Raw genomic sequence first — 72,089 nt, forward strand, 5'->3', positions numbered from 1 at the left:
TATCGAAGTCCCCGAACCACCTGCTTGGTTCTTCGAGCCAGACCTGGCCGCGTCGGGGTCAGGCGGCACGAAGATGGAATCGGACTCTGGAGACGGCTTAATAGATGGCTTGAGGAGGTGTTGTAGAGAGACACCGTTTGGTATTGCTTGCCGGCTGGAGCCTATTCGAGCCAGAGCATCAGCTGGCTCGTTGTCAGCTCGCGGTACGTGGAGGAATTCGCATCCTTCAAAATACCCGCTGATCTGCTAAACGAGGAAGCGGTAGTTTGCCATATTTGCGTCCTTGGCATCCCAGTCGCCGGATGATTGCTGGACCACCAAGTTCGAGTCGCCATAACATAGGATCCGGCGAATGCCGAGTTCTTTGGCAAGCCGGAGCCCGTGTATGAGCACCTCGTACTCGGCCACATTGTTGGAGGCGGCAAAGTGAATTTGCAGCGTGTATCTGAGCTTGTCGCCTTTGGGAGAGGTGAGGATGATGCCGGCTCCCAAGCCGGTGCGCATCTTGGACCCATCGAAGTGCATGCGCCAATGAGTGGAGTTGGGAGCCGGCGGTAGGTACTGGGTCTCGGCCCAGTTGACGAGGAAGTCGGCCAATGCTTGGGACTTGATGGCGGTGCGAGGCTGGTAGAAGATTGTGTAAGGGGCCAGCTCAATGGCCCATTTCGCCACCCGGCCGGATGCATCCCGGCTGCCTATGATCTCGGCCAGCGGGGCGGTGCATACGACCGTGATGGGATGCTCTTGGAAGTAGGGCTTCAGCTTCTTGGCGGCGAAGTACACGCCATAGCACATCTTCTGGTAGTGCGGGTAGTTCTGCTTTGAGGTAGACAGCACCTCGCTCAAATAATACACCGGCCTCTGGACTGGCTGGGCTCGGCCTTCTTCTGGGCGCTGGACTACGATGACGGTGCTAACCACCCGGCTGGTTGCGGCAATGTAGAGGAGCATGGGCTCTTTCTCAGTCAGCGCCGCTAGGACTGGCGGTGTGGCCAGCATGTTCTTCAGCTCGTGGAAAGCTTGGTCAGCTTGGTCATTCCACTCAAAGTGAGTGGTCTTCTTCATGAGGCGGTAGAGGGGGAGAGCTTTCTCTCCGAGCCGGCTGATGAAGCGGTTTAGGGAGGCCAAGCATCCGGTAAACTTCTGGACGTCTCGAAGTTTGGTGGGAATCGCCATTCTCTCAATGGCCTTGATCTTTACTGGGTTGCATTCGATGCCGCGTTCGGAGACCAGGAAGCCTAGGAGCTGGCCGGCTGGTACTCCGAACACGCATTTCTCGGGGTTAAGCTTGATTTGGAACCGGCGTAGGTTCTCAAATGTTTCCTTGAGGTCTTCTAGCAAGGTGCCGCGCTTCTCCGTCTTCACCACAATGTCGTCTACGTAGACATGGGCATTCCTGCCGAGTTGCTTGAGGAGGCACTTCTGCATGCAACGCTGAAAAGTGGCACCGGCATTTCTCAAGCCGAATGTCATAGTCAGGTAGCAGAAGGCTCCGAATGGCGTGATGAAGGATTTCTTCAGGCGGTCTGCCGGATCCAACTTTATCTGGTGATACCCTGAGTAAGCATCCAACAAACTCAACAGCTCGCATCCAGCCGTGGAGTCTATCACTTGGTCAATCCTCGGTAGGGCAAAGGGATCTTTGGGGCAGGCCTTGTTGACGCTCGTGTAGTCTAACACATGCACCACTCGTTGTTCTTCTTTAGCACGAGGACCGGGTTGGCGAGCCACTCTGGAAAGAAAACTTCCATAATGAAGCCGACTGCCAGAAGCCGGGCTATCTCCTCTCCCACAATCCTGCGTTTCTCCTCCGACAGTCGGCGAAGGGGTTGTTTGACTGGCTTTGCGTCTTCTCGGACGTGTAGTTTGTGCTCGGCGAATTCCTTTGGGACGCCCGGCATGTCCTTGGGGGACCATGCAAAGATGTCCCGATTCTCACGGAGGAAATTGGCGAGCCCGCCTTCCTATTTGCTGTTTAGGTTTGCCCCAATGACGGCAAACCTCTCTGGGTGCTCGGGGTCAAGAGGTATCTTCTTCGTCTCCTTGGCCGGCTGGAAAGACCCTTGAGCGTCATGCTCCTTGGGATCGGGGGACAAGGCCGACTGCTTGCCGGCTATGGCCACGACTCGGTCCAACATCTTCTTTTCTTCGGCAATCACAAGGGACTCGGCCAGCCGGCTGCTGCGCACTCAGAGGACTTCTTGTAATCGCCGGCTACGATCATGACGCCTTTGGTGCTTGGTATCTTCATCTTGAGGTATGCATAGTGGGGAATTGCCATGAATTTGGCCAAGGCAGGTCGGCCAAGCAATGCATGGTAAGGGCTCTCCAGGTCCACCACTTCAAACTAGATCGCTTCCCGGCGGAAATGCTCCTTGTCCCCAAAAAGTACATCAATCTTGATCTTGCCAATGGGGGCGCAGGACAAGCCGGGTACGATGCCATGGAACACTGTTCGAGTAGGCATGAGTTGCTTTGTCTTGACGTTCAGCTTCTCCAGGGTGTCGTGGTACAAGATGTTGATGCTGCTCCCTCCGTCTATCAACACACGGGAGAAGTGGGCGGCGCGTCTGTCCGTTGCAAGGGTGGCATCCAGAACAAACGCATAAGAGCCGGGAGTTGGCATCACCTCTGGGTGATCGGCCCGGCTCCAGCTGATAGGTTTTTCTGACCAGTGCATGTTCTCGGCAGGGTTGGCAGCAACCATGCTGACTCCCTGGTTCTCTCGGCGTTTCATGCGCCGGTCTTCGGGCTGGCTTGTAAAGACGATATAGGCAGCATGCTCATCGGGGAACTCATCATGCACGGCTCCGACTGCGGGCCGAGCGTCCGGCGCCGGCGGAACCGGAGGCGGCGGGCCGGCAGGCGGAGGCGGCGCGAGCCTTTCGCCTTTGGAGATTCGGGTGAGCCAATGGCACTTCCGGATTGTGTGGTTGGACGGCTTCGCGCTGCTGTGGAACTTGCACGGGCCGTCGAGAGTTTGCTCATAGGAGAAGGCCGGCTGCCAAGCCGGCCTTCCGCCCTTGGGTTTCTTGGGCGTGGGGCGCCCTTCGGGCGGCACGTCTTCAACTGTGGCCACCTGCCGACTGGCGGGAGGCGGCGCGCGGCCCTTGCGCTTGTGGTCGTTCGAGTGTGGGCATCGGCCGGAATCCCCAGCCGGCGTCTTGGGCGCCGGGTTGAGTACTTTTCCGGACGCGTCTACCCGGAGCTCGGTCTTCATTGAGGAGTCGGCGGTGGCGTACTTGTTCGCTATTTCGCAGAGAAGCTTGTGCTTGAGGAGGGTGCCTTCTCGGCACCCGTCTGTGAAGTATTCTATGGCTTGCACCTCGTGCACCCCTTCGCAAGAGTTGCGGAGCTCGGCCCAACGCGTGAGGTAGTCGCGAGTTGACTCGGCGGGGCCTTGTACGCACAAGGAGAGCTCTCCGGGCTTGGGAGCCCGCTGGTAGGTGCTGGTGAAGTTGCGGACGAAGGCTTCTGTGAAGTCTAGCCAGTTGTTGATGCTGCGTGGTTTGAGGCTGTTGAGCCAGGTCCACGCCGTGCCTTGCGGCATGAGGGGCACGTACTTCACGGCAACGCGCCGGTTGCCGTTGGCTATGCTAACCGCTGTGGAGTAGTCGATCAGCCAATCTTCCGGCTTCATGGAGCCGTTGTACTTGGGCGTGTCTCTTGGGAGCGAGAACCCTTTGGGGAAGGGCTTGTCGCGGATGCGGGGGCCGAAGCAAGGCGGACCGACATCGTCTTCTTCTTCCAGCGCCAGGGATCGCGCCAGGCGGTCGATCCGATGGCGGTCGTCGTTCTCGCCGACTCCTTCGCGGCGACCTAGTCGGCCGCTGAGAGTCGGATGCGCCACCGGCGGAGGGGTGGGATATCTCTCTCCACGGGGCCGAGGCGGAGGCGGGTTGCCCTACCACTCCACGGCCCGAGGGTGGCCTTCTGCGTCTCGCTCAATGGAGATCCGGGTTTGGCTTCGGCTGGCAGCCGGCTCTTTCTCGCGCCGCGCGCGGTCTCTACCCGCAGACGGCGTCCGGGACGTCGCGCCGTGATCTCGGTGCGGGGGAGGGCTTTCCGCGCGGGCGTCGGCTTCGTGCCGCTGCGCGGCTGCATCGATCAGCTACTGGATGCGTCGGGTCATGTGGGGGAGTTCTTTGGCCCCCAGTCCGTCTAGCTCATCTACCGCCGCCTGGGCGGCGTGTAGGTTCTCGAGTGGAGTGGCGTAGACTGGGCGGTCGACTCCTAACGTGTCGGCAACGACAGCGCCGCGCTGTCTGACAACGCCGACCCGGCTGGGCCCACCTGGGGGCGGCGTGCCAAAGGCGGCGCGGTCGTCCTCGCGTCGGTGGGCCTCAGCAAGGCGTCTCATGGAAACCAATTTCCGGCCTTCCGTGAGGAGGGCGAGGCGGCGAGCCTCCAGTGCTTCAGCGTCGGCGTCGGCCGGGAGGGGTATGGACAAGTCATGGACCGCCGCGTGCGGGGTGTCGTGGGCGCTCTCGTCAGCAGCGCCGTCGTGGCCGATGACCATCACCTCAGTGGTGACAGTGTCGCAGCCATCGGCTTGGGGAAGCGGGTCGTTGTAGATCGTGACGTTGGTGGGGAAGGTGTCGAACGAGGTCGTGTCGGAGTCGACAGGCATCGGATCGGTGGAGCCAACCGACTCCAAGTCCACAGCAGGCTCGCCGGAGACATGGAGCCGGCCGAGGAGGTTGATGAGGTGGTCGGTGCCCGCGTCGGAGGCGAGCTCGTCGGAGATGAGGGTCTTGTCGAGGAGATCAGCGAGGCTGCTCGCTGCGCAGGCGTTGGTGACGCCTTGCAGTGCATCGTGGCCAGCGCCATCGGGCGTGCCGGGCTGGCTACGCTCGCGGGGGAGGAAGAGGGTTCCCGTCCAGAACAGGTTTCCGGACGACGGTGCGCCTGGCCCCATGGTGGGCGCCAAATGTCGGGTGGTAGGTGAGACATATGCCAGCGGGTGGCTTATCATTGTGGGAGCCAGTAAAACATCGCCGGTGCCTGGAAACGGGAAGAGGCGAAGACATGCACGCCGGCGAATCTTACCCAGCTTTGGGGCTCTCCGTGGAGATAACACCCCTACTGCTGCTCTGCGGGGTCTCCGCATGATCACTAGATGAACAAGTAGCTACAGGATGCTCCTTGAGCTGTTTGGCGAGAGGAGGAAGAAGGGCTCTGCTTGCTCTCTTCTCCTCCCTATGTGGTGTCTAAAACTAGCAGGGATCAACCCTTTGCATGGGTGTCCCGGGGGGTTTATATAGGCCTACCCCCCCGGGGGTACAATGGTAATCTGGCTGGGCGTGGGGCCCAGCTGTCTGTGTCTTCGCTCTCCGGCTTCTATGCCGGCTGCTGGGGCCCGCCTGCTGGTGGGTCCCGCCGGCTGCCGGCTCCCTGTTCGACAGGCAGGCCCCACTGTCCAGGGCCTTGTTGGTGGCTGGTTACTGTTGCTCAATCTTGGTGATGAGGGCTTCGCCGAGGTAAGCATGGCTACAGTGCTGCCGTCCGGCGGGTCACCACTGTAGCCTCACCGCGTCTTGTCTCCTTAATGGGGCGTCTCCTTCGAGGGGGTGGCAAGCGAGAGAGCCGGCTCCGTCTTGGGCCGACTGGGGGAGGCCAGGCCGCCTTCAGGTGTCTCTCTGCCTGAAGGGGCCCACCGCCCGTGGGCCGTACTGGTAGCCCGTCGTGGATGACATCAGGGTCAGTGTGGCAACAGTGCCGCGCCGGACGGGTAATGGCCACCCGTACGGCGCACTGTGCCAGGCGCGCTCCGGGATTCGGGGGTGGCAGGCTTCACTATAGCCACGCCCCGTCACATCGCAATTATGTGGATGCAGACTTCGGGGGTACAGTCTTGACCGCTTTATGGGAGCCGGCTCCTTGGAGTCGGCCTTCTCGCAGCCGGCTCCTCGGAGCCGGCCCTCCCGCGGCTTTCTTCATGAGGGCCGAAGTCGGGCAGCCTTCCAATAGCCGGCCTGGGAGACAGCCGGCCAGGGTAAGGCGGCCCCATGTCTTGGATTCTTGAGAGCCGGATCGGCTCGTAATTTTTTCTAGAAAGGCCAGGGGGAGCCGGCTAGGCTACCTGTGGCCACTTACTCCGACAAGTTGTTTGAGACCTGATGTGCCTACTCATTCATGCTTGTTTGTCATGCCTGCTATCGCTTAGAGTTGTGTCAGGTCTGATTCATCGGGGATGAATGGGAACAGTGATGAACATGTCCTACTGTGTGTGAGCTAAGTTTGTGAACACGATTTGGTAAAGGTAGCGGTGAGAGGCCATGTAGGAGTACATGGTGGGTTGTCTCATTGAAACCATTCTTAGGAACTGAGTTATGTGTTTGTGATCCATGACCAGCTACTACCACGCATTGGGCCCGAAACCAATGGACCCTCTCGACTTATTAACTGCCCTTGTCCTCTGTCTAGGAGTTGCAACTAGTTTTTGGTGTTTGTAGGATATGTGTTGGCGGCCGTGCATAGCGCTGACCCTAGGGGTGGGCTATGATGCGGTAGATACACCGTGGCACGGTGTTCCGGGCGCCCGTTTGGTGTCTCGGGAACCCTGCACACATCGTTTGGGGCTGTGAGCGAAACTTCGGCCGGATCTCCTCGCGGATGGAACCCGAATAGGCGATAAACCTAGACTAGAGAGTCGTGTGGTTAGTCAGGTCCTGGCCGACTCCCTCGCCAGGCTTCCGCTTGAAGGTTGCCGAGATACACGACGTGTACATGGTGGTAAGTGGTGAGAGCGTGTGTGACGAAGTACACCCCTGCAGGGTCTAAAACTATTCGACTAGCCGCGTCCACTGTAAAGGACTTCTGGGTTGCCTATAACAGTTCATAGACAAGTAAAAGTGGATACTCTAAAACTCGCAAGATAAGTGTGAGTGCTATGGATGGCCTTCTCGTAGGGAGACGAGAGCGGATCCATAGTGGCGTATTGAATGGTGAACATGTGGAATCGTGTGCGCCACCTCAAAAGAGTTGCTTGCAGTCATAGTTCAGGTTAGCCACTGAGTCAAAGCTGGCTTGCTGCAGTCAAACTCCACCACCCCCCCTTGTTGATACCGATGCATATGTAGCTAGTTCTGATGTAAGTCTTGCTGAGTACCTTTGTACTCACGTTTGCTTAATTTATGTTTTATAGAGAGACTTCAGTCTCGCTAGTAGTTCCGCGTGGACTTCAACGTTTAGCTTGATAGCTCAGCTATGATCTTGTGCCCTCGGCACGATCTGGTAGATAGTCAGGCTTCTTAGCCTTTTCCATTTGTAGATGTCTGTACTCAGACATGTTAAGCTTCCGCATGTGCTTGAACTGTATGCTATGATTGTTGGGTCATGAGACCCATGTTTGTAATATCTCGCTCCTCGGAGCCTAATGAATAAATACCTGAGTTGTAGAGTTATGTTGTGATGCCATGTTGTATTTACACATATCGAGCATATCGTGTGTATGGTTGAAATGCTTGGTATGTGTGGGATCCGACAATCTAGTTGTTAATCCTTGGCAGCCTCTCTTATGGGGAAATGTAGTCTAGTGCTTCCATGAGCCATAGTAGTCCGCAGCCCGGTTCACCGGTGTCCTGTTAGCCCAGCACTACAGCTCAGGACACTTGACTGGCCGGCATGTGTTTCACTTTCTTCCTGTGTCTGTCCCTTCGGGGAAATGTCACGTGGTGACATCCAGAGTCCTGCTTAGCCTGCTACAGCCCGGGTTCCCGGAGTCCTGTTAGCCAGTGCTACAACCCGGATTCACACGATGCCAACCGACATGCTCGATGTGATTCATGTATGCGCGTCCCCATAGGTTAGTGCCGCTTTGGATTCACGACTAGCCATGTTGCCCCGGGTTCTCTGTCATATGGATGCTAGCGACACTATCATATACATGAGCCAAAAGGCGCAAACGGTCCCCGGACATGGTAAGGCGACACCGTGGGAATACCGTGCGTGAGGCCACAAAGTGATATGAGGTGTTACCGGCTAGATCGATGTGACTTGGAATCGGGGTCCAGACAGTTGTGTTCGTCTCCCACTTCCTCCGAGGCCTAGGCCTCACTCTGGATCCCTTCTTCAGGGGTTTGATGTTCTATTATGGGCTAGATTTCCACGATCTAGCCCCGGACTCCTTTCTCCACATCTCAACATTTATTGTCGTGTGTGAGGACTTCCTCCGCGTTACCCCTCACTTCGGCCTGTGGCTCAAGACCTTTGAAGTGAAGCCGAAGATGATCGAGGGGCAACATGCAGCGTCCGGAGGCGCGTCAATAAACAAGATGGCAGGAGCTCCGTGGCCGAAAGGTTCCTTTCCAGAGGTGTCCGGATTATGGCAACACGAGTGGTTTTACATCACGGCTCCCAGAAGTGCCAAGTGGGCGACTGCCCCCGCTTTTCGCTCGGGCCCCCACCACAACTAATGTCATGGATTAGCACAGGACTGAGCTGGGGTCCAGCCAAGGACGTGCCTATACTGCAAAGCCGCATTCAAGATCTCTTCGAGGGAGATTTTAATTTGGTTGTGGTAATGCAAGTTATGCTGGTTCGTCGAGTCCAGCCTTGCAAACGCCGGCCCCTTCGCTTGTGGGAGTTCAACCCAGAAGGACCGCGTGCTATTCAAAGTTTCCTCAGCCTAACGCACGAGGAAATGTACAAGTCATTCTTCGGACCTCAAATAGAGTGTCCGGATACTACCGAGGACGTGGGCCTGAGCAGTAACCGCGCCGCCGAACAAGTAAGTAATCCTCTAGCCGAACACACCTTCTTTTATTCATCATGACGTCATTTCTGAGAAATTGCTTTTTGACCAGGACTGGCTAACAAAGGCGAAGATGATTCGGTGTTCGGCCCCCCTCCTGAGGGTTTGGAAAATCCGGTGCTGGAAAAGATGCTCGAGCTCGCACCTTGCCCTGAGCCCTCGAAGGAAGATACAGGGGAGAATAATATGGGCAAAAGCGGGCCCCCATCGCTGCCAATTCCAACCAAGGGAATGAGCGCCCCCATAAAGGAGGATAACCGGGGGAGGAAGAGGACTGCTTCTGAGGATCCAGAAGCCGAGGCCTCCAAACGAGAGAAGAAGTCTCCAACAGAGGGTCCTGCCTCAGGGTGTGCTCTTGCCGCACAAAGTCCGCGGGGGGATCAGCCCTCCAATGAGTCGTAAGTGATTCAAAAAACACTTTAATAGTGAAGGTATACTTCCTTTATTCTGAGGAAAATAACCGCGACATATACCCTGCAGTTCGGGTCTTAGCCCTTCTCAGTTGAGCTCGTCTTCGGGGGATCTTCTTCCGGAGATGATGGAGAGCGCAACGCCTCCCCCGGACTCCTCCGCTCAAGAAGCGAGCGACCCCGGAGTGTCGTCACGAAGGGCCTCTCTGGATCCAGTGAGGCCAGAAGATAATCCCATAGTCACCCGAAGTCCCCAGTGTCTGGCTCTCGAAGAGAGCAAACAAAAGAGTCCGTCACCGTCTGGTATGCGGTCGGACATTCTCAGGGAGCTGTTGGAGCGAGCGGCCATCTCAGAAGAACACCGTATGCTAATGGGTACGGTGATGGAAAGAATTTCGTCCGCCGAAAGCGGATTACATGAAGTCTTTTTTATCTACTGACAGGCTTTGAGGTACGTGAAATGATATTTGATAGTACTGCACATGTTAGGTGTGCCCTATGTAGATAGTAGCCCCTGAGACTCTGGTTGTCGTCGAGAACGGCGGCGAACAGAGGATCATAATCCCAGGCAATAACTAGACTGCCTTCACATCAGGTGGTGGAAGCTCCGGTGGCTAGCCGTACTAGTGAGTTTGCCAAATTAAAGCGGCAACTAGATGCGGCAGACGCCAACATCGAGCTTGTTAACAAGCGGCTTGACGAATCACAGGGTAAGTAATGTTTTCTGGTGAATGTCACATAATAAGAGCAGCATGATGCCAGTATATTTAATATGTTGTGACTGCAGACGGAGCTGCCACCGTGGAGACCCTTCGGGCGGAACTCGCCCGAGCCAAGGAACAAGCGAGGGTTAGTAATGCGGCTGCTTTGAAGGCGGCTGAAGAGCTAAGAGCCGAGAAGGCCACCCATTGCAAAAGCAAAGAAAAGATGGCCAAGATGGCCATATAACTAAAAGGCACTGCCGACCGTTGCCGGTTCCTTGAAGAAGGGAACCGAGTGAAGGCAGCGGACCTTGAGAAGGCCACGATGGCGACGATTGACACTCGCACCGCTATGAGGGCGAAGAAGGAGGAGCTGCGCGAAGCCGCGGATATTGCGGCTAGGAAGCCCTTTCTGCTTTAGAGGAAGTTCGGAGATCCGCGGTATGCCCCTCTGGATCGGCTGTGGAGTTCAGCAGACGCATATATGGACTTGGCGGCAAGCGCTATCGATCCGGTCGAATACTTCCGAGATCAGTCAGATCGTCAAGTGGACAAGCTGTTCTGGTCGTAATTTAATGTTCCAGAGCGTCGACTTCCCTTGACTGATCAGCTAGCCAAATGGGCCGAACTTAATAGGCTGTCCGGACTCACCATGAGGTCCGTTGTAGATCATTTATGGCTAGAGAAGCCAAAGCCAAACAGCTATTTCAGCTTAGTGCAGCAGTTCCTTGGTGCGGTGTCGCGCATCAATGTGATGAAGAGGTCGGCGTGCATATAAGGCTCGCGGATGGCCTTTGCCCATGTCAAGGCATATTCGGGCGGAGATGGATGCTACCACTATTGCGGCGCAAGGTTCGGCCATAGGCCGAGTGGCTGCCGAGCACTATTTTGAAGAGGTTCTTGAGGGTGCTCGTTTGATAGAGTTCCAGTGCTCGAGGAATATTATGTTTCAGTGACATGTATTCCCATTGTAAACACAATGTTTTTACGAAATGTAGTAAGGCTGTATTTGTACTTTTGCCGGAAAGTAATATGATGCCTCCTGTGCGGCCGTTTATGTATATATGTATATAACCTGAAAGCTTGCAGTCGTCGGCTTCAACCCCCACGAATGCGAAGGTGCTCACAAAAAACGCGTGTTCACACTTAACCCAATGTCTTGGTCCTATTAAGGAGGTGATAGCGCAACGAACGAGGCAACCGTACTATAATGCTTTAACACTTTCACTTAGCCATAGGAGTTTGACGGTGGGGCTACTAGATAGCCCCTGGTGGCTCCGCACTCTCCCGTGCTCGGGGTGCGTGCATGCCTGGCCGGAAAATGGCCCTTCGTTAAAGCGGAGGAATTCCAACATTCCGATAGGTCATCAAGTGGTTGACCAGTCTCGCACTATATCATGACAGTCAGTTTTCGGCTTTCTCTACTGAGGTGCTCGTCCGGATGAACCAGGGCACAATCGCAGTAGTTCTCCTGGTGCTGCCTTAGCCGATAAAGCGGAACGTAAGGCACCAAAACAGAGGAGCCAGGAAAACCCAACATTTGACCAAAGACATGATTCTAAGCTGATGCATATAAGGCCAAACTCGCGACACCGAACACTCCCTAAGGTATTCGGTCTTTTATGGTATAAACCGGACCTAAATAGTGCCCTTTGTAAGAAGCCCCTTGTGTCCAGGTACGTGCATTATTCTGATGTGGCCACATGCCAAGACGTCAGCATCCTTCTCAATTGTACTGAGCATTCGAAGGATGTGTATCAACAAGAGACAGTAAAAAAGGTTTACGCAGGGTCTTAATCTAAAAAGAATCCTTGGAGCGGGTCCCTGCTGCACGTCTACGCCTGTGTATCCGTTGTGCCGTATCCTGGATGGGTGTAGCACGATGATCATCTGTAAAAGAGAGGAACTTAGGTGAAAAAGTTGTCGTGCAAAAAGGTAGTTTTTAAAGAAACCATGTATAATTGAAAATGAGTAAAAATTGCCACTTGTCTGCCCGCGTTGAGCCCCTTGTATTTGTAATAGGGGTGTGGCCCTCAATCCGGTATGAATTGCATATAGCTGCACCAGACTCGTCTAACCGTGTCCGTGGTCATGACGACCTATCGAATGCTTTAGTTGGTGAGGCCATTTTTAGTGTGTGGCTGCCAAGGCAGTCGCGTTCTCTTGGGCGCGCAAAGATCACTCAATATTTCCGCTCACTGTAATGATGCCATGTGGACCGGGCATCTTGAGCGTGAGGGAAGCGTAATGTGGTATTGCATTAAAGCGAGCAAAAGCTTCGCGTCCAAGTAGTGCTTGATAACCACTTTGGAACCGAGCAATGTGGAATGTTAAATGTTCACTACGGAAGTTATCGGGGAAGACGAATATAACCTTTAGTAGCAGGGGGCTCGTGTAGTGAGCCCCTGGGCCTGGCGTTACTCCTTTAAAGGTAGTGTCGCTATGGCGGATTTTTGTTGGGTCTATCCCCATTTCGCGGATTCTATCCTGGTATATCAGGTTTAAACTGCTGCCACCGTCCATCAGGACTCGTGTAAAGTGGTATCCATCAATAATTCGGTCTAATACCAGGGCAGCCCATCCTGCACGCCTGATACTTGCTGAGTAATCATGATGGTCGAAAGTGATCGTTTGGGACGACCAGTGGCAGGACTTCACGGTGATAGTCCCTTGGGCATATCTTTCTAGGAGTGCCGCTTTGCTTCCCTTGATCACGTGTAACACATTGACTATTTTGACTTCTGGTGGAAACTTCTTTTGTTCCCCAGTGTCTTGCTTGAGAGGCTCATCCTCGTCTTCGCTTGGTGTATCCTCCCCCTTGTGTACGGCATTGAGCTTGCCGGACTGCTTGAAGACCCAACATTCTCTATGGATATGATTAGCGGGTTTACCAGGGGTGCTATGGATCTGACATACTTGGTCCAGAATTTTGTTTAGGCTGGACAGTTCGTCTCTGGCGCCTTTAGAGGGCGGCTTTTGCTGACTTGGCCGAGAGCTTTTGAATCCGGCGTTTACTGCCGTGCTCTTCGTGTTGTCTTCTTTATTCCGGCGTTTGTTATTGTTGTTGCGCCGTGATTTCTCGTTTCCATCTCTAGCTTCGGATGTACTGGGGTCGCTGGTGTTGCATCTGGCTAGCCAGCTATCCTCACCTGCGCAAAAGCAGGTCATGAGGCTTGTTAATGGTGCGATTGTTCTCGGTTTTTCTTGGTCGAGGTGTCTGGCGAGCCATTCGTCACGGACGCTATGTTTAAAAGCTGCCAACGCTTCGGCATCCAGACAGTCGACTATTTGGTTCTTTTTAGTAAGAAACATGTTCCAAAGCTTTCGGGCTGACTCTCCGGACTGTTGAGTTATGTGACTCAAATCGTCCGCGTCCGGAGGTCGGACATAAGTCCCTTGAAAATTTGCCCAAAAAGCATCTTCGAGCTCTTCCCAGCTTCCAATGGAGTTTTCGGGGAGGCTTTTAAGCCAGTGCCGAGCTGGCCCTTTGAGTTTGAGCGGTAAGTATTTAATGGCGTGGAGATCGTCTCCTCGAGCCATATGGATGTGGAGGATATAGTCCTCAATCCTGACCTTGTTCCGTTGTATGCCTCTATGTTTACGGGTTTGAATCCCTCTGGAAATTCATGGTCCAGCACCTCATCGGTGAAACATAGGGGGTGTGTGGCGCCCCTGTATCTGGGCGTGCTGTGGTGTTCGGTTGTTTGGTGTGTTGCATCGTGTGCTGGAGCGCGCTTGCGCGGTCCATAGATGGATCTAGTTGCTCCGTCCTTTTGATGCGAGCCGTTGCGCGGATCACGTATTGGCTTCTGTGCGGCGTTGCTTGCCGCTCCATGTTGGCAATGAGGTCATCTATCCCGCCATGTGGCCGTTTTAATTTTTGGCTGCGGGGGATCTAAGGCCTCCTCATCGAATTCAGGTAGCAACTTCCCCTTCGGGTAGCTCTTGGTGGGGCGATTACCGCCATACTTCGCTGCTGTATTGAGTACTTTACTCCATCTTATTTGGAGTGTGTCTTGTGCAGCCTTGAGCCTTTGCTTCTACCTTTTTAGACTCCTCGCGGTGGCAACAAGCCTTTGATGGGAATTTTGTTGCTCCGGGTGTCTGTCCGGTGTTATGTCCTCCGGACTATTATCTTTGACAGAGTTGGTTTGTTCGGTTTGATTCACCGCGTTGCTGTGGTCCGACAGTGGTTCGCCCTGCTCTAATGCTTGGTCTGTATGATCGTTATTTCTGTCGAGGCGGGATTTGGGGTGGCGCTTACGCCACCGCTTTGACTTCTTCTCGAGGGGACAGCCCTTCGTTGCGTCCTTCCGTTCCTCGTCGTCGTTTTCCTTTGGTGTGTCCACCCTGTATACGTCATGTGATGAGGTAGAAGTCCAGTGCCCTGTGGGCAGTGGTTCCTCTTCGTCTCCCGCATCGTCGTCCATACTGTCGATGTCTTCGGAGTCGAAGTCGAGCATGTCGGTTAAGTCATCGACAGTGGCTACTAAGTGGGTGGTGGGTGGGTCGCGAATTTCTTCGTCATCCGCATCCCAGTCCTGTCGGACATAGTTCGGCCAGGATCCTCCTGATAAGGAGAGAGACCTTAACGAGTTCAGTATGTCGCCAAAGGGCGAGTGCTGAAAAATATCCGCGGAGGCAAACTCCATGATCGGCGCCCAATCAGATTCGATAGGAACGGGCGCAGGCGGTTTTGAGTCCGTGGACGGAGAAGGATCCGGCAGTTTATCAACACGGCTCTCGCGCAAGGTAAGGTCGATGTTTGGCTCGATCGCCGTTGAGGGTAAGGCCTCCGTGGCAGGGTCCATCCACCCGTCCACGGGAGGCGCATCTGGCTCCGAATTGAGGGTCGGAGCGGCTGCCGGTGCGATCTCCTGAACATTGTCCGATGGTAGAGCTAAATCGTACTCATCGTGACCCCATGACGCACAAGGGAGAGGCCTGAATCTGTCGAAGATCAAGTCTCCGCGGACATCAGCCGTGTAGTTTAAGCTTCCAAACCTGACCTGGTGGCCAGGGGCGTAACTTTCGATCTGCTCTAGATGGCCAAGCAAATTGGCCCACAGTGCAAAGCCGCCGAACACGAAGATCTGTCCGAGGAGAAAGGTCTCACCCTGGACTGCATCGCTATCGATGATAGTAGGAGCCATCAAGACTAATGGCGACGACATAGAGGAACTCTCAATGAAAGCACCAATGTCGGTGTCAAAACTGGCGGATCTCGGGTAGGGGGTCCCGAACTGTGCGTCTAGGCTGGATGGTAACAGGAGGCAGGGGACACAATGTTTTACCCAGGTTCGGGCCCTCTTGATGGAGGTAAAACCCTATGTCTTGCTTGATTAATATTGATGATATGGGTAGTACAAGAGTAGATCTACCACGAGATCAGAGAGGCTAAACCCTAGAAGCTAGCCTATGGTATGATTGTATGTTGTCCTACAGACTAAAACCCTCCGGTTTATATAGACACTTGAGAGGTTAGGGTTACACAAGGTCGGTTACAAAGGAGGAGATATACATATCCGTATTGCCTAGCTTGCCTTCCACGCCAAGTAGAGTCCCATCCGGACACGAGACGAAGTCTTCAATCTTGTATCTTCATAGTCTAACAGTCCGACCAATTCGTATAGTCCGGCTATCCGGAGACCCCCTAATCCAGGATTCCCACAGGACCGATCGCTCATCTTGGTGAGACCGAAACATTACGAAGGGAAACAGAGAGGTTGCAATCCCATGTCGGTGAGACCAAGATCCCTATCGGTGAGACCGAAGTGACTAGGGCTTGTGGCAGGGGATATGTCAAGTGAACTCGATGGCTCCGGATAGAAGATTTCGGTGGGTCCGAGTTTGACTTTTGGTTTGGGACATATGTGGATATGAGAAAGTTGTAACGCCCTCGATGCAGCTACATCTCCTACGTGTCGAAGCACGACTTAGAGGCATAACCGCATTGAAAGCAATGTCGCAAGCAAGGTAATCTTCACAACATCCCATGTAAATAAATAAAAGGGGAATGGATACATAGTTGGCTTACACTCGCCACGTCACACAAATACATGAATAACATTACAATCATCCAATACACTCATGGTCCGACTACGGTACCAAAATAAAGATCAACCCCCACATGTGACAAAGTCCCCGATCGCCCCAACTGGTCACCACTACTGATCATCTAGGAAAGACACATAGTAACAGCGAGAGTCTTCATCGAACTCCCACTTGAGCTCAAGCGCATCGTCTGGAACGCTATCATCGGTCCCTGCATCTGGTTTGGAAGTAATCTGTGTGTCACCGGGACTCAGCAATCTCGCACCCTCGCGATCAAGACTATTTAAACCTTATAGGTAAGACAAGGTATGATGTGGAGCTGCAGCAAGCGACTATCATATATGGTGGCTAACCTATTCGCAAAAGAGAGCGAGAAGTGAAGGCAAAAGCACGGTCGAACAACTATGATCAAGAAGTGATCCTAGAACAACCTACCTCAAGCATTACTCCAACACCGTGTTCACTTCCTGGACTCTGCCGAGAAGAGACCATCACGGTTACACACGCGGTTGATTCATTTTAATTACGCTAAGTTTCAAGTTATCTACAATCGGACATTAACAAATTCCCATCTGCCCATAACCGCGGGGACGGCTTTCGAAAGTTCAAATCCCTGCAGGGGAGTCCCAACTTAGCCCATCACAAGCTCTCATGGTCAAGGAAGGATATTCCTTCTCCCAAGACAATCCGATTAGACTCGGCATCTTGGTTACAAGACATCCTCGACAATGGTAAAACAAGTCCAGCAACACCGCCCGAATGTGCCAACAAATCCCGATAGGAGCTGCACATATCCTGTTCTCAGGGCACACTCAGATGAGACATCCTACGAGTAAAACCAACCCTCAAGTTGCCCCGAGGTGGCCCCACAGTCTACTCGGTTGGACCAACACTCAGAGGAGCACTGGCCCCGGGGGGTTTAAATAAAGATGACCCTCGAGCTCCGGAAACCCGAGGGAAAAAGAGGCTAGGTGGCAAATGGTAACACCAAGGTTGGGCATTGCTGGAGGAGTTTTATTCAAGGCAAACTGTCAAGGGGTTCCCATTATAACCCAACCGCATAAGGAACGCAAAATCCGGGAACATAACACCGATATGATGGAAACTAGGGCGGCAAGAGTGGAACAAAACACAAGGCAAAAGGCCGAGCCTTCCACCCTTTACCAAGTATATAGGTGCATTAAGATAAACAAGATAATATTGTGATATCCCAACAATAAATGATGTTCCAACAAGGAACAATCTCCAATCTTCACCTGCAACTAGCAACGCTATAAGAGGGGCTGAGCAAAGCGGTAACATAGACAAACAACGATTTGCTAGGATACGGTAGGTTAGAGGTTTGCCATGGCAATATGGGAGGCATGATAAGCAAGTGGTAGGTATCGTAGCATAGGCACAGCAAAAGAGCGAGCATCTAGCAAGCAAAGATAGAAGTGATTTCGAGGGTATGATCATCTTGCCTGCAAAGTTCTCAGAGTTGACTTGATCCTCGTAAGAGAACTCAACGGGCTCCTCGTTCACGAACTCGTCTCCCGGCTCTACCCAAATAAGAACAACAAGCAAACGGAATACAATCAACCACATGCAATGCTCAAACAACATGATGCAAACATGGTATGATATGCGGGATGAGGTATGTGATGGATATGCAAGATTTGACAAGGAATGATTGAACCTGGCCTCAACATGGAAATCCAAGAGTGCCACTAGAAAGGTGAGGTGATTTCGGTTGAAATCGATATAAAGATCACCGAAACCGGATGCACGGTTTGGAAATGGCAAGCAAAACAAATATGGCACCGGTCTACGATAATCAGCAAGTGACCAACTAAATGCATCAAGATAAATATGCTACAACACTCAAACATGACAACAAAATACATGGCAGGGATCCACGCATGATGCTTGAGAAAAGATGAACACTGAGCTACAGCTAATTCATCCATTAATAGGTTCAAACAAGCATGGCAAAAGTGCAAATGATAACAGGTTTCAGACTTGGTGAAATTAACACAAGTCTGGAATTTAACATCAGGAAGCACACTTTAGAGCATGAAAACTACAAGCTACAGGAACTTAACATGGCAAATCAAGGCATGGCATGAAGCTACTCAAAGCACTTAACAAAAATCCCTTAGTGACCTTGAGCCAAAAGGGATCAGAAAATACATTTGCTATCATGTGAACATGGCAAAAACATAAACAGATTCAGACTTAGTGAAAAACTGGAGCATGCAAGAAAGTTAACGAGTAGGCATGTTTACGAGCTTGATGCACCCACTACAGAGCATGGCATGACAAACTAAGCATACACCCATCAAGAATACATGGCATAGAAGCTAGGCATGTCAAGAACAACAACATAGCATGCACGGATCAATAGCAACATCCCCGGCAAAATCGCTAAACATGTCAACCATCTGCGAGGATTCACTATATAGCAAAAGTAGAGCTCGATTGACTCAAAGCTAGGGTTCTCCATAAATTCAAACAAAGACATGTATGGATAGATCACCACAATGTTAACAAAACATCCTTACTGATCATCCTCAAAAGAGGCACGGATCACTAGGAAACAACATGAACATATGGCATAACAACAAAAACAGAACAAGGACTTAGTGAAATTCGAAGTCCCTGAAATCAGCATTACCGATTACACTACTTTGCAAGCTTGTGCTAGTCACCACAAATATCACAAAAATACATGGCAAGCACCCCTGTAAAGATGGCATGGCATATAACAAAAGACATGTAGAGCTCAGGATCATAGCATGCACACATTAAACATGGCAAAAATGACAAAAGGCTATTTGCTGAAACAGATCTGCCAAATTCCTCACATAGCCCTCTTCCAACAGCATTTTGGGCTTCAAGGTGAGCTCGAATGAAAATGATGCAATGATATGAAATGATGTACTCGTTGAGACGAACATTTTGATATGCTACACGCACGAATCGGAGCTACAGATGCAGAGTTATGGCATGTCAAAGTATGCATAAAATTTAGGGTTACCTGGGAAAAAGTCAACCGAGAGATTTGACCAGATCTGGATCCGGCCCGATCCCCTGTAGCGGCTCGGCTCCCGAGGAACGACAGCGCCGGAGTTGAAACCACTATTTGGCGAAGCTTGGGGGGAGAGGTCGCCGGGGGTGCGCCGGCGATGGAGAGGAGGACGGCGGCGTCGGGCGCGGTCGCCGGCGGCAACGGCGGCGCGAGGCGGAGCGGTGACCGGCGGCGGAGGGCGGCGGAGTCGACGGCGGAGGGCGGCGGAGTCGGCGCCATCGACGAGCGGCTGGGCGGCGCTGGCAGGCTCGGGCGGCGCGCGGAGGAGAGAGGCGGCGGGGCGCGGGCGTGAGGCGGCGGCCCGGTCGGTCGCGGGGAGGGCCGGCGCTGGGCCACGCGGGCCTGGCGTCGGCGAGGACAGGTGGCGGCGCGCTACTGGTCCGGGGCGGCGATGGCTCGACATCCGGCTGGAACGGACATGTCCGGCGCGGTAGAAGAAGATTTCTAGGGTTTCGGGGGGAAGAAGACCCGTGATTTCAAGAGGGGATCTATATATAGGCGTATTGGGAGCTAGGAAGCTCCAAATGGAGTGCGTTTGCGGCCACGCGATCGTGATCGAACGCTCTAGATGATGGAAGGGTTTTTGGTGGGTTTTGGGCCAAATTGGAAGGGTGTTGGGCTGCAACACAAACGAGGCCTTCTCGGTCCCTCGGTTAACCGTTGGAGTATCAAACGAAGTCCAAATGGCACGAAACTTGACAGGCGGTCTACTGGTAGTAAACCAAGGCCGCTTGACAAGTCTCGGTCCAATCTGGAAATGTTTAACCCCCACATACGAAAAGAGGTAGAAAGGACCACCGGAGGACATAGGAGCGCCGGAATGGAAAACGGACAACGGGGAAAATGCTCGGATGCATGAGGAACATGTATGCGAATGCAATGCACATGATGACATGATATGAGATGCATGACAAAGACAACAACACACAGAGACAAAACCCGACAACAACGAAATGAAAATAACTTAGTGCCGGAAACGGCAAGAGTTGGAATACATATAAGTTAAATTACATCCGGGGTGTTACAACACTCCACCACTATGAAAGGATCTCGTCCCGAGATCTAGTACTGGAAAAACGCCTGGTACTCAGAACGGAGGTGATCCTCGCATTCCCAGGTGGCTTCAAGGTCGGAATGGTGTGACCACTTGACTTTGAGGAATTTGATTGACTTGTTGCGAGTCTTGCGCTCAGTTTCTTCAAGGATAGCAACGGGGTGCTCAAGATAAGAAAGGTCTTCTTGGAGATCAATGTCTTCGAAGTTGACGGTGCGGTCAGGGGTCTTGAAGCACTTGCAGAGCTGAGAGACATGGAACACATCGTGCACATTTGCAAAGTTGGAGGGAAGGTCGTGTTGATATGCAAGATCGCCTCTCTTGCTGATGATCTTGAAAGGACCCACGTATCTAGGGGCAAGCTTCCCTTTGATACTGAAGTGACGAGTACCTTTCATTGGAGAGACGCGGAGGTAAACATGGTCTCCGATCTCAAAAGCCAAATCACGATGCTTACTATCATAGTAGCTCTTCTGGCGCGATTGCGCTACTTTGAGGTTATCACGAATGACTTTGCACATCTCCTCTGCCTCTGTGATCAAGTCATTTCCAAGAAGTTGACGTTCGCCGGTCTCTGGCCAGTTAAGAGGAGTACGACACTTCCTGCCATAGAGAATTTCAAATGGGGCCTTGCCCGAACTCGCTTGGAAGCTATTGTTGTAGGAGAACTCGGCATATGGAAGACAATGTTCCCACTTCATATCTTCAAGAATCTGATTGACACGCTCGACTTGACCGCTAGTTTGAGGATGAAAAGTTGTGTTGAAACGGATGTTGGTGCCCATGGCCTTTTGAAAAGAATCCCAAAACTTCGAGGTGAAGATGCTACCACGATCTGAAGAAATCAACTATCGAATGTCATGCAGAGAGACAATCCGAGAGGTATAAAGCTCCGCCAATTGAGCTGCTGTGATAGACTCTTTGATAGGCAAAAAGTGAGCCACTTTAGTGAGTTTGTCGATGACAACGAATATAGCATCATTGCCACGCTTGGACTTCGGAAATCCCGTCACGAAGTCCATCTCAATGTGGTCAAACTTCCATTCTGGAATGGCAAGAGGTTGGAGGAGACCAGCTGGTCGTTGGTGTTCTGCCTTCACTCTTCTGCAGACATCACATTCATAAACGAACTGACCAATCTCACACATCATTCGAGTCCACCAATACGCCTGCTTGAGGTCATTGTACATCTTCGTGCTCCCAGGGTGGATGGAGAGGAGTGAATTGTGAGCCTCGTTCATAATGACTTTACGAAGGTCACCTTTAGGCACAATAATGCGATCCTCGAAGAAGAGAGTATCCTTGCCATCAAGGCGATAACACTTGTACTTGGATTGACTGTTGGCAATCCCAATCTTCACCTTCTTCACCATAGCATCAAGAAGTTGAGCCTCGCGAATCTGATCTCCCAAAGTAGGAGAGACTTGGAGGTTTGCGAGAAATCCCTGAGGAACAACTTGCAGGTTGAGTTTGCTTAAAGCTTCACAAACCTCAGGTTGGTAAGGCTTGAGAATCAAACTGTTGCAGTAAGCCTTACTGCTCAATGCGTCAGCAATTACATTGGCCTTGCCTGGAGTATATTCGATGCTCGGATTATACTCTTGAATCATTTCGACCCAACGAGTCTGCCTGAGGTTGAGATTAGGCTGAGTGAAGATGTACTTGAGACTCTTGTGGTCAGTGAAGATGTCCACTTTTCTTCCCAATAAGAGATGTCTCCAAGTCAAAAGAGCATGCACAACTGCCGCCAACTCGAGGTCATGACTGGGGTAGTTCTTCTCGTTGGGCTTCAACTGGCGAGAGGTATAAGCCACCACTTTCTTCTCTTGCATCAACACTGCGCCAAGACCTTGAAGAGAGGCATCACAGAAGACCTCGAACGGTTTGGATTCATCAGGAGGAGTCATAACTAGAGCAGTGACTAACTTATCATTCAGGGTGTTGAAAGCGATGTCACATTTTGGAGACCAAACGTACTTCACGTGCTTCCGGAGAAGGTTTGAAAGAGGCTTCGCGATCTTTGAAAAGTTATCAACGAACCTTCGACAATAGCTTGCGAGACCAAGGAAGCTGCGGAGTTGCTTCATGTTCTGAGGTGGTTCCCAATTCACAATTGCAGACACCTTGTCAGGATTCACCACTATGCCCTTGGCAGAGATGATATGCCCAAGGTAGAGAACCTCATCGAGCCAAAACTCGGACTTTGAAAACTTGGCATAGAACTGATGTTCTCTGAGCTTATCCGGCACCAAACGCAAGTGCTTGGCATGATCTTCCTTGTTCTTGGAAAAGACCAAAATGTCATCGAGGTAGACCAATACGAAGTCATTTGTGTAGGCGTTGAAGATGAAGTTCATCATGCGAGAGAAAGTCGGAGGAGCGTTGACGAGGCCAAAAGACATGACAGTGTATTCATATGAACCATAGCTTGTTCTGAATGCCGTCTTGGGGATATCTTGCTCACGAATTCGGATCTGGTGATAGCCCATACGGAGATCAAGCTTGGAGAATACTTGAGCACCTTTGAGTTGTTCAAACAGCTCGTTGATGTTGGGAAGTGGGTACTTGTTCTTTATAGTCTTCTTGTTCAATGGACGGTAGTCAACACAAAGTCTGTCCGTTCCATCCTTCTTCTTCACAAAAAGAACTCCACAACCCCATGGAGAAGAACTAGGTCGGATGAGACCCATTCGCTCTTGAATATCGAGTTGTTTCTTCAGCTCCTTCAACTCTTCAGGTGCAAGCTTGTAAGGACGTTTGCAAACAGGTTCCGTGCCAGGCTCAATATCGATGACAAATTCAACTGGCCGGTGCGGAGGCTTCCTGGAAGCTCTTCTGGAAAGACATCTTGATATTTGCAAACGACTGGAATTTGAGAGATGGCATCCAGTTCACCCTTCTCATTGAGAGAAAACAGACGGATGGTATCATCACGAGCGGCAAAAACAATTACATCCTTAGACGAATGAGTCAATAGAATCTGCCTGGCAGCACAATCAAGATGAGCCTTGTTCTTAGAAAGCCAATCCATTCCGAGAATAAGATCAATATCCGAGTTACCAAGGACCACTGGAGAGGACAGAAACTTGTAATCGCCCAACGTGATAGAGACATCGGGAGCAACCAAACTAGAAGTCAAAATCTTGCCGGGAGAAACAACTTGCATGACTTTGGGCATAACCTCAGTATCAACATTGTGCTTTGATGCAAATGGGAATGACAAGAAAGAATGCGATGCACCAGTGTCAAAAAGTACTTTTGCAGGAACATCGTTAACAAGAAGGTTACCCATAATGACATCTGACGAGTCCTCTGCCTGAGCTGCATTCATCATATTAACCTTGGCGTGCTTGGGGTTATGCTTGACCACTGATGTACTTGCCGATCTCACAGGAGGAGGAGGAGGGAGACGCCTCTGATTGAAGCATTTCTTGGCATAGTGACCCTTCTGTTGGCACTTGTTGCACGTGACCTTCGAGAGCGGACGATGATACGGAGCACTTGACCTTGGAGCTCGAGACGAAGTCTTGTTCTGAAAGCCAGGGTTGGGTGGCTGGGAAGATCCACTACCACCTTTGCTCTTCTGCTGATAAGGCTGACGGAACGGCAGAGGAGGAAGCCAATACTTTTGCTGCTTAGCCACTTGAGTTGAGGAAGAAGGAGTTGCATCACTGACTTGCTTCTTGGAAGCATCGCACTTCAGTTGAGCAGTCTCTTGCTTCATTGCCATGTTGTAGAACTCATCGTACTTCTTGGGCTCAAAGTGGACGAGAGCTAGCTGGAGTTCTTGAGGGAATCCTGGATTAGGGGGTGTTCGGGTAGCCGGACTATACCTTCAGCCGGACTCCAGGACTATGAAGATACAAGATTGAAGACTTCGTCCCGTGTCCGGATGGGACTTTCCTTGGCGTGGAAGGCAAGCTTGGCAATGCGGATATTCAAGATCTGCTACCGTTGTAACCGACTTTGTGTAACCCTAACCCTCTCCGGTGTCTATATAAACCGGGGGATTTTAGTCCGTGGGACAACTTCATCATACAACAATCATACCATAGGCTAGCTTCTAGGGTTTAGCCTCCTTGATCTCGTGGTAGATCTACTCTTATACTACCCATATCATCAATATTAATCGAGCAGGACGTAGGGTTCTACCTCCATCAAGAGGGCCCAAACCTGGGTAAAACATTGTGTCCCTTGTCTCCTGTTACCATCCGCCTAGACGCACAGTTCGGGACCCCCTACCCGAGATCCGCCGGTTTTGACACCAACATTGGTGCTTTCATTGAGAGTTCCTCTGTGTCGTCGCTTTTAGGCCCGATGGCTCCTTCGATCATCAACAACGATGCAGTCCAGGGTGAGACCCTTCTATCCGGACAGATCTTCGTCTTTGGCGGCTTCGCACTGCGGGCCAATTCGCTTGGCCACCTTGAGCAGACCGAAAGCTATGCCCCTGGCCATCAGGTCAGGTTTGGAAGCCTAAACTACACGGCCGACATCCGCGGGGACTTGATCTTCGACGGATTCGAGCCACAGCCAAGAGCGCCACGCTGTCTCGATGGGCATGATATAGCTCTGCCGCCGAACAGCGCCTTGGAGGCCGCACACGCATCGGTTCCGACCATTGATTCGGAGCCTACTGCGCTGATCGAGGATCAGCGGTTGAACGCTGCCTCAGGGGCTGCGATCTCAGAGGCAATCGAGCCGAACTCCAGCCCCGCACTCCGCATGGACCGTGACTCCGGGGAGCCGGATTCCTCTCCGAACTCCGAGACCCCCGCACCCATGCCGATCGAATCTGATTGGGCGCCGATAATGGAGTTCACCGCCGCGGACATCTTTCAGCACTCGCCCTTCGGCGGCATCCTGAATTCGGTAAAGTCTCTCTCTTTATCAGGAGAGCCTTGGCCGGACTACGATCAGCAAGGATGGGATTCGGATGATGAAGAAATTCAAAACCCACCCACCACCCAGTTTGTAGCCACTGTCGACGACTTAACCGACATGCTCGACTTCGACTCCGAAGACATCGACGGTATGGACGACGATGCAGGAGACAACCAAGAACGAACGCCTATAGGGCATCATACAGCCACCTCATCTCACGATGTGTACATGGTGGATACCCCTAAAGGAAGCAACAACGAGGAAAATGGGGATGGAAAGAGGAATCGATCTCTCGAAAAACAATCAAAGTGTCGGCGTAAACGCCGACCCAAGCCCCGCCTCGATAAAGACCCAGCCATAGAGCAGGAAGAGCCGGTAGACGACGAGCATGCCTTAGAGCAACTGTCCCAACAGGACAACTCGGATAGAGAAACCGAACATCCCTCCCCCGGCGAAAATGGCATTCCGGACGACCCTACACCGGACAAGCCCACGAAGTAGAAGCGGAAGCTCAAAACCGCGGAAGATGCACTCAGGATCAGATGGAGTAAAGTAATCAACACCGTGGACAAATACGGCGACAGTCGCCACACTAAAAGCTATCCGAAGAGAAAGCTACTGCCTGAATTCGACGAGGAGGCCTCAGAGCCCTCGCATTCCAAAAGTGAGAAACCCACACGGTCGGATAGGCGACCCCATGGCCAGCATAAAGCGGCAAGTAGCGCCGCACTTAAGCCGGCATGCGACCCGCTTAAAGATTCGCATCATGGCCCAGCCAGGTCCATTTATGGGCCAAGAAAGCAAGCTCTCGTAAGAAATGCAATAAAGCCATTATCAGAATCCGGCACACCCAAATACAGGGGTGCCGCACACCCCCTATGTTTCACTGATGAGGTCCTGGATTATGAATTTCCAGTGGGATTCAAACCCGTAAACATAGAGGCATATGATGGAACAACAGACCCCGGAGTCTGGATCGAGGATTATATCCTCCACATACATATGGCTAGAGGAGACGATCTCCACGCCATAAAATACATACCCCTCAAGCTTAAAGGGCCAGCCCAGCACTGGCTCAAAATCCTTCCTGAAAACACAATCGGAAGCTGGGAAGAGCTTGAGGTCGCTTTCCGAGCAAATTTTCAAGGAACCTATGTCCGCCCTCCGGATGCAGACGATCTTAGTCACATAACTCAACAGCCCGAAGAGTCAGCTCGGCAATTCTGGAATAGATTTCTTACTAAAAAGAATCAGATAGTCGACTGTCTGGACGCTGAAGCCTTAGCGGCTTTCAGGCATAATGTCCGAGACGAATGGCTTGCCAGACACCTCGGCCAAGAAAAGCCAAGAACAATGGCTGCACTAACAAGCCTCATGACCCACTTTTGCGCAGGAGAGGACAGCTGGTTGGCAAGATGCAGCACCAGTGACCCATGTACATCCGAAACTAGGGATGGAAACAGAAAAAATGCGACGCAATAAGGACCGTCGCCGGACCAAGGAAAAAAGTCCGAAGAGCACGGAAGTGAACACCGGATTCAAAAGCTCACGACAGAATCAGAAAAACCCGCCCCTCCAAGATAACAGGGACGACCTATCCAACCTAAACAAAATCTTGGATAGGATATGTCAAATACACAGCACTCCTGGAAAGCCTGCTAACCATACCCACAGAGATTGTTGGGTTTTCAAACAATCTGGCAGACTCAACGCCGAACACAAGGGGCTCGACACACCAAGCGAAGACGAGGATGAACCCCAAAAGTAGAGTACCAGGAAACAATAGAATTTTCCACAAGAAGTAAAAACACTAAACTTACTCCACATAACAAAACGCGCGACGCCCATAAAGGTACGCGCCCCACGACCTATCCCAAAGGAATCCCGCCACTAGTTGTCAAAACCAATCATCTTCGATCATTTGGATTATTCTAGAAGTATCAGGAACCCAGGCTGGACTGCCCAGGTACTCCATCCAATAATTGGCGGACTCCAGTTTTCAAATGTCCTTATGGACGGTGGCAGCGGACTCAACCTGATATATTAGGACTCAATCCGCCACATGGGGATCGACCCAAAAAGAATTCGCCACAGCAAAACCTCCTTTCAATGAGTAACGCCAGTTCCGGACACCCATTGCATGGGCTTTCTCCGGCTCGAGGTTATTTTCGGCTCTGCCGATAACTTTCGTCGCGAAAAGCTGACTTTCCACATCGTCCCATTCTCAAGTCGATACCAAGCACTACTGGGACGCGAAGCTTTCGCCTGCTTTAACGCAATACCGCATTATGCATCTCTTACGCTTAAGATGCCCGGTCCACGCGGCATCATCTCCTTAAAGGGGAAGCAGAGAGAACACCTCCCCCAAGCGGAGGATTGTACGGCCACTTTAACGGCCCCACAATACAACAGCTTCACCAGCCAGAACATCGGAACAGGTCATTAAGACCACGGACACGGATAGACGAGTCCGGCACAAACGTATCATTGATAAAGGCTTAGTGGCCATATACCCCTGTACTAGGGGCCTCACACGTATAAAATAAGAGACAATAAAGCTCAATTTTTCATATTGTACTTTACACTTTGTTTATTTCATATAACTTTTTGTTCGGTACGCCCCTTTTTCAACTTAGTTGCTCTCTTTTTACAGATGAATGTCGTGTCGCGCCCGTCCAGGATACGGCACAACGGAGACACAGGCGCAGACGTGCAATAGGGACCCGTTACAAGGATTCTTTTCAGATTAAGACCCTGCGTAAACCTTTTTTACTGTCTCTTGTTGATACAAATCCCCTGGTTCTATGACCAAGGAGGAGGCTGGCGTCTTGGCATGTGGCCACGTCAGAATTCTTGCGCGTACCTGGACACTAGGGGCTTATACCTCAGGGCGTTACCTCGCCCGCTCTCATAAAGACCGAATACCTTAGGGAGTGTTCGGCGTCGCGAGTTTGGCCTTATATGCATCAGCTCCGAGTCATGATTTTGGTCAAATGTTGGGTTGCTCGGCTCCTGTGTTCGGCCGCCTTACGTTCCGCTCTATCGGATAAGGCGGCACCAGGAAAACTACTGCGATTGTGCCCTGGTTCGGCCAGGCGAACACCTCAGTAGAGAAAGCCGAAAACCGACTGTCATGATATGGCGTGAGACTGGTCAACCACTCAATGACTCTCCGGAATCTGTAGGATTCCTCCGCATTAACGAAGTGTCATTTCCCGGCCAGGCACACACACGCCCCGAATTCGGGCGAGCGCAGTCGCCACCAGGGGCTACCTAAATAGTCCCATTGTCAAGCTCCTATGGCTAAGTGAAAGTGTTAAAGCATTATAGTCCGGTTGCCTAGCTCGCTGCGTTATCACCTCCTTTGTAGGACCAAGACGTTGGATTAAGTGTGAAAATGCGCCTTCTGCGAGCACCCCCGCACTATGTGCGTGGGGGCTGAAGCCAACGACTGCAATCTTTTAGATTTTGTATATATATCTTAAAACGGCCACACAGGAGGTGTCCCAAATACTTGCAGGCACAAGTATAAAAGGCTACTATAATTCTTCAAAATATTGCTTTATAATTACATATGCTATCAGAACATAGCATCCTTCGAGCACTTCGCCTCTATTACACGAGCGCCTTCAAGGACTTCCTGAAAATAGTGCTCGGAGGGTACTCAGCTTTTGTCCGAATCTTGGCATGCAACAATGGTGGTCTCCATCTCTGCCCAGTATATTTTGACACGGGCAAGAGCCATCCGTGCGCCCTCTATGCATGCTGACCTCTTCATCGCATTGATACGTGGCACCGCGCCAAGGAATTGCTGCACCAAGCTGAAATAACTCTTTGGCTCCGATCTGCCCAGCCACAGATGACCCATGACGTACTTCATGGCGAGTCCGGACAATCTATTCAGTTCGGCCCATTGAGCCAGACGATCGTCCACTGCCAGCAGATGCTCTGGATTGTGAAACTGCGACCAAAAAAGCCTTTCCACTTCACGATCTTCTTGATCTCGAAAGTGTTCGGTCGCATCAGCAGCACTCGCTGCCAAATCCAGATAGTTGTCCTCCGCACCCCACATCCGGTCCAACGGAGCAAATTTCGGATCACAAAACTTCCTCCGTAGCATAAAGGGCTTTCCAGCCGTAATCTGTCCGGCCTGACGCAGCTCCTCCTTCGCAGCTCTCATCACAGAGCGAGCATCCTTGGCATCAGCAACGGCCTTCTCTAAGTCCGTCTGTCTCGCCCGGTCTTCTTTCTCAAGAAACTTGCAACGGTCAGCAGCACTTTTTAACTTCACGGCCATCTCGGCCACCTCCTTCCTGCTCCGGCAGTGAGCAGCCTGTTCGGCTCTTAGCTCTTCAAGGGCCTTCTCGGCAGCCGCATCGCTTTTCCTGGCTTGTTCCTTAGCTCGGGAAAGTTCCGCCCGGAGACTCTCCACGGCGGCCGCACCATCTGCGTCAAGCACACACATTGTAAGATACTGGCATAACGCTCCTCTTACCAGATGCAGCCCGAGGAATTGCATACCTTGAGCCTCATCAAGCCGCTCATTGACGAGCGCGATGTCGGCATCTGCCACGTCAAGTTGCCGCTTTAGTTTGGCAAAATCATCAGTTCGGCTCGATTCTGGACGCTTCGCCACCTGTATACAAAGGCGACATTTTAGACCTGGGATTATGATCCTCTGCGCGCCATCAATTTTGACAACGCATAGAGTCTCAGGGGCTACTATCTACACAGGGCGCATCTTGTTTATGCGCAACTGACAAAGAAGTACATTATCAAACGTACCTCAAAACCCGTCAGCAAACTTCTGACGGCCTCATGCAATCCGCTTCCCGCGGACGAAATCATTCCAATCACCGAACCCATCAATGCACGGTGCTCCTCTGAGATAGAAGCTCGCCCCAGCAGAATCATCAGCTCCTCTGACCGCGCACCGGACAGTGCCGGACTCGTCCTATGACCTCCATCAAAGGCCGGACATGGAGAACCTTGGGGGGCCACATGGCTACCTTCCACCCCTGCCGGATTCGGAGAAACCCTTCGTGACGACACCTCAGGGTCGCCCGCCTCGCCAGGCGGCACGGCAGGGGGAGGCATTCCACTCTCCATCATCTCCGGAAGAAGATCCCCTGAAGACGAGCTCTGCTGAGAAGGGCTGAGGTCCGAGCTACAAAGTGAAATTTCGGTTAATCTTCTCAGATAAAAAGCAAGGATATCTCTCATCCCTCTAAAGGAAAATCTTTCTCTACTTACGGCTCACTGGAGGGCTGATCCCTTTGAGGGCGTAGTTCGGCCGAGGATCTCCGCGGCGTCGGACCCTCTGACGAGGACTTTTCCCCTCGCTTTGAGGCCGTGGTCTCCGGGTCGTCAGAGGCGGCCCTCTTCTTCCCCTTAGGAGAGGAATGTTCGGTTCCTCCCTTCGGAGCAGCCTCCTTCGAGGAGGCCATGGTTTCCTTGTCCTCCCCCTCACTTCCCTCCAAAGGCACGATCTTCAACATCCTGACTAGCACGGGATCCAGCCTGGTCTCAGGAAGGGGAGCCGGACACCTGATCAGCTTTGCCTTCGCTATCCACTCCTGTTTAAAAGGACAACTCTTTTAGGGGCGAATTTATGACAATTTTACGGATAGCGAGTCCGGCACAAGGTTACTTACTTGAGTATCCGGGCGATTGCAGCTTAAACCTGCGTCCTCGGTCAAATCCGGACACATTGCTTGTGATCCGAAGAACATTTTATACATCTCCGTGGGCATTGCGCCCATAAAATGCTGGAGAGCTCGTGGTCCCTCTGGATTAAACTCCCACAGACGAAGGGAGTGACGTTTGCCGGGCAGTGTTCGGTGAATCAACATGACCTGCGTCACCTTGACCAGGTTGAGGTCTCTTTCTAAGAGATCCCTGATGCGGCCCTGCAACAAGGGCACGTCTTTGGATAACCCCCAATCTAATCCTTTGTTGACCCATGACGCTAGCCGTGGTGGGGGACCCGAGCGAAAGGGAGGAGGCGCCGCCCACTTGGCGCTCCTGGGAGCGGTGATATAGATCCACTCTCATTGCCACAAGCCGAGCTCCTCTTGAAAGGAGCCCTCGGGCCATGAAGCATCAGCATTCTTACTTATGACAGCGCCTCCGCACTCTGCGTGCCGTCCCTCGATCATCTTCGGCTCCACTCCAAAAGTCTTAAGCCCTAATCCGAAGTGAGGAGTGACATGGAGGAACGCTTCACACACAACGATGAATGAGGAAATGTGGAGGATGGATTCCGGAGCTAAGTCATGAAATTCCAACCCATAATAGAACATCAGCCCCCTCACGAAGGGATCCATCGGGAAGCCTAACCCCCGAAGGAAGTGAGACATGAACACAACGCTCTCACCGGGCTGGGGATTGGGGATAGCCTGCCTTTGAGCAGGCAACCTATGCGAAATTTTGACGGTCAAGAACTTAGCCTCTCTCAACTTTAGCATGTCCTCCTCAGTGACGGAGGAAGGCATCCATCGGCCTTGAAGGTCGGAATCGGACATTGTCGAAGGTCCGAAGCGCCTGGAATCTGGAGCCTAGGGTGTTGGAACCCGAGGCGACGGGCGAACTTGTTTTGAGATTGGGGAAAAGGAGTATGGCCCTGGTTTCTTTATAAGAGGTTGAATACCAGGAGCCCTCCCCGTAACCGTTTGGGACTCGCCTTTAATCGAGAAGACATGCTAACGGGCACGATTGGGTTACCCACGTCCGTATTGATGAGAATCCCGTAAATAAAGGGGACACGATCTCTGCTTTGACAAGACATGCCAAGGAAACCGCCTCGCAAAACACGCAGATGTGGAAAAGTGAAAATGATTCGAATAAAGGCTTGGCCGTAGTGTGATGTCATGCTGCGGAGTACGTCAGCGGATTAAGATTTGTGTTAATATTATTCTCTCTGTGGCAATACGTGGAAACTTATTTTGCAGAGCCTGACACTACTCTTGGTGTTTACAAACTTTTATGAAGAATTTGGAGGAGGAACCTGCCTTGCAATGCCGAAGACAATCTGTGCGCCGGACTCATCATCATTGAAGCCTGGTTCAGGGGCTACTGAGGGAGTCCTGGATTAGGGGGTGTTCGGGTAGCCGGACTCCAGGACTATGAAGATACAAGATTGAAGACTTCGTCCCGTGTCCGGATGGGACTTTCCTTGGCGTGGAAAGCAAGCTTGGCGATGCGCATATTCAAGATCTCCTACCATTGTAACCGACTTTGTGTAACCCTAACCCTCTCCGGTGTGTATATAAACCGGGGGATTTTAGTCCGTATGACAACTTCATCATACAACAATCATACCATAGGCTAGCTTCTAGGGTTTAGCCTCCTTGATCTCGTGGTAGATCTACTCTTGTACTACCCATATCATCAATATTAATCGAGTAGGACGTAGGGTTCTACCTCCATCAAGAGGGCCCGAACCTGGGTAAAACATTGTGTCCCTTGTCTCCTGTTACCATCCGCCTAGATGCACAGTTCGGGACCCCCTACCCGAGATCCGCCGGTTTTGACACCGACAGTTCTGCTCTGAGACCACCCCTGAACTGGTATATCATGCTTTTCTCTTCAAGGACGTCTTGCTTAGCAAAATGGGCGAGCTTCTGAAACATGATGTTGTACTGGTAAACAGACATAGTGCCCTGCTTCAGGTTGCGGAATTCCTCACGCTTTCTTTAAACCACACTCTGAGGAATATGATGAGCTTTGAAGTCTTGATGGAATTCATCCCAGGTAATCACACGGCCTCCTCTGGAATCATTGTACTGCTGAAACCATTCTGCAGCTTGGTCTTTGAGTTGCAAGCAGGCGAACTTGACAAAGTCCTCAGGTCTGACGTTACTGCACTCAAAATGCTTGCGTATGTCCACGAGCCAATCATCAGTGTCTGTTGCCTCAACACAATTGCTGAAGGTCTTTGGCTGGTTAGCAAGGAACTGGTTGAGTGTAGCAAAGTGATTCTAATTGTTGCCATGGACCTGGTTCCCTTGGTTGCGCTCTTGAAGAAGTTGCATGATCAGTTGCGTGCTGCATTGGTAGCGGCCATCATAGCTTGCCATGCCTCCGGAGGTGGAGGTGGTGGTGGCGGATCAGGATTCGAAGTCGTGCGCATTGGAGGGGCCATCCTGAAGAGGTTGACATCCATTAGCACATTGACAGACAAATATTGAAGCTGAATCAAACGGGTTGAAATTGCAACATATAGTCTTCACATCCGAACAAAATGAACGAATGTATTCCAATTGAAATGGTCACATGTCCATAAATTGAGAAGCCACTTAGAATTGAGGTAGAAGAAAAACAACAAGGTACAGAACAAGAACGAATACTTGGTGAGGATCACCCAATCTCAAACCAAATATCCATGAAAGAAGAACTAGAGCTACAAGAATTCCCACCTATGAAACTCTCGAACCTTTCCGGATATGCAATCATGTGTTGGGGATACAGGGGAAGCATAATATCTCTCCCAAATCTAGCAAACCCTACATCCAGCTGTATCCATCCTTCAACACATAACCAAGAAAAACTTCGGAAATCATTTACCTCAACCTTCGAAAAGCATCTGTTATACAAGTTATGGCAATACTCCCGAACTCCTGCCCCAGTACTGGGTAGCATCAAGGTTATCTCACCAACAACTACATAAAATTGTGACGACAACACCTCGGAGCTCAACTCCCCGGGACACTGCCACAACCCCTAAATGACAGGAGGCACCAAGAACAATGTTCTCGTCACAAATCGATCGGAACGATTCCAAGATACCCGTGTGATCCTAAATTTTTTTTTAGTGAAATTTGAGAAGAGAAGAGTCAAAACTCTACGTCAGGATGCCTTACCAGAGCGATGAAGGGACTGGGAAGTAAAAAGAATTCCTAACTCTCCGATATATAATTCCTAAATGACTCAAAACATTTTTTCTAGACTCAACAACACCAAGGATTCGATCAAGCAGGGGGCTCCTAAGGTCGGGGAAGGCTCTAATTACCAACTTGTAACGCCCTCGATGCGGCTATATCTCCTACGTGTCGAAGCACGACTTAGAGGCATAACCGCATTGAAAGCAATGTCGCAAGCAAGGTAATCTTCACAACATACCATGTAAATAAATAAAAGGGGAAAGTATACATAGTTGGCTTACACTCGCCACGTCAAACAAATACATGAATAACATTACAATCATCCAATACACTCATGGTCCGACTACGGTACCAAAATAAAGATCAACCCCCACATGCGACAAAGTCCCCGATCGCCCCAACAGGTCACCACTACTGATCATCTGGGAAAGACACATAGTAACGGCATGATGTGGAGCTGCAGCAAGCGACTAGCATATATGGTGGCTAACCTATTCGCAAAAGAGAGCGAGAAGAGAAGGCAAAAGCACGGTCGAAGAACTATGATCAAGAAGTGATCCTAGAACAACCTACATCAAGCATTACTCCAACACCGTGTTCACTTCCCGGACTCCGTCGAGGAGAGACCATCACGGTTACACACGCGGTTGATTCATTTTAATTAAGTTAAGTTTCAAGTTATCTACAACCGGACATTAACAAATTCCCATCTGCCCATAACCGCGGGCACGACTTTCGAAAGTTCAAATCCCTACAGGGGAGTCCCAACTTAGCCCATCACAAGCTCTCACGGTCAATGAAGGATATTCCTTCTCCCAAGACAATTCGATCAGACTCGGCATCTCGGTTACAAGACATCCTCGACATTGGTAAAACAAGTCCAGCAACACCGCCCGAATGTGCCGACAAATCCCGATAGGAGCTGCACATATCTCGTTCTTAGGGCACACTCAGATGAGACATCCTATGAGTAAAACCAACCCTCAAGTTGCCCCGAGGTGGCCCCGCAGTTTACTCGGTCGGACCAACACTCAGAGGAGCACTAGCCCAGGGGGGTTTAAATAAAGATGACCCTCAGGCTTCGGAAACCCAAGGGAAAAAGAGGTTAGGTGGCAAATGGTAACACCAAGTTTGGGCATTGCTGGAGGAGTTTTATTCAAGGCGAACTGTCAAGGGGTTCCTATTATAACCCAACCGCCTAAGGAACGCAAAATCCGGGAACATAACACCAATATGACGGAAACTAGGGCGGCAAGAGTGGAACCAAACACTAGGCAAAATGCCGAGCGTTCCACCCTTTACCAAGTATATAGGTGCATTAAGATAAACAAGATAATATTGTGATATCCCAAAAATAAACAATGTTCCAACAAGGAACGATCTCCAATCTTCACCTGCAACTAGCAACGCTATAAGAGGGGCTGAGCAAAGTGGTAACATAGCCAAACAATGGTTTGCTAGGACATGGTGGGTTAGAGGTTTGACATGGCAATATGGGAGGCATGATAAGCAAGTGGTAGGTATCGTAGCATAGGCATAGCAAAAGAGCGAGCATCTAGCAAGAAAAGATAGAAGTGATTTCGAGGGTATGATCATCTTGCCTGCAAAGTTCTCAGAGTTGACATGATCCTCGTAAGCGAACTCAACGGGCTCCTCATTCACAAACTCGTCTCCCGGCTCTACCCAAACAAGAACAACAAGCAAACGGAACACAATCAACCACGTGCAATGCTCAAACAACATGATGCAAACATGTAATGATATGCGGGATGCGGTATGTGATGCATATGCAAGATTTGACAAGGAATGATTGAAACTGGCCTCAACTTGGAAATCCAAGAGTGCCACTGGAAAGGTGAGGTTATTTTGGTTGAAATCGATATAAAGATCACCGGGATCGGATGCACGGTTTGGAAATGGCAAGCAAAACAAATATGGCACCGGTCTGCGATAATCAGCAAGTGACCAACTAAATGCATCAAGATAAATATGCTACAGCACTCAAACATGACAACAAAATACATAGCAGGGATCCACTCATGATGCTTGAGAAAAGATGAACACTGAGCTACAGCTAATTCATCCATTAACAGGTTCAAACAAGCATGGCAAAAGTGCAAATGATAACAGGTTTCAGACATTAGAGGTCAGGATCATGGCAAGCACCCCTGTAAAGATGGCATGACATATAACAAAACACATGTAGAGCTCAGGATCATAGCATGCACACATTAAACATGGCAAAAATGACAAAAGGCTATTTGCTGAAACAGATCTGCCAAATTCCTCACATAGCCCTCTTCCAACAGCATTTCGAGCATCAAGATGAGCTCGAATGAAAATGATGCAATGTGATGAAATGATTTAATCGTTGAGACGAACATTTTGATATGCTACACGCACGAATCGGAGCTACGGATGCAGAGTTATGGCATGTCAAAGTATGCATAAAATTTAGGGTTCCTGGGAAAAAGTCAACCGAGAGATTTGACCAGATCTGGATCCGGCCCGATCCCTGTAGCGGCTCGGCTCCCGAGGAACGACGGCGCCGGAGTTGAAACCACTGTTCGCGGGAGCTTGGGGGGAGAGGTCACCGGGGTGCGCCGACGACGGAGAGGAGGACGGCGGCGGCGGGCGCGGTCGCCGGCGGCAAGGGCGGCGCGAGGCGGAGCGGTGACTTGCGGCGAAGTCGACGACGGAGGGCGGCGGAGTCGGCGCCGTCGACGAGCGGCGGGGCGGCGCCGGCAGGCTCGGGCAACGCGCGGAGGAGAGAGACGGCGGGGCGCGGGCGTGAGGCGGCGGCCCGGTCGGGCGCGGGAGGGCCAGCGCTGGGCCACGTGGGCCGGGCGTCGGCGGGGACAGGTGGCGGCGCGCTAATGGTCCGGGGCGGCGGCGGCTCAACGTACGGCTGGAACGGACATGTCCGGCGCGGCAGAAGAAGATTTCTAGGGTTTCAGGGGGAAGAAGACCCGTGATTTCGAGAGAGGATCTATATATAGGCGTAGAGGGAGCTAGGAAGCTCCAAATGGAGTGCGGTTTGCGGCCACGCGATCGTGATCGAACACTCTAGATGATGGAAGGGTTTTCGGTGGGTTTTGGGCCGAATTGGAAGGGTGTTGGGCTGCAACATAAATGAGGCCTGCTCGGTCCCTCGGTTAACCGTTGGAGTATCAAACGAAGTCCAAATGGCACAAAACTTGACAGGCGGTCTACCAGTAGTAAACCAAGGCCGCTTGACAAGTCTCGGTCCAATCCGGAAATGTTTAACCCCTACACACGAAAAGAGGTATAAAGGACCACCGGAGGACATAGGAGCGCCAGAATGCAAAACGGACAACGGGGAAAATGCTCGGATGCATGAGACGAACATGTATGCGAATGCAATGCACATGATGACATGATATGAGATGCATGACAAAGAAAACAACACACGGAGACAAAACCCGACAACGACGAAATAAAAATAACTTAGTGCCGGAAACGGCAAGAGTTGGAATACATATAAGGTAAATTACATCCGGCGTGTTACAAAAGTCGTTGAGGGTTTTTGGAGCATATCACTAAGCATTTTGAGCAAGTAACTCATTAAGCAACACCTCATCCCCTTTTAATAGTATTGGCTTTTCCTATGGACTCAATGTGATATTGGATCACTAAAATTAAAATGTAGAGTCTTGTGCTTTGAGCTTGAGTCAATCTTTTGTCCTTAGCATTTTGAGGGGTCCACTTTTTAATCCATGCCATGCCTATCATTGAGCTTTCCTGAAATATTTATCTTGAAATAGAATTAGATCAATGAGCTATATGTTGTTAGGAATTACCAAAACCACCCAGGGATAGTTGCACTTTCACCCCCGCACGCTGGACCCTCCACGTCGTTCACCGAATGGAACGCGCTTCGTCTTGCGTTTTCGCTCTATTGTGGGACCGTAGTTGAGAGCAAACCGACGTCCCTCCCCCTCGCCTGCCCGCATCATTTATACTACCACTCCCTCCATTTTATGCGGAGTATATAAAAACAGAGGGAGTATACTACAGATGAGAATCCCCTGACGTGGCCGGACCCATTGAGTAACTGACATGTTGGGCCTAGCAAGCATGGGTCCGCTAGTAAGTGACTGAAAGGGAGAGTAAGGCAGGGATCCTATGTCAGAGGATCCACTTCCAACACTACTCCCTCCTTCCATCTACATGGCCTAATGTGTTTTTCGAGGCTAACTTTGACCAAATGTTAGAGTAATAATATATGACATGCAACTTACACAAAGCATACGGTCAAATTCGTATGTGAAAGGAGCTTCCAATGATATAATTTTCACATTATACGCCGCATGCACTATTAATCTTGTCAATAGTCAAAGGCGGTTTTGAAAAACGCATTAGAGCATGGTTAATAATATAGCCAGCCGATGGCTTTAAGGAACCGCCATGTCATCTATAGGCATCATCTATATGCACTCATACAATAGTGTGGGCTATAAGGTTGGTTATTTCCTGCGAAAATAATAATATAAAAGGTTGGTAATTGTATTAGTACCTTTTCCCATCTCCTCTCTACCATCTCTTTCTTCATATTTATTGTATTTACCCTGGAATGCGTATATAACTAGGCTCTTGCATGAGAGCTCACTCCCCTTACTTTTTCACATCTCTCTCCTTCACATCGGCAAAAGTGCCATGTAAGTTGGCTCTTAATGGCTATTAGGTTGGCTCTAAGCATTTAATATTTGCATGAGCAAGGTATATGATTGGAAGAGAGTTGCATGCATAATTTTTTTTTCTTGATCTATGTGTTATGGCCGGGCTGTAGAATATAAGAGCCCGCTTCACTCTCTCTCCTCTCTTCTCACTACTCCAAGTAGGATTTTAATGACATGATAAGTCTTATAGCCTGCTGACTAGGCCTTATTAGACTTGCTCTTAGGCCCTATATAAATGGAAGGAGGGAGTACTATGAGCACTGCATACTCTACTACATATGTTGTCAGTACTCCACTAGTACTATTGGACAGGGAGGTTAAAAAAAGTTACTATTGGACTGGCTATACGTGGAGAAATCCAAGTAGGAAGAACATGCGCGTGAACAAGCACATTCACGTGGTTGAAAAAAATTGGAAACCTTCTCTGTTTGAAAACAAATATAGGAGTACGTATGAATCTAACAATATTGATTGGGCAATGTTGAATGTTGATACTTTTTCTATAAGTTTGATCAAAGTAGAGATACTTTGAATACACATGAAACTTATATGTAAACTAGAAAGGATCGGAGGGAGTATATTGTATGTTCAAAAGCGAAACGAACATTTAATACCCTTTATATATGATTTGCGTATGCTATGATCACCGGTTCAAAATTTTGAAACCGCCTTAGGTATCACACATGCACCCACTCGTTTTCTCTCGATTTCATATCGGGGTCTGGAGATCGATTGAAAGAGGACTAGGGTGGGTACAATACGTTCGTTTCGCTTATGAACATACAATGAACTCCCTCTGATCCCCACAGACCCCCCCCCTCGGAGGGTCATTTCAATCATTCTATCATAGAAACAAACCAAACCTTTATCTCCTTGCACGACACACAATTGATCTCTCAAACATCAATCGATCTTGTCAAGATGTGTCCGGGCATGAACCGAGTGGGATGTCAAAACTAAGATGGGAAGCGACACGTAGTGGAGGCAAAGTGAAACTTTAAATGAACCGTTTGTTTGTATGCATATCATACAAATTACAACATTGGAAATACAAGCAAATGATACTCGGCGGAATGTTCAAATGACGCATGCGGGAGGATACTCTCGACCGGAGGGCGGCATGATCGATGGAGAAGAGGGTTGGAGAGGAATGAGAAATAAGCAACGCCGCATGATTATACTTGAACGGCTCAAATAAACAATAACTTGTCTCATTTTCCCTTCCGCCTTGGTCACGGAGTAAGATACTCCCTCTGTTTTTATTTACTCTGCATAGTTTCCTTCCTATCCGTCAGATATAAATCGGACGGACTCTTATAAAAAACAGAGTTGGTGATGATGGTGTGCCTACCATCCTGCAATATAGACGGATAGGATGGAAACTATGACAATTTTGCAAAAAGGTACCCATGCACCTCTCCACAATTGCAAATAATGCCTTCCCTCGTTCATCCTTTTCTCTCACAAGATAAACTAGTCATACAAATGCATCTTGATGTTACGTGCAACGCACCGGCATCTTGCCAGTAAGAGTAGAAATATGAACATTACAGTAGCAAATATATATGATGTGAAAGTATATTCAATAATGAATCTAATGGTATTGATTTGTTATTGTATATGTTAATATTTCCGTCTATGAACTTTGTCAAAGTTTACAAAGTTTGACTTTGAGCAAAGCTAAAATGCGGAGTAAATAAAAACAGAGGGATTACGCAGGGACTAGTATAGTTCCTACTGCCAGAACATGGTAAGTTGGACCCCTAAATGCGGGCACGAACCAAGCACACCTCAATTATTCTTTCAAACAGTCGGACACCTACATTTAGCACACCATCCAACTAGTTAATCAAGTGTTACGCTTCACTACTTGAAAAGGAAAAGGGTGGCACCGTACCCAAAACCACCACACTTGGAGCTAGGGTAACAACTTGGTACTGTAACACATTTGAACCAAGGCACAAAAACCACCTCTTCTGCGCCTAATGCGCAACGCGGAGCACTGACGCTCGAATATGGCCGGGAAAACAGGGAAACCAACATGTGGGGCAAACCTGTCGGGACGACGTGGCGCAGACTAGTCCAATGGAGGAGCTGGCCCACGACCTCCTCGCCACCGGCAACCGTTCATGTGGGTTGTGGGGGCCTGCAACATGGCGCAGCTCCAGCACCGCCTCTAGATAGGGCAACCGCGGTGAGTGACACGCTCATCGTCACTGGATACGGTCGGTTTCAGTGTGCCGAGGGTGGCATTAGCGCTGTGGCACGACCAGCAGACCAACACCCGGCTCGTCGAGGATGCACGGGGCGCCGAAGTGTGCGCGCGCCGTGACGCATCCATAGAGTGGTGTAGCGTGGCCAACTGCATCCCCAAGACCTGAGACCATGCGGGTCATCTTACTTTTTCAATGACATGTGGGTCGCAAGTGAGCAAAGGGTATCTCCAATGTTGCCACGACCACAGCTGACTACCCCGGCACACCAAAAACCCTCGTCCCTCGCACCATCACGTGGTCCGTTCCCAGCCAGCGCCAGCTGCCTGCATTCATGTCGTCCGTCCGTCCGTCCGTATGCCGTCGTTAAGAGGCTCGGTGCTCGAGGAACAAACTCCGGCGATTAATGACGTTCCCGGACGCTTTGGCCTCGCCGGAATGCGCTACTTAAAGCGGCAATGCCCAGCTAACCTCCACACCATAGCGCATCATCCTGCTACCTGGCACCACATCCGCCATGACCGCGAGCGTGAACGCTCTACGGGAGAGCTTTGTCTTCGGGGATGAAGCTCGAGGTCGCCGCCCTCGCTCAAGTCGCCGCTCGCGATGCAATAGCAGCGTAGTCGGACGCGGACGCGAACAAACAAGTGGTGGCCACGATGGCGACCGACGACGGGAGCACCGTCAGCCACGCGTCCTACTTGCCGCCGTCCAACGTCCGGCACCGCCGAGGTCGGGGACTCCTCCGAGGATGAGTAGGGCATGGGAGGCGGTAGGGCATGGTGTGCCAACTGGCCGGTCCATCTCCCGTGTTCTACCCTTCCTCGTCGGAGACCGCACCTTCGTCTTGAACCCCGCACCGTATATGGAGATCGCAAATGGAGGACGTCGATCGCCGCCGTAGAATAGGTTTAGGGCCAGGTTTCTTTTATTTTTCTGTCCTATAAAAGTTTGAAATATAATGAAAATCTGTTGTGTTTGCATTAATCTCGGCTGGTGTATATGAACTTTCACAATAATATACTATATTGGAGGAGTACTAGCAAGATGCCTGTACGTTGCACGGAACATCAAGATCTTGTGGGAGAAAAGGATGGACGAGGGAAGGCCTTATCTGCAAATGTGGAGAGGAGGGCAGGTAAATTGTCATAGTTTCCTTCCTATCCGTTAGATATAGATCAGACGACCTATATTGCAGGATGGCAGGCACACCATCATCACCAACTCTGCTTTTTATTGAACCGAGACAAAGCTAACATGCGAAGTAAATAAACACATAGGGTCTACATACACAATTTATCTTAGGCACTCCAATAGTACGTCCACTACACATTCACGCATTTCACATCTTTCTACATCTACGGGAACCTACGAAAGGGTTAACGTAAATTGCCTCTCTCTCTCCTCCCTGATTTGCATGGTGGTGGGCCCCTCCCCCCCCAATCTACAATCAACAGCTCACACGTTTCACATTACGTTAATTACGTAACTGGGATTACGTAGGTGTAGCATTACTCATCCAAAAAACCCAACTAAGCCAACCTCCCAGCATATCGCGCGGGAAAAGACCCAGCCGCGCCATTTTAGTCGGGATTACCGGATTACTAGTAGTAGTATCGATGGATCGTGCGAAGCACCAAGTTTTTTTAGCGGGCGAAACACCTACTTTAAAAGGAAAAAGGGGGTACACTCACAGCACCCCCATCGTGGCCGCATTGCACCCCACACACGTTTGGTCCTGCACACGGCTCACGCAAACGGAACGCGCTTCGGCTTGCTTCGTCACTGACACATGGGACTGCACTTGGAGAAACCGACCATGCGCCAAACTCCCCCCGCCCATCGTGCGAACTCCCCCCCCCCCAAATTCCCCCAAATCCCAAATTCAACCACCCTTCGGCCAACTAGCCAATGATATTCCCCAAACCCCCTCCCCCCGTCCCCCTCCACTCCATTCGCTCCGCCAAAGCCGCCCTCCCCGCCGTGCCGATATGTCGGTGCCGCGGTTCGTCGAGCGGACGCATGGCGATCCTCTCACTCCCACAGTACGCTCTCGTAGACTGCCCTCCTCGAGCTGTGCCACCACCGCTGGCGACGTTCTTGTGGAGGCGCACGGCGGTCAGCGTCGCCACCGCTGGCGGTGTTCATGTGTAGACGCACGGCGGTCAGCTTCTCCCACGGTACACGCATTCTAGACTGAGGCCCGTGCATGTCAGTGTAGCGCTGAATGTTAGCTGATAGACGCTGTTAATCTCACTGTTTGCCAAAGTAGTTTACAGTAAATATGCTCTGCTTAAGAAGTTTCCTTGCCCTGTTCTGCACTCAATCTTCTTAGCTGAGATGGCAAGACAAGCCCGATTAGTTGCTAAAATATCCCGCCATATATTTATCATGACGTAGATTGCCATGGTCTAGTAGCCAATCTCTTAGGTGAAATATCTCTACACCGTTTTATACTCGATCTTTGTTGCTGTGATGGCCTTCGATAGTTCGATGGCTATGTGCTCGGCATCATTGACTGCTGAAACAACCTGCCATAATTTAGCACTCAAATATGTTTGCTGAATTAGCTTTAAATATATTTTGTTACTTAGATCTGCTCGTCCAAATATCTTGCCATAGCTTTAGACATCGACCTAGGTATTCTTTTCTGGACTTTATAAATAAGCATATATGTTTTTCCTGTAATATCTAGTAGAAGAACTAATTTGTATGTCTAACAGATGGACAGGACTTGGATAACTTCTGCTCAAAGATTCTCCGCTGCATATGTCGAGGGGATTGAAAACTTCATGAACTTTATCAGAGCTAAGTACGGTGGTCCGAAATCAGATGTGCTCTGCCCATGTAGTAGTTGTATGAATTCAGTTACAAGACCCCAGTCAACTGTTTAAAATCATCTACACTTGTATTGGATGTCGGTCACATATACTAGGTGGGTTCATCATGGTGAAGCTGTGAACGTCAATGTTACTGACTACGTGGAAGCAGCAGATCACCATCTTGATCTGCCTGATGCTCAGGTGGAAGAGGAGGAGGAGGAGGTGGTGGCAGAGCCAATGAGTTTGACCAACATTGAAACAATGCTACGAAATGCTCGTGCATTTCGTGAACTTTCACCTGCAGAAGAAAAACGGTGGGCCCGCATGTTGGAACAATGTAACGTGGCTGTCACCCCAGGAAATAAGCTATCAGTATTCTCAGCTATGGTCACCTTTCTTTAGGTGAAGACATCTGAGCGGATGACCAACAAATCATTCAATGCGATGTTGGTTGGTTTCAGCAAAGCTTTCCCAGATGCGTCTGAGCTGCCACACACCTATATTAAAATGAAGAATTTCCTTCATGTAGTTGGAATTGGATATGATATGATCCATGTTTGTAGGAATAATTATGTTCTGTTCTGGAATGATTATGCCAACTTAAGTGACTGCCTGAAATGCAAATCATCAAGATGGAAAGATGGTGATGCTGTGAAGAGGATTCCTCATAATGTTCTGATACATTTTCCAATTACACCAAGATTGCAGAGTTTGTTTCATGATGCTGAAACAAGAGAGGATGTACTATGGCATTCTAGGAACCAGGAGTACAGAGATCAGAATATAATGAGCCATCCATCACATGGTAGTGAGTGGAAAAGCTTCAATCAGAAACACAAAAAGTTTGTTGTTGACCCGAGAAACATTAGACTTGGCTTAGTTTCAGATGGATTTAACCCATTTGGCCACTAGAGTGCCACATATAGCATGTGGCCACTACATGTTATCCCTTACAACATGCCTCCAAATGTCTGCACCAAAGAGTCAAACTACATGATGGCCTTGCTCATCCCAAGTCCAAAAAGTCCTAGAAAGGATTTTGATTTATTCATGGAGCCTCTTGTGGAGGAACTTTAATAGCTATTGAGGGGTGTTCTCAATCGAGACCTATATAGCAGCCCACCATCTGATTTCTTTGTGCGTGCTGTTATAATTTGGTGCATCCATGATTATCCGGCTTTGGGCACTATGTCAGGGCGAACGACACATGGTTACAATGCATGTGTTCGCTGCGATAGGAATCCCTGTCATACGCAATACTTAGCAAGATCTATTACATTGGACACCGATGTTTCCTTGCCAAGGACAAGCCGCGTCCTAAAAAATACCAAAGACATGTGTTCAATGCAAAGCATGAAAACCGCGATGCGCCAAAGAGGCTCACCGCTGATGAGTTGCAAGTGGAATTAGAGAAGGTCGGGCATATACACCAGGAAACCATCCTGATAATGGTAGCGGGAAAAGCGTGGCAAGGCAGAAGAGAGATTATTGTTCACCTACAGGTCCACTTTGTGGGACTTGGAGTATTGGAAAGATTTGGGTCTGTGGCATAGTCTTGATGTGATGCACATCGAGAAAAATATATGTGATAGCATTATCGGCACACTTCTTAATATTGAAGGCAAGACGAAAGATAGCTTAAAATCTAGGATTGATTTGACACACCTGGGTATCAGAAAGGATTTGCAGGTGCAAGATGAAGGTAAACCACGGGATATGGCACCAGTTGTGTACGTCTTGGACAAGGCAAAAAGAAAAGAATTCCACGAGGTCCTATCATGTGTGAGATTCCCACATGGATTTGCTTCCAACCCTGAAAGGAGAGTCGGTGCAGATGGAAACAAGGCACAAGGGTTGAAAACTCATGACTGCCACGTCCTACTTCAAAGGGTTTTACCTATTATCCTTAGAGGATTGAGCCGCCCTGACTTATACAGAGCAGTTGTAGAGTTGGGACAATTCTTCAAGGAACTCTACAGTAGAAATATCAGGGTAGATGCTTTGTAGTGTCTTAGAGAAAAGATACCAACTATCCTATGCGACCTCGAGAAGATATATCCTCCAGCCTTCTTTGATGTGATGGTGCATTTGGTTGTTCATCTACCTGATGATGCACTACTTAGAGGTCCAGTACTGTATGGCTGGATGTTAGGAACAGAGCTAGAGCTGAGGGTTCCATTGTAGAGGCCTACATTGCTACAGAAGCGTTGACATTCTGCTCAAAATACATTGAAACAGCTGATCAGCTTAGCAAAGAGGTGGGTGAAGACAATCCCGGGCTCAATGTTTTTGATTATTCTGTTCGAGTTACAGGGAAGAGTCTACAAGAGGACAAACCTAAAGATTTGGACAAAATGGTTTAGTATGTGTTGAATAACTGTCCTAAGATACTACCTTATATCTAGTAAGTGCTAAGTACTGCGGCTTATACATCGTAATCTACTAAACTTGCAGCACATTCTTATATATTTAGATGTTTGACGCGATCACTATGTTGTGCAGCATCTACAAAAAGGAGTTACTATCGGAAAATCCAAGAAACATTGACAAACTAGTTATGGCAGGATTTGCGAAATGTTTCAAGAGCCATGTAAGCTTTTTAATTGCACTGTAAGTTTTTTTAATATATTGATTACATAAGATGATCAGCTTGTCTATTTTCTAACCATAGGTTAAGAAGATGCGGGAGGATGCGCATGCAGTTGATGATGCCCTTTGTGCACTAGCAATGGGTCCTAATACTCGGGTAAGACATTATGAATCTTGCGTTGTTGGAGATGTGCACTGCAACACCCTTGCACGCGACGAAGGCAGGAAGACACAAAACAGTGCCATCATGAGCACGGATACGTACGACATAGAGACAACTGAAATGGATGCTAACATAACAAACATTGTTCAGTTTCAGAATACACTACTTCATGATGCTGCTAACGCGACACTACGATCAGAGACCCTTCGTGAAACTGTGCGCGATGCCATAATCACAAACGGCGATGTATGAAAACTGTCAGAAATGTGTAAAACGTTTGTGATGACGGATGCATCAAAAACGGTTCAGGTTTTACTTGCATGTGCGATGAAGGGCGTACGGTTTAGTTCAATGAACTGTTTGCGATGAGGAGGAACAATACAAATGGGTAGCCAGATGGAGGCATGTGCGATACACATCATACGGTTCACTCGATGAACTGTTTGTGGTTAGGCAACACAAAAGAAACGGTCAGCCACATCAAAGGTGTGTGCGATATACGGCACGCGGTTCACTCGGATGAACTGTTTGCATTGAGACATGAGAACGGAAACGGTTCAACTTAACAAGATGTGTGTGATACGCGGCAAACAGGTCTGTAATCAGAAATGTGTATGTAGACCGATAAGAACACATACAGTTGCTTCTAATAAGACGTGTGTGTTGTGCGATGGGATTGCATACAGAACAACAACATATATATATATATACACACACACTTATAAGGACATGCTTGCATAACCAAATTAAACATCCACTTACATAGGTGGCTACTACAACCATGGCATTTGCACACAACAGAGTAAACTATTACAAGCATAATTACATAGGTGGCTACTACACACATGACATTTCCACACACCAATAAAGTAAATTACATATTACATGCATGATTAACTAGCATAAACGATCATCTAATCATCATCTACTTCTTGTGACGTTGCTTTCTTTGCTTGTGGCTCGATCCGGGCTCGTCGATTTGGGTAACGAGGCACTTCCTCATGTCAATGATCCACCTGTGCATCTCGTAGCATGTGTACATGCACTTGGCCACAAACCTAAGGTGAGGTTCATCCAGTTGCCACATCCAAGCCTCGTGCCAGGATACGGGACTTGTTCTCTAGGCATCCTGCTCCATCTTTTCGTAGTAGGGGTCAATGATAGCCGAGGCGAGTTCGACCAGGGAGTCCTTCTTTGTGCTAACCCAGACCGTGTAGTGGTCACTGATTTCGACAAGGTTCTTGCAGGCCAAGCCTGTAACGCTAAGCGATTTTACATCGTTGGTGGTATCCACCGTGGCGAACTTGTAGTCAGTGCTATTGACAAACCTATTGAAACGGTCGCAAGGCTCCGTTGCCATGCAGTAGTGGTAGATGAGGACATGATGGTGCACACACAACTGGGCGACGACAACCTTCTGATCTATGTCGGAATGACTGGCGGTGTACTGGAGGTCGATGTCGACCACCTTGTACTTGTCTCCAGCAAGCACCTGCTCAACGCTGTTGATGTAGTCATCCACCACGGCCGGGTCGATGGTGTACACCACCGAGAGATCCGTCTCCCTCGCGTGGGTCGCCACTCTATGATCGCCGAACTCCAATGGAGTGCCGACAGACATCCCCTCTCTATGTGTCATCGTGGGTGTGCTTGTTGTGTTGTGGGGCGCGATCGAAAGGTTGAAGAGACTAAGGTTATAATGGCCGCAGGAATTAAAGGGGAAGCTGGACGGCCAGGAATATCGGCAGGCCCTGATGGCAGTTCTAATTTGTAGGGTGTAACTCCAGCGTGCCGCACGTAACTGCATCGCGTGGCAACGTGCGCGGCGCAACCGCATGCATACGGGGCCCCCGACGTGACCATGCGCACGCCCAACCGTTGGCAAAGCGCGCGCGGAGGGACGCGAGCAGAGCGCTCCGTGGTTGCCTCAACAGCGGGCAACCAGTTGAGCAGAGCGCGCCGCGGCGCCTAACGACGAGCATAGTGCGCTGCGGCGCCTAACGGCAGGATAGACCCTCATTCAAGACAATCAAAATAAGACTGGAACAGACACGTGTGTATTGAGCAAAGGGATCGCAGATGTGCGTATTAACTGGAACGAGAATGCAATAGCAAAATAAGAATTAAGGCCACGATGATGCGATCGCTGTGGTGGTTACAGGAGGCAAGAACAAAGATGCATCCATCAACGTACGACCTCCTCCTACTCAACTCAGTGCACCGAACGGTCCACTGACCGGCGGCTAAGGAGCGGCGGCTTGTGTGGCGAGGTCAAGGTGCTTCTCAACTAAGCCATCCAAGGCTTCCAGCCGGCTGAAGAAGACCAACGTCATAGCATCCTCACTGGCCTTGTAGATACCTATGTACACGATTCGTTCGTACACATGGATGTGTAGGTCGATGGTTTCTTGCAGGGCGAGGTGCCTCGCGGCGAGCGCGACCTCCAGGTGGACATTCTTCATGGCGTGGGCGGGCAGTCGCAGGGCCACCTGTGCTTCAAAGAGGTTCTGACCATGGAGGCCGATTAGGGTGGCAGGCAATGAGGAGCCCAGACGCGGGGCTGGAGGAGTACAGTGAGTCGTCCGCAAGCTTCTTGACGACGGTGAACCTGTTGGTGCTGCGAATGATCATCTAGTCCAACTGAGAGTCGTAGCTGGCATCGACAGCGGCCATCCATGTGACGCCCCGAGACCGTTGCGCCAGGTGTCTTCCGGTGTTTCCCTGTCGTTGACATGTCATTTTCTTGCGTGTTGCATCTTATCATGTCATCATGTGCATTGCATCATCATGTTTTCAAAACTTGCATCCGTCCCGGCCTCCTCGTTCTCTCCGTTGTCCGTTCTGAGCCCAACCACACTTGCACGCGCCCGCGACTTGTCCGAAATATTATTTTATTAGTGGCCGGAAAATGTTCTTGGAATGGGATGAAAGTTGGCGTGTGGTGTCGTTTTGTTGTTAGTAGACCACCCGCCAAGTTTCATAGCGTTCGGAGTTCGTTTGATAGCCCAACGGATAAATATAGCGGCAATTGTAGCCGGTCAAAACGTCGGACGTTTTCGGTCTCCGGGAACAGTCACCGGGTCTCTCTTCTCTTCCCTCTTCTCTTCTCTCAGCTCGAGCTTTCTACACAGTCCGCTACCAACCCCCCAGGCCCCGAAATGCCCTCCTTGCACAGTGCATCGGCCCCTCGCGCGTGTCCGAAAGTTGTCCCGAACCCGACCCGGACTGTCGCCACCGTTGGGTCCGGAACATCCCCAAACATCTACAAAACGTCTCCGTTTTTCTCTTTGGGATACCTAACCTTTTTTTCCCATCCGTCCGATTAAGATCGGAGGGACCTAATGCCCTTATCCAAAAATCCGCTTACTACATATAGACCAATCCCCTAAAATCTAGGGACTGCGTCCCATCGCCCGCCGCTGCTTTCCAAACCCCCCTCGGGATCTTCCCCTGCCGATCCACCCAACCAGAACCCGAGCGCGCCACAACCTCCTAGCGCCGCTGCCAGCGACCTCGCTGACAAGCCTTCGGCCACCTGCAGGCCAAGCCCCTCGCCGCTCTTTCCCTGCTCCTCTCCCTTCCTTCTCCTCCCAGCCTTACCTCGTTTTGCCCTTGTCTGTTTTTCTCCATGGACAGGGATCACCAGGGAATCCGCTTCAATCTTCTGCGCCGCCCGGAGCTCCTCGACGCCGGCCGGATCGACGCAGTTCGCCGCCGCCAGGAGCTTCCTCGCGACGGATCTTGCCTCCCGCGCCTATCCTGGATAGGATCCGCGTTGCCGGATCTCACCTGCACCGCCGCCATGGCCTCCAGCTCCGCCCGCGCACCTGCCTCACGAACTGCCGCTCCGCCAAGTCCCTCGTCTGTGTCGTCCCGTCGCGCGCCGGGAGGAACGGAGCAGCTCCAGTCTCGCCTCGGCCCTCCTCGGCTTCCTGCGCACCGGATTCGTCCCCCTCGCCCTTCCACTCGTCGCCGGGAGACGCCAGCGCCAGGTCCACCGCCGCTTGTGTCCTCTGCTTCCAGGACGAGCCACCCGCTCGACCCCTTATCGCGTTGACTTCTCATGTGGATCCAGCCGGCCTCGTCCCGATTCCAGGCGCAGCGCCTCGCCTCTGCTGCCTGAGACGCGCAGCGCCTGCTTCCCCATCGGCCTTCAAGGCCAGCTCAAGCCCGGCCGAGGCCCATGGTGAGGTCACCCCAGCGCCCGTCCTTTTTTTTCCTTTGTTGGGCTTCCTATCCAGATTCAGCCCGTTGATGTTTTTTTCAGGATCTGTGAATTTGTCTATTTATCCTGAGACTGCAGTTTTACAGAAAATACCCTCATGTTCATGCATATAATAACTCACAATTCGTGCATCGGTTTAAAATGATTTATATATGAAACTTGCTCAGAATTGTGTCTAGTTTCATAATATGTCACTTTCATCCATGTTCAAAATGTTTAAAATGTTGTCTATTTTACTTTGCTTAAATAACATGCTAAAATGCTTTAATTCATAACTAATTAACCGTAGCTCCAAATTTAATAAACTTTATATGTAAATGGGGTAGAATTTTGCCTAGTTTAACATGGTGGCATCATCTTGCATGTTTAACAACTTTAAAATATGGCTTAGGGCAGAACCGCACCAAATCTAAAATATGCTATGGGGATTTACCGGAATTGTTGTTCGTTGCTTCCGGCCTCATTTAAACTTGACTAGATAGGTAGTTTTACTTTGCTTCACCTCTTGCCATGGTTAACAACATTTAATATTGTTGGGTACATAAACGAGAGATAACTAAATAAGTGATGTGGTTTTTCGTCAATATGCAACTCGTTGCATATTGAGCTCCACTTAATTTGTAGTGTTGTTTGTTGCACTTTGCCATGCCATGCCCTCTTTAAACCGGACGTGCATCATTCTTGATTGTGCATCATGCCATGCTTATGTGGTGGTTGTTTACTATGTTGTTTGCTCTTTTCCGGTGTTGCTTCTTCCGGTTGGTTCCGATAACGTCTCGGGAGGAGGTCTATTCCTTCGTTGACCGTGAGAGCTTCATGGACTCGTTCTTCTTCCTTGCGGGATCTCAGGCAAGATGATCATACCCTCGAAATCACTTCTATCTTTGCTTGCTTAGTTGCTCGCTCTTTTGCTATGCCTATGCCGCGATACCTACCACTTGCTTATCATGCCTTCCATATTGTTGAACCAAGCCTCTAACCCACCTTGTCCTAGCAAACCATTGTTTGGCTATGTTACCGCTTTTCTCAGCCCCTCTTATAGCGTTGTTAGTTGCAGGTGAAGATTGAAGTTTGTTCCTCGTTGGAACATGGAGATGTTGTTCCTTGTTGGAACATGTTTACTTGTTGGGATATCACAATATATCTTATTTAATTAATGCATCTATATACTTGGTAAAGGGTGGAAGGCTCGGCCCTATGCCTGGTGTTTTGTTCCACTCTTGCCGCCCTAGTTTCCGTCATATCGGTGTTATGTTCCCGGATTTTGCGTTCCTTACGAGGTTGGGTAATAATGGGAACCCCTTGACAGTTCGCCTTAAGTAAAGCTCTTCCAGCAATGCCCACCATTGGTTTTAACATTTGCCACCTAGCCTTTTCTTTTCCCTTGGGAGTCGCGCTCCTGAGGGTCATCATTATTTTACCCCCCCCCCCGGGCCAGTGCTCCTCTGAGTGTTGGTCCAACTGAGCGATGTCCGGGGCTACCAAGGGCAACTCTGGGCTGGCCTACCCGACGTCTGGCTCATCTGAGTGTGCCCTGAGAAAGAGATATGTGCAGCTCCTATCGGGATTTGTCGGCACATTCGGGCGGTGTTGCTCGTTTAGTTTTACACTGTCGAAATGTCTTGTTGTACCGGGATACTGATTCTGATCGGAATGTCTCGGGAGGAGGTCTATTCCTTCGTTGACCGTGAGAGCTTGTCATGGGCTAAGTTGGGACACCCCTGCAGGGATTTGAACTTTCGAAAGCCGTGCATGCGGTTATGGGCATATGGGAATTTGTTAATGTCCGGTTGTAGATAACTTGAACCTTAACTTAATTAAAATGAGTCAACTGCATGTGTAACCGTGATGGTCTCTTTCCGGCGGTGTCCGGGAAGTGAACACGGTGTTGGAGTTATGCTTGACGTAGGTTGTTTAGGATCACTTCTTGATCATACTTTCTCGAACGTTCTTTGCCTTCTCTTCTCGCCCTCATTTGCGTATGTTAGCCACCATATATGCTAGCCGCTTGCTGCACCTCCACCTCATACCTTTACCTTACCCATAAGCTTAAATAGTTTTGATCGCAAGGGTGCGAGATTGCTGAGTCCCTGTGGCTCACAGATACTTCCAAAACCAGTTTGCAGGTGCCGATGAGTCCATGCAGATGACGCAACCCAGCTCAGGAGGAGCTCGTTGAAGATCTTGTCCTTTGTGTTGTTTCGTTCTAGTTGATCAGTAGTGGAGCCCAGTTGGGGTCGATCGGGGACCTTTGTCGCATTTGGGGTTCTTCTTTTATTTTGGTTCTATAGACGGACCTTGATTGTATTTGGATGATGTATTGCTTTATTCATGTAATTGTGCGAAGTGGCGAGTGTAAGCCAACTATGTATCTCTTTTCCCTTATGTACTACATGGGTTGTTTGCGAAGATTACCTCACTTGCGACATTGCTTTCAATGCGGTTATGCCTCTAAGTCGTGCTTCGACACATGGGAGATATAGCCGCATCGAGGGCGTTACAAGTTGGTATCAGAGCCTTCCCCTACCTTAGGAGCCCCCACTGATTGATCGTTTTTAGCAGCCGAGTTGTGTCTAGAAAATGTTTTGAGTCATGTAGGAATTATATATCGGAGAGTTTAGGAATTCTTTTTACTTCCCAGTCTCCTCATCGCTCTGGTAAGGCATCCTGACGTAGAGTTTTGACTCTTCTCTTCTCAAATTTCACTAAAAAAATTTAGGATCACGCGGGTATCTTGGAATCGTTCCGATGGTTTTATGATGAGAACATTGTCTTGGTGCCTCCTGTCAGGGGTTTTGTGGAAGTGTCCAGGGGAGTTGAGCTCTGAGGTGTTGTCGTCATAATTTTATCGTTGCAATTCTGGAATACCTGAGTTTAGTACGCCGACATCGAAAATCTCTTTTATGCAGTTCGTTGGTGAGATAACCTCGACGCCACCCAGTACTGGCGCGGGAGTTCGGGAGTATCGCCATAGCTTGTATAATGGATGCTTTTCTAAGGTTGAGGTAGATGGTTTCCGAAGATTTTCTCGGTTATGTGTTGAAGGATGGATACAGCTGGATGTAGGATTTGCTAGTTTTGGGTGAGATATTATGCTTCCCCTGTATCCCCAACACCTGATTGCATAACCGGAAAATTTCGGGAGTTTATAAGTGGGAATTCAAGTAGCTCTTAGGATATCTTTCCGACAGATGTATGATATGAAATTGGGGTTCGACGTCTAGTGGTCCGCCTATTCACGGTCGGTTTTACATTGGTCTCGTTGTGTCTTAAAGAGTCCTTGGCTATGCCGACTCGGAGACGCTTCGTATGTCATGTGCACTGCCTTGTACATGATGGTGCTGTACAATCGAGCCCGTGTAGGCCCCACCACGAAAACTTCGGACGAAATCTCTATCATATGTTTGTTCCAGCTTATTCTGCGAGCCAATCCGTTGTTTTTGTTTTTGGAGTTGCGGTATTCGAGTTGCTTCGATGTCAAGTGTTGATTCCATACCTTTCCCAAATGGTGTTCTCATACTTCGATGTGAATACTAATCCTTCTCGATCATCGAGTTTGTCATTTCAATTTCTTCTCAACCGGCGTGTTTCTCTTCAAGTGGATCCGATCATTTCAATTTCCGCAAGATCAATTATCACTTCTTCTCAACGGTGTTCGTTTCATCCGTCCCCAAGTTGCCATTGTTTTCCCGCCCTCCCAACCCTTTTCTTCAAGGACTCAGATCTCTTAATCAAGTATCCTTTTATTCATGAGAATTCTCTCCATTCTTTTTTTCCTTCATGTTTTACCCGGTGTTTCTCATGAAGATGCTCTACAAGTTCATCATTATTCATTCTCTTTCTTCTCCGGTGGAACTAATTCAAGCTTTATTGAACATATCCTTCCCTTGTTTCAAATGCCTTCTCATACCGGTGCTCCTCATGTTCATTCTTTTCTCCTATTCAATTGTTCCGGAGTGCTCATAATATCTAGAAGAATCGTGTTTCCACTCTGCTTTCATTCAAGCTCTTTCGAGGATGTTATCTCTTTTGAGCCATGTAATTCAACCCGTGCAATCTATCTTTAATCATTTCAACAGTGTTTCTTTTGAGTGAGCCCTAACCCACAGGTCTTTTCCCAGGATCTTACCTGACTCTTCTTATTTTCCCGAAGCTATCCTCAAATTTCTTTTCGAAGTTCGACATAAGAATGATTTATCATCAGCCAAATGCTTTTCTCCAAGATCTTTCAATTTCTTTTCATCGTTGGTTCAACCTCTTCGTTTTTTTGGGATTCTTCCGGAGTGCCTCAATAATTCATGGTGGTGTTTCTCATCGTCATTCTCAGATTTTGGAAGACCGAAGAAGAGATTTTCCTCTAAATCTTGCTCCTTTCTCTTCAAGATTTATGACTCTAGCTTCGTGCCATCCTCTCTTAATTGGTTTGATTGTGAAAATTCTTTTCACCTATCTGGAGCAATTCAGGAGCTTTTTCAGTTTGTTCATCCGGAGCCCATCATCTAAGATTTATTCAATCTCGGCTTTCAGCTATGGTTCTCCAAATCTTACCGGTGCATCATTCAAGTATTTCTCCAATCAGCTCATGATTTCTTCGTTTTCATATATTTATTTTACCCCAAGTATCTTCATTCGTTCTCCAATTCTTTCCGGCGAATTGTGCCTTTGTTACTTTCATTTTCAACCCTTATGGTGGTTCGCTCAAGATCTCTTCCTTGGTTGTCATACAAATTCTTTCGTTGTTTTCTATCCTACCGGTGACTTGTTGAAGACTTTCTCAAGTTGGCGCTATATCTATCATAATCCTTTCTGCGAGAATAAGTAGTATGCCAAATCCGTTGCTTGTCAGCAATTAAATAGTTGAAGGATACGCATAACATAATTCTTATTCTTGTTCCATCCAAGTGATTAATTCCTTTTTCCGGAGTGGTTCATCATATCATATTCTCAGTTCGAGATGCTTTATCTTTTCTTTCCCGGAGTTCCAAGCTCTAATTATCGCGAAGATCCATCAAATCATTGCAAGGATTCACCTTGTGTTTTTGACCTCCCTTTCCTTCCGTTTGATCATTTCTTTTGTTACCGGAGTTCTTCATGGAGGTTCTACATGATGGTCCATCAAGGATTTAATTCCTTCTCCAACTTTTTCATCAAGATTCTTTCCTAAGAAGCTCAAGCTTTTCTTCATATTGTAATTCGGAGTGCAATTCTTTCTTCCGTATCATTGGAGGTGGTATTATGTCATTCCTAATAATTTGAGCTCATGTTTCATGATTCATATATTGTTAACAATGAGGTATTTTAATTCCATCAACCTATTCGTTGGAATTATCTTGGGTTATATTTCACCTAAAGCCTTCCCTAAGGATTGTTGCTATTATGGTGCTCATAAATGACCCAAGTTTTTCATCTATCATACCGGTGTAATAGTTTTTCTCGTCTCCTTGTTCATATCAATCCAATTCTTCTTCCCGTGAGTGGCTGGTTGTCACCTCATAATTTGGGATGTATTCCATAAGACCATATCAAGTTTATCCTTTTCGTTGTTGGTTTTTTCCAACAATTCCATTCTAGCTTTTGGTGTCAGCGTGCTCCCTCAAGATCGTGCTTCCCTTTGTTCACTCCATTCCATTCTTACTTTTGTTCCGGAGGCATTGTGATGTTGCTCTTTTCTATCATCATCTCGAATTGTGAAGATCATGTTCTTTTCGTGCATTCCATTTAACCGGAGTGTGTGCCCGCTGCTCAAGTTCTTTCATTTTATCAAGCCTTTCATCTCTTTTCAACCGGAGTGCTGTCTGAGATCCTTCTTGCCCCTTGTTCCATTCATTCAATAGTTCCGGAGGCAGTGTGTTATGATTTCATCAAATATCTTCTCATCTTACCAAGTTCTTATTCAATTCCTTTTCTTTTCAACCAGAGTGTTGTCCGAATCGGTTCTTTCTTATTCCTCTTTCTTAACGGAGTGCTTTCAACTTCGTTTATCCCCGTTGCATTCTTTCTTTCAATTTGCTCAAAAAAAATATCAAGGTTCGTGGTTTCACTCTTTTGTCAAAGAAGCAACATAGTTTTACCTCTTCTCTTTCTCTTCCGTTTTCCCTCCGGTGCCATTCTAGATCTCGGGACGAGATCCTCTCGTAGTGGTGGAGTGTTGTGACGCCCCGAGACCGTTGCGCCAGGTGTCTTCCGGTGTTTCGCTGTTGTTGCCATGTCATTTGCTTGCGTGTTGCATCTTATCATGTCATCATGTGCATTGCATCATCATGTTTTCAAAACTTGCATCCGTCCCGGCCTCCTCATTCTCTCTGTTGTCCGTTCTGAGCCCAACCACACTTGCACGCGCCCGTGACTTGTCCGAAATATTATTTTATTAGTGGCTAGAAAATGTTCTCGGAATGGGATGAAAGTTGGCGTGTGGTGTTGTTTTGTTGTCAGTAGACCGCCCGCCAAGTTTCATCGCGTTCGGAGTTCGTTTGATAGCCCAATGGATAAATAAAGCGGCAATAGTAGCCGGTCAAAATGTCGGACGTTTTCAGTCTCCGGGAACAGTCACCGGGTCTCTCTTCTCTTCTCTCAGCTCGAGCTTTCTACACAGTCCGCTACCAACCCCCCAGGCCCCGAAATGCCCTCCTTGCACAGTGCATCGGCCCCTCGCGCGCGTCCGAAAGTTGTCCCGAACCCGGACTGTCGCCACCGTTGGGTCCGGAACATCCCCAAACGTCTACAAAACGTCTCCGTTTTTCTCTTTGGGATACCTAACCTTCTTTTCCCATCCGTCCGATTAAGATCGGAGGGACCTAATGCCCTTAACCAAAAATACACTTACTACATATAGACCAATCCCCTAAAATCTAGGGACTGTGTCCCGTCGCCCGCCGCCGCTTTCCAAACCCCCCTCGGGATCTTCCCCTGCCGATCCACCCAACCAGAGCCCGAGCGCGCCACAACCTCCTAGCGCCGCTGCCGGCGACCTCGCCGACATGCCTTTGGCCACCTGCAGGCCAAGCCCGTCGCCGCTCTTTCCCTGCTCCTCTTCCTTCCTTCTCCTCCCAGCCTTACCTCGTTTTCCCCTTGTCTGTTTTTCTCCATGGACAGGGATCACCAGGGAATCCGCTTCAATCTTCTGCGCCGCCCAGAGCTCCTCGACGCCGGCCGGATCGACGCAGTTCGCCGCCGCCAGGAGCTTCCTCGCGATGGATCTCGCCTCCCGCGCCTGTCCTGGATAGGATCCGCGTCGCCGGATCTCACCTGCACCGCCGCCATGGCCTCCAGCTCCGCCCGCGCACCTGCCTCACGAACTGCCGCTCCGCCAAGTCCCACGTCTGTGTCGTCCCGTCACGCGCCGGGAGGAACGGAGTAGCTCCAGTCTCACCTTGGCCCTCCTCGGCTTCCTGCGCACCGGATCCGTCCCCCTCGCCCTTCCACTCATCGCCGGGAGACGCCAGCGCCAGGTCCACCGCCGCTTGCGTCCTCTGCTTCTAGGACGAGACACCCACTCAACCCCTTATCGCGTAGACTTCTCGCGTGGATCCAGCCGGCCTCGTCCCGATTCTAGGCCCAGCGCCTCGCCTCTGCTGCCTGAGACGCGTAGCGCCTGCTTCCCCGTCGGCCTTCAAGGCCAGCTCAAGCCAGGCCGAGGCCCATGGTGAGGCCACCCCAGCGCCCGTCCTTTTTTTTTCCTTTGTTGGGCTTCCGGTCCAGATTGAGCCCGTTGATGTTTTTTTTCAGGATCTGTGAATTTGTCTATTTATCCTGAGACTGCAGTTTTACAGAAAAGACCCTCATGTTCATGCATATAATAACTCACAATTCGTGCATCGGTTTAAAATGATTTATATATGAAACTTGCTCAGAATTGTGTCTTGTTTCATAATATGTCGCTTTCATCCATGTTCAAAATGTTTAAAATGTTGTCTATTTTACTTTGCTTAAATAATATGCTAAAATGCTTTAATTCATAACTAATTAACCGTAGCTCCAAATTTAATAAACTTTATATGTAAATGGGGTAGAATTTTGCCTAGTTTAACATGGTGGCATCATCTTGCATGTTTAACAACTTTAAAATATGGCTTAGGGCAGAACTGCACCAAATCTAAAATATGCTATGGGGATTTACCGGAATTGTTGTTCGTTGCTTCCGGCCTCATTTAAACTTGACTAGATAGGTAGTTTTACTTTGCTTCACCTCTTGCCATGTTTAAAAACATTTAATATTGTTGGGTACATAAACGAGAGAGAACTAAATAAGTCATGTGGTTTTTCGTCAACATGCAACTCGTTGCATATTGAGCTCCACTTAATTTGTAGTGTTGTTTGTTGCACTTTGCCATGCCATGCCCTCTTTAAACTGGACGTGCATCATTCTTGATTGTGCATCATGCCATGCTTATGTGGTGGTTGTTTACTATGTTGTTTGCTCTTTTCCGGTGTTGCTTCTTCCGGTTGGTTCCGATAACGTCGCGTTTGTGAGGAACCGTTCGACTACGTCCGTTTGTCTTCTTCATGGACTCATTCTTCTTCCTTGCGGGATCTCAGGCAAGATGATCATACCCTCGAAATCACTTCTATCTTTGCTTGCTTAGTTGCTCGCTCTTTTGCTATGCCTATGCTGCGATACCTACCACTTGCTTATCATGCCTCCCATATTGTTGAACCAAGCCTCGAACCCACCTTGTCCTAGCAAACCGTTGTTTGGCTATGTTACCGCTTTGCTCAGCCCCTCTTATAGCTTTGTTAGTTGCAGGTGAAGATTGAAGTTTGTTCCTCATTGGAACATGGAGATGTTGTTCCTTGTTGGAACATGTTTACTTGTTGGGATATCACAATATATCTTATTTAATTAATGCATCTATATACTTGGTAAAGGGTGGAAGGCTCGGCCCTATGCCTGGTGTTTTGTTCCACTCTTGGCGCCCTAGTTTCCGTCATATCGGTGTTATGTTCCCGGATTTTGCGTTCCTTACGCGGTTGGGTAATAATGGGAACCCCTTGATAGTTCGCCTTAAGTAAAGCTCTTCCACCAATGCCCAACATTGCTTTTAACATTTGACACCTAGCCTTTTCTTTTCCCTTGGGAGTCGTGCTCCTGAGGGTCATCATTATTTTACCCCCCGGGCCAGTGCTCCTCTGAGTGTTGGTCCAACTGAGCGATGTCCGGGGCTACCAGGGGCAACTCTGGGCTGGCCTACCCGACGTCTAGCTCATCTGAGTGTACCCTGAGAAAGAGATATGTGCGGCTCCTATCGGGATTTGTCAGCACATTCGGGCGGTGTTGCTGGTTTAGTTTTACCCTGTCGAAATTTCTTGTTGTACCGGGATACCGAGTCTGATCGGAATGTCTCGGGAGGAGATATATTCCTTCGTTGACCATGAGAGCTTGTCATGGGCTAAGTTGGGACACCCCTGCAGGGATTTGAACTTTCGAAAGCCGTGCCCGCGGTTATGGGCAGACGGGAATTTGTTAATGTCCGGTTGTAGATAACTTGAACCTCAACTTAATTAAAATGAGTCAACTTTGTGTGTAACCGTGATGGTCTCTTTCCGGCGGTGTTCGGGAAATGAACACGGTGTTGGAGTTATGCTTGACATAGGTTGTTTAGGATCACTTCTTGATCATACTTTCTCGAAAGTGCTTTGCCTTCTCTCTCGCTATCATTTGCGTATGTTAGCCACCATATATGCTAGTCGCTTGCTGCAGCTCCACCTCATACCTTTACCTTACCCATAAGCTTAAATAGTTTTGATCGCGAGGGTGCGAGATTGATGAGTCCCTGTGGCTCACAGATACTTCCAAAACCAGTTTGCAGGTGCCGATGAGTCCATGCAGATGACGCAACCCAGCTTAGGAGGAGCTCGTTGAAGATCTTATCCTTTGTGTTGTTTCGTTCTAGTTGATCAGTAGTGGCGCCCAGTTGGGGTCGATCGGGGACCTTTGTCGCATTTGGGGTTCTTCTTTTATTTTGGTTCTATAGACGGACCGTGATTGTATTTGGATGATGTAATGCTTTATTCATGTAATTGTGTGAAGTGGCGAGTGTAAGCCAACTATGTATCTCTTTTCCCTTATGTACTACATGGGTTGTTTGCGAAGATTACCTCACTTGCGACATTGCTTTCATTGCGGTTATGCCTCTAAGTCGTGCTTCGACACATGGGAGATATAGCTGCATCGAGGGCGTTACAATCCACCAGCCGGTCGCCAACACTGTATGGAGACGATCCATGGTGCCATGCCGCAGGCCGGCATCGTGCACCATCTGGCATAGCCGCTGGCTACTCACGTGCATCGTCGCCATGGTTCTGGAGTGGGCAGTTTTGCGCTTATTAGTGTAGGTGCTTAGAAAATGCTTAGGTGCGTATGATGTGGTAGATGCATTGGAATGGAGGGGCGCCTTTATATGAGTGCAAACTGCGTTGCATTCACATCGTGCTGCCTCTTTTCCCGGTCCTCCCATTACTTCCCTCTTGCATTGACATGATGCTAATTGAAGGAGGATGCGTCATTGGCCGTTCAAGATTACAGGAACCACTACCCTCTCCCTCGTCTGCATTAAAGACGTATCAAGAACTGCACCGCCCGCTGTCAAATTGAATAGTACTGTGCCGCCCCGCTAGTGATTCACACGGGTCATCCAAAAGAACCGTTTGTGTTCAAGAGATGCACAAATCCTACTCTCACTTTGCATATGGGTGTTCTATCTGAAACCAGCATGCTTGTTGTGAGAAGCTATGGTTTGTGAGAAGCATATACCCAAACCGGCCCCAAATGGGACAAAAACTTAACCACGGCATGTTGATGCCGCTCCGTGATAGCATGCCAAATTTCATGAATTTCAAATGAGTTTTGGATTTACTAGAATTTGAAAACCAGGTATCTCAATGTTTGCGGCCGAGTGACGGTGGCACGGTGCTTGACATTCATTCTCATTTCTTGCATGGGACCTAAGCATGCACCCAAGGACCAAATATTTGATATTTCGACCAATTTATATGCACCGGAGCATGTGCAGGTAGTTCAAATTTGAATTATGCACATAAATGCATTGAAAACTCACTTAATGCATAAAAATGTCCAAACGAACCCCGAAAAATCACAAAAAATAACACAACACTCCTGTTGTTATACGTTGACACAAGAAAAAATTTGAAAGCAACAAGAGGCAATGGATATCATTTCGCCCCCAAAGTTGGGGCGTTCCCTACTGAAACCATCATGCTTGTTGTGAGAAGCTCTGGTTTGTGAGAAGCATATACCCAAACCTGCCCCAAATGGGAAAAAAACTTTACCATGACATGTTGATGCCGCTCCATGATAGCATGCCAAGTTTCATGAATTTCAGATGAGTTTTGGATTTAGTAGAATTTAAAAACCACGTATCTCAATGTTTGCGGCCGAGTGACGGTGGCACGATGCTTGACATTCATTACCATTTATTGCATGGGACCTAAGCATGCACCCACGGACCAAAGATTTGATTTTTCAACCAATTTATATGCACCAGAGAATGTACATGTAGTTCAAATTTGAATTATGCACATAAATGCATTGAAAACTCACTTAATGCATAAAAATGTCCAAACGAACCCTGAAAAATCAAAAAAAATAACACAACACTCATGTTGTTCTATTTTGACATGAGAAAAAAATACGAAAGCAATTAGAGGCAATGGATATCGTTTCACCCCCAAAGTTGGGGCGTTCCCTACCGAAACCATCATGCTTGTTGTGAGAAGCTCTGATTTGTGAGAAGCATATACCCAAACCTGCCCCAAATGGGACAAAAACTTTACCATGGCATGTTGATGCCGCTCCATGATAGCATGCCAAGTTTCATGAATTTCAGACGAGTTTTGGATTTACTAGAATTTAAAAACCAGGTATCTCAATGTTTGCGGCCGAGTGACGGTGGCACGGTGCTTGACATTCATTCCCATTTCTTGCATGGGACCTAAGCATGACCCAAGGACCAAAGATTTGATTTTTCAACCAATTTATATGCCCCGGAGCATGTGCATGTACTTTAAATTTGAATTATGCACATAAATGCATTGAAAACTCACTTAATGCATAAAAATGTCCAAACAAACCCCGAAAATCACAAAAAATAGCACAACACTCCTGTTGTTCTATGTTGACACGAGAGAAATTTGAAAGCAATTAGAGGGAAATGGAAAACGTTTCGCCCCCAAAGTTGGGGCGTTCCCTACCGAAACCATCATGCTTGTTGTGAGAAGCTCTGGTTTGTGAGAAGCATATACCCAAACTTGCCCCAAATGGGACAAAAACTTCACCACGGCATGTTGATGCCGCTCCATGATAGCATGCCATGTTTCATGAATTTCAGACGAGTTTTGCATTTACTAGAAATTAAAAAGAGGTATCTCAATGTTTGCGGCCGAGTGACGGTGGCACAATGCTTGACATTCATTCCCATTTCTTGCATGGGACCTAACCATGCACCCAAGGTAAAATATTTGATTTTTCAACCAATTTATATGCACTGGAGCATGTGCATGTAGTTCAAATTTTAATTATGCACATAAATGCATTAAAAACTCACTTAATGCATAAAAATGTCCAAACGAACCCCGAAAAATCACAAAAAATAACACAACACTCCTGTTGTTCTAAGTTGACACGAGAAAAAATTTGAAAGCAACAAGAGGCAATGGATATCATCTCACCCCCAAAGTTGGGGCGTTCCCTACCGAAACCATCATTCTTGTTGTGAGAAGCTCTGGTTTGTGAGAAGCATCTACCCAAACCTTCCCCAAATGGGACAAAAACTTTACAATGCATGTTGATGGTGCTCCATTATAGGATGCCCAGTTTCATGAATTTCAGACGAGTTTTGGATTTACTAGAATTTAAAAACCAGGTATCTCAATGTTTGTGACCGAGTGACGGTGGCATGATGCTTGACATTCATTCCCATTTCTTGCATGGGACCTAAGCATGCACCCAGGGACCAAAGATTTGATTTTCAACCAATTTATATGCACTGGAGCATGTGCATGTAGTTCAAATTTGAATTATGCACATAAATGCATTGAAAACTCACTTAATGCATAAAAATGTGCAAACGAATCCCGAATAATTCCAATTCTTTTATGATCACTGCAAATAAAAGGTCTAGCAATTCAAACACCGTCCATGGCCGATGTGACCCCATTATGTAATTCAAATCAAGACGAAAAGTCAAGTAGATCCCACACAGTTTATTATAACCAACCATGTGAGATGCAGCACAAAATATCTTTGGAGCGTGTCTGAATAAGGGACCGTGTCTGATGACACTTTGCGCGCTAGTTTTTTGGCTAAAGCGATTCCAAATTTTCGGCTCCGCGGAAATATCTACCTCCCTGCCCCCTCCCCCTTACCAAAAGCCACATTTCCCCTCCTTTCTGCCTTCCTTTCCAAGTCGAAACCTTCACTCCTTGCTTGCAGCGCCGCCTCCTCCTCGCCGGCGACCCTCCTTCACGTTGCTCGGCCTCGCCTATCCAGCTAGGTAATCCACACCCGACCCCCATCCTCCTCCTCCTTCCACAACCCACATGCCCTGACCGTCCGCGTGAGCGCAACACCTTCCACCCAAATCGCTGACCCCTCCACCAAATAAGCGCCGGCCTAATCCATGGAGCATGCAGTATAGCCAAGACCTCAAGGAGCATTTGGCAGCGGAGAAGCAAATCGCGGCCGCACGCGCGAATGAGGTCGCGATGGCTACCATTCGTGCCGACCCCCAGATCTTGGAGGAGCACCTTGCCATCGAGGCCACCGTTGACACTCGCGCGCTGACGCCGCGACGCGGTTGGCTGCTTTAAATGACAGTTCGTGGCGTTTTCTCGAGGCCACTGTCGGTGCCTTCAACGAAGACTACGAGGTGTTTTCTCAATGTGCATGTGCTTACCTCATCTCGAGAGCCAGCAGGTTGGTGCCTGGAGCGGCTCAGGCAACTCACCACTACAACGAGGGTACCCACGATGCGGAGGCCTCGCCCTCTTCCATGTCCAAGGAGCCAGTCGTCATCGATATCTCCGACAATGAGGAGTAGCTTGTCTTATTAGCTCACTATAAGGACCCATGCTCAGTTTGCTAGCAACTGCCTTTCCTTAACAAATTCTAGTGAATTGTGATATCTACTTTCACCATGCAATATTCTACTACAGTGTATATGTTCTATATGTCTTGCAATGTGGTGTTCAATTAACTTCTTGGTTCAATTCTGCAAATGTGATGTTCAATTCTTCAGGGTGCAATATTTCCAAGTTGTTAAGTATGCTTGGTTTGGTTAACTGTCTAATCTTCTATTAGGAGTATGTTATATCTACTTGGTTTATTTGTTGTGGCTTGGTTCACTTGTTGTGGTGTTTAGTTAACTGCTTGGTTCAATTCTGCAATGCGATGTTCAATTGATGTGGCTGCATTCTCTTATTGTATAGCATGTGAGGAACAAAATCAAATTTGGTTGTACTAAATACATGAGAAACAAATACAATTGCTATATTTCCAAGTTGTTAAGCATGCTTGGTTTGGTTAACTGTCTGATCTTCTATTAGGAGTATGTTATATTGTGTAATGTGGTGCTCAGTTAACGTTGGTTCATTTGTTATGGTGTTTAGTTAACTGCTTGGTTAAATACTGCAATGCGATGTTCAATTGTTGTGGCTACATTCTCTTATTGTATACCATGTGTGGAATAAATCGAATTTGGCTGTACTAAATACATGAGAAACAAATACAATTGCTATATTTCAGAGTTGTTAAGCATGCTTGGTTTGGTTAAATGTCTAATCTTCTATTAGGAGTATGTTATATTGTGCAATGTGGTGCTCAGTTAACGTTTGGTTCATTTGTTGTGGTGTTTAGTTAACTGCTTGGTTCAATTCTGCAATGCGATGTTCAATTGATGTGGCTGCATTCTCTTATTGTATTCCATGTGAGGAATAAATCAAATTTGGCTGCACTTAATACATGAGAAACATATACAAGTGCTATATTTCCTAGTTCTTAATCATGCTTGGTTTGAATAAATGGGTTTTCCATGTGGCTTGAATTAGCAATGTGCTTATATTTCATCAACATATTTTACTAATAGCATGCGAACCCTCACTTAACCTGATGACTAACTACCTTATATGTGTTGCAAGGAAACAATGGGAAGCACTGAGGTTTACAAGATGGTACTAACTATTATACCTTGCCTTTTTTTATTACTTTGCCCCGTTTCCAATATAGATAAGACATTTATGCACATCCTTGTTTTCAGGGTTCACTGATGATTACCTCTCAAACCACCTCTGTGGTCAGGATGCGAGGAAAGTTTTCATGCAACACCCACGGTTCAATATTGAAGTGTTCCTGAAGAGGTCGAAGGATGGACGGTCAATCATCCACAGGCACTGGCCTAAAGTTGCAAAGAACTTCAGCATGAATGAAGGCTCAATATTCGCCTTCCGCTTTAGCAGTTTTCTAGATGAGATGCATCTCTCTATGTACCGTCCATGATGCTAATTTCGAAAGAGTCTAGATGTTGCATGTGAAACTTGCTGTTGGTGGAGTTGTGTAATGGGGTAGCTGAGTGCTAAAGCTGTATCATGTTGTACTCTGATGTATTTCAATTATGAAATCTTGCTTCCTTAATATGGAAATGGAATATATTATGTGCTTAATATGAATGTCAATTAGATTAGTAAACGGATTATTAATAATAGGGCAATTAGCCCGCTAATTGGCCAATTAGCTTGCTAATTGGGTTTTTCTATTGCAAACAGTTGTTGAAAAAATACCGCGGGCGATGACCTTAGGCAACGCACATAATTTCTAGGAATAAACTGTGTTGTATCAATGAACAATCGCACACGACATTCTCTTCCAAACTATTTGTGTTACGCCACCTTGCGCAAACATTTTCCTTGTAGTGACTATGTGGGATGTATATACAAACGGAAACATCTAGTGGTGACCGACTGTGTGGGAAGTATTTACGACCGGAAATGATTTCGCCTGTATAATTGTATTTTTAGCACTACTGTACGTATTTCTGTATTTGAGTGCTCGCCGGTCGCACACGACCTCATTTTGCCGAGCGTGTGTGCCAGGAGGGCATATCCCCAACAGTTTCTGGGTCATGTGGGAAGGACCCCCCCTATCGCCCAGACTCACTTGGCAACGGTTCCAAATGCCGTCACAGAAAGGGGTAAAAACCACTTGTTTAGGACCGACGCGTACCAGTGATATCTCCAGTTTCGAGGATCATTGGTGTGTGGTTCTGTTGTGCGGTCGTTGGTATAACCTGTTTTCCAGGATCACAAAACCCAAAGCTGATGATTATTTCAAATCCATCAATGTCAAGGCGGCATACCAGACCAAAGATCCTTTTATTCTGGCAAATCAAGCAACACAGATATTTTTCTTGGAAGACACATTTGCACATAGCGATGACTGGAGAGTATTGCAAAGGTTTGAGCAGAGGAATTTGTTTAATGAAGTTGCACAACAAGATGATGCTTAGACTTCTCCTGATGTACAAGATTCCACAGATGTTCCTAATATCTTTGAGAACCATCACGTCAATGATGCTGGTGAAAAAGATTGACTGTCGTGCTGTGGACATACAAGAGTTGATCAAGAAGAAGCCAACATTCGAGGACATTAAGGATGATGAAGAAAATGACACTCTGGGGAATTACGATTCAGACTGATACACACGGCGAAGATGACACTCGCTATAGATGGAATTGACACTAATGGCGCACCAGACATGTGGTGCGCCATTACAATATACTAATGGCGCACCGTCTGTTGGTGCGCCATTAGTGTGGAAGACACTAATGGCGCACCAGGCACACGGTGCGCCACTAGTAACAAAATGTTTTTTTCATTTTTTCAAACATACTAATGGCGCATCCGGGCAGAGTGCGCCATTAGTATATAGAACTACTAATGGCGCACCAGCCATAGAGTGCGCCACTACTGTATTTTTTTTACTTTTTTGCAAAACTACTAATGGCGCACCGTTGCATAGTGTGTCATTACTAGTTTAAACTAGTAATGGCGCACTGTGCCACGGTGCACCATTAGTATAGAATTTTTTTTTACTTTTTTGCAAAACTACTAATGGCGCATGTCTGTGTGGTGCGCCATTAGTATGTTGGGTTACAAATGGCGCATGTCTCTGTGGTGCGCCATTAGTAACCTGGGACCAGCTAGATATTTTTGGACAGCCACACTTACACACTCACTTTCCCCACTTCATTCCCCCCACCTCCTTCTCTAAGCTTGTCGGCTGCCTCCTCCTCGTCACCTCATTTGCACCATAGATTCATCAAAATTAAGTGTTGAAATTACTTTCCAATCACTCCTCGTCTGCAGCGGTATTTCGCGGATCCTAAGGTAGCAAAGCTCCTGCGTTGGCACGCGCATAGGGAGGAGAAGAAGCGAGAAGATGACGCAAATGATCCGGAGATAAATAAAAAAGACAAGATGCTGAGTCACCCTAAGGATGGGAGCCAGTGGCAAGCGTTGAACTTCGAACACCCAGAATTTGGGAAGGATCCAAGGAACATCGTGCTGGGCGCGAGCACCGATGGATTCAATCCGTTTGGCAGCCAGAGAAGCACAAATAGCACCTGGCCTGTGTTTGAAGCACCGATGGAACAACATCAATCTGTATCTGGAGCTGCTGAAAGAGGAGCTAGACACGCTGTGGAAAACGCCAGCCAATACGTGGGACGCCACAGAGAAAGAATATTTCCCTATGAGAGCCGCACTGCTCACGACGGTGCACGACTATCTCAGTTACGGATATCTCGCGGGGCAGGTGGTCCACGGATTTTCTGGATGCGTCAGAAGCATGGATGACAAAATGTATCGCCAGCTAGATAGAGATCCTGGGTCTTCGAAAACTGTGTTCATGGGACATCGAAGGTGGCTTCGCGACGATGACCCGTGGAGGAAATGCAAGGATCTGTTCGATGGTGAAACCGAATTCCGAAGACGCCCGCGTACGAGGAGCGGCGAGGAAATAGACGGGCTACTGAAAAATTGGAAAGATTTCCCACTGCCGGGAAAGAAGCAAAAGGCGCCAGAGCCGGGAAAGAAGCGAAAGGCGCCAGAGCCGCTGCTGAAGGTATGGAAAACTAGGTCTGTTTTCTAGGACTTGCCGTACTGGAAGATCCACCGTGTGCCTCACAGCCTTGATGCCATGAATATCACGAAGAACGTGTGCGAGAGTCTGCTTGGTACCCTGCTCAACATGCCAGAGAGGACCAAAGATGGGCCGAAAGCAAGGGCAGACTTGAAATCAATGGGCATCAGGCAGGAGCTTCACGCTAATGATGATGATGATGATGATGAGGCGAAGCAGGACACAGAAAGTCGTCGCAAAGGCAAAAAGGCCAAGAAGACCGGAAATGACTACCCTCCCACGTGTTTCACTCTAAGTCAGGAGGAGATCGAGCAGTTTTTCACCTGCCTCGTAGGAGTAAAACTTCCTTGCGGTTACGCGCGGAAGATAAGCGGATACCTAGACCCAGCGAAGCAGAAGTTCAGTGGGATGAAGTCTCACGACTGTCACGCGCTGATGACGCAGATACTTCCAGTTGGAATCCGTGGGATCATGGACGTGCACGTCTGTGAAATGCTATTTGGCCTATGCAAATTTTTCGACGTCATCTCTCGGAAGTCGGTTGGCGTGAGGCAACTCAGAAGGCTACATGAAGAGATCGTGGTGATACTATGCAAGCTTGAGATGTACTTCCCGCCCGCATTCTTCGACGTTATGGTGCATCTGCTGGTCCATATCGTGGAGGCTATCATCCAACTCGGGCCGACGTTCCTGCACAGCATGATGCCGTTCGAAAGGATGAATGGTGTCATCAAAGGATATGTTCGCAACATGTCACGTCCAAAGGGAAGTATAGCCATGGGCTTTCTGACCGAAGAGTGCATCTCCTACTGCACGAATTATCTAGGCATCGAGAACCCCGTTGGTCTGCCCATCAACAGGCACCTCGGCAGGCTCGCTGGATGGGGTCACCGTGAGGGTTGCCGCGAAATGAATGTCGACTTCGAGGGTCGACTCGCCGACTTTGAAAGAGCAAACCTAGTTGCGCTACAACACATAGACGTGGTCGATCCTTGGGTGGTAGAGCACAAAACCTTTATTGAGAAGACGTACAATGACCGAGGCCAGCAGAATACGGACGGAGATATGATCAAAGAGCACAACTCATGGTTCACGCGTTGGTTCAAGCAGAAGCTTCTGTCGTACCCTTTACATGAGGATTCTTCCGCGGAAGAACAACTCATATTCGCCTTGTCACAGGGCGCCGAGCACAACCTGATGACCTATGAGGCGTACGATATCAACGGCTACACATTCTACACCGAGGACAAGGACATGAAGAGCGATGGTTATCAGAACTCTGGGGTAACGATGGAATCCTACACCGATAACGACAAGGACAGATACTACGGAAGGATCGAGGAGATCTGGGAGCTGAGCTACGCTGGAGAGAAGGTCCCGATGTTCCGTGTCAGATGGGCCAAGAGCGTCCTAAAAGAAGACCGGTATTTCACCACCATGGTTATACCCGAAGCCAAATCCAAGACCGCGGGCGCAAACGTCACCGCCAAAAATGAGCCATGGGTACTGGCTTCCCAAGTGGACCAATGCTTCTTCATTACCGACCCGTCAAAGCCCAGTCGTGTTGTCGTGAGGAGAGGCAAAAGGAAGATCATCGGAATGGATGGAGTAGCCAATGAGCAAGACTTCGACAAGTACGGTGGCCCGAAGATCGAACATGACGACGACGATAAAGTAGCAGCATACACCACAAGAAGAAGCACGACCACCCTACCTAAAGGACGTCCGTTCCACAGAAGAACTCCATTTGCGAAAAAGAAGGGCAAGAAGATTATGAACAGATAGCTAGCTAAGATCGATTGTATTTAAATCGTAGCCTTCATTTCTCGATTGTATTTCATGGGCACTTTTTGAACTCATGTATGTTTTTAAATTTCATGGACACTCGATCTCGATCCCCCTCCATCTCGATCGCTATCCCACGTCGCCAGATCCGGTCCCCCTCGCCGTCGAGCACCCCCCGCACCATCTCCCCCGCTCCACCGGCCGCCGCCGCCGACCCCCCACACCCTCCCCCACTCCACCGCCGCCGACGACCCACCGCACCCTCCCCCGCTCCACCGGCCGCCGCCGCCGACCCCCGGCCCGCACCCTCCCCCACTCCATAGTCGCCGATGACCCACCGCACCCTCTCCCCGGCACCCTCCCCGGCCTGCTCCACCGTCACAAATGGATGCAACTAAAATTGCAAAAAAAAACAAATTTGATTATATTTTCAAATAACAAATTTGATGATATTTTAAAATAATAAATTTGATGATATTTTTTCATATTCATAAATATTTTCAAATAACAAATTTGATGATATTTTTTAAAAAAATTATTACTTTTTTACAAAAAATATTACTGTTATGATTTAAACAAGTTTGAACATATTTAAACACAAATAAATATCAAACAGCATTTTAAATGCATAAAAACAAAAATTGGGGAGCCTAGGAATTGAACCCAGGACCTCCTAGTGTGTGTGCTACGTGCTGACCAGTCAAGCTAGTGGGCGTGTTCTGATGGAGATAGGGTTAGGTGGAATATAACCTGACCAGTCGGGCTAGTAATTAAAACAAGATTCTAATGGCGCACCAGGGGGAGGTGCGCCGTTAGAATCATCGTACTTATGGCGCATTAGGGGGAGGTTCGCCATTGCTAACCCTCCCCCACTCCACCTATTCCCCTCGCACTATGTGGCCTTCCTCCCTCGCCAGATCCCCCACTCGACCCCAAACGTACGCCGCCGCCCCCTTGCTCTGCCCCCTCCGTCCGCCGTGCCTGCACGCCGTCGTCGCCGCCGCCGCTGTGGTCTTGCGCTGCCCCGACGCCGCCGCCCCGACCCCACGCCCCCCGAACGGGATCGGCCGAGCGCGCGCCGCCCGCTCCTCTCCTCTCCTCCTCCCTCCGACGAGCGAGGGCCTCCTCCGGCCCCTGTAGTAGCCGGCGAGCGTGGCCCTGATGCACCCACCCCGCCTGCCCCTGCCGTCCTCCGCCACCGGCCCCTGCTCTCCTTCGACCGCGGCGAGCGAGGACCCGGACGAGCTCGGACCCCGACCCCAACCCCTTCGCCGACCCCGACCCCGACCCCTCCGGCGACCAGGTACCTCTCCTCCTTCCTCCTTTCTCCCTCACTCCACCATTCCCCATTCCGCTGCTGCCTCCGGCGGCCGCTCGCTGCCTCGCACACCCGCGCACGGACCTAGCCATGCCGGCCCTGCTTGCCGTCCCGCGCGCGCCCCTGCGCCTGCCTGAGCTGCTTCTGCTGAAGCTCTTGCCCTGTTGCTATGCTAATACTGCTTCTGCTTGCTGTACTGCTGGCTAGCTTTTCAATTTTTACATTCACTAACTTCCTAGATAGACCCTAATCTATGGTTAAACAACTGGTAAAATGACTGAATAAAATATGAGTAGGTAGTATAGGCAATACTAG

This window comes from Triticum urartu, chromosome 3A, assembly GCF_056163025.1.
Source record: "Triticum urartu cultivar PI428250 chromosome 3A, HENAU_Tu73, whole genome shotgun sequence".
In the NCBI taxonomy this organism is placed as follows: domain Eukaryota; kingdom Viridiplantae; phylum Streptophyta; class Magnoliopsida; order Poales; family Poaceae; genus Triticum; species Triticum urartu.